At 39.2% G+C, this 72,089-nt stretch overlaps 1 long non-coding RNA gene across 3 annotated transcripts; it reads right to left on the bottom strand.

Annotated features, from left to right (window-relative positions):
• Positions 1-32,686: 32,686 nt before the first annotated feature.
• On the bottom strand, positions 32,687-70,042 carry LOC125326857. 3 transcript variants are annotated; one of them, XR_007204037.1, is made up of 5 exons: positions 43,262-43,352; positions 41,678-41,785; positions 36,911-36,937; positions 33,644-33,702; positions 32,687-33,124 (listed from the first exon to the last, which is right to left on the bottom strand). It is a non-coding gene; the product is annotated as an uncharacterized LOC125326857 (long non-coding RNA). The 3 variants fall into 3 exon arrangements; XR_007204038.1 differs by lacking the exons at positions 32,687-33,124; positions 41,678-41,785; positions 43,262-43,352 and adding exons at positions 54,772-54,844; positions 69,717-70,042 and having other exon boundaries at positions 33,405-36,937; XR_007204036.1 differs by lacking the exons at positions 32,687-33,124; positions 33,644-33,702; positions 36,911-36,937 and adding an exon at positions 39,649-41,054.
• Positions 70,043-72,089: the final 2,047 nt, after the last annotated feature.

Here is a 72,089-nt window from a genome sequence, read left to right as displayed (position 1 = left end):
CTGCCTCTCCTTCACCATCCTGGCTGTCTGCAGAGCTGCTTCTCTCACAGATTCTCACTCCTCTCTTTGGCTGCAGTTGCACGGGAGATTTTTCTCCTTGAATACCTTATCTCAGCGATCCCACTCTTTTTTTTTAAGAAAAGATGCTATTATCCAATCAGAGACATGAAACTAGGTAACAAACACTGTTGCTGATGGCCTTGGTTTTCGATAGTGTCTGGTCTGTCCTGGAATGTGCTCTGGAATTGGCTCCATCAGACAAAGGCAAAGCTTCTAGTAGCTTCTCACAGAAGCCACCTCTTCAGTCCCCCTGCTACCAAAACCTTGCCACAAAATCCCAATGTAAAATTCCCGCATAGGAGTAAAAAAAAGTGAAAAACTTTAAAAGGGCAGATTTTAAAACCATGAGGAAAATGGTTAACAGCAGGCTGAAGGGCAAAGTAAAAAACTTTAAAACCACAGAAACAGCCTGGAGGCTATTCAAGAACATTGTGTTAGAGGCACAGATGGTTTGTGTATCATTGAGAACAAAAACAAAGTAAAATGGTGAGAATAAAACTATGGTTAAGCAGAGAAGTACAGGGCTTTATTGAGGTTAAAAAGGCATCCTTTAAAAGCAGAAAAGCTTCCTGAACAACCTAGCCAGGTCAGGCCATCACTCATATTGGTGAAAGGCAACTCAGCAATGACAAGAGTAATAAGGAAGTGGTCAGCTAAAAGGAATGTGGACCTGGTGAGTAAAGACACAGAGGCAGATACTTGTACCATGTGGTTCTGGCACATTAAAATTTGCAACAGAAATGTCCCATTGTCCTCTTGAGTTTCCCTTGAATTTCCACTCTTTTTTTTTAAGAAAAGATGCTATTATCCAATCAGAGACATGAAACTAGGTAACAAACAAAACAAAATTATTCTGCAAAGATGCTAGCATAACCCCAAATTTCTTGCATGGCTATTTCCCATCCCCATCTTCCTCTCCTGGCCTGCTTCCCTGGCTGCTTACCTCTCATCCTTTTTGTCCTGGCTAGAGGGCAGGTACTTTTGCTCTAGTATATTCTGGGCTTGATTATTCACTGAGAGATCTAAATTCTCCCACTTTGAACAAACCCTACTTTGATATGTTGAATTAATTATTTACTAAAAACAGTCCCAATCAAAACAAGTGTGTTACCTGAATGTGTCTATGTACAAGAACTAAATAGTTAAGTACCTTAAAGATCTCCAAGAATGAAAAGAAACTATAAAAAATAAATTTTGTCAGCAATTTTTTCTTCCCCTGGAAGACAGTAAAGGATGCTTTCTGTGTTGGGTTATGGGACTCAGAAAAACTGAAGCTAAAATACTGAACACTATGCATTATACTGAGAAATTAAAGTTTAGCAGTTATTGATGTAGCAACATAGGCAGTATGAGATATAATGGCAATTCATCAAGGCCATTGGTCAGCAGCTGACTGAACATGAGCCAACATGTGCCCGGATGGCCAAGAAGGCCAATGGTATCCCGGCCTGCATCAGCAATAGTGTGGCCAGCAGGACCAGGGCAGTGATCATCCCCCTGTACTCGGCACTGGTGAGTCCGCACCTTGAGTCCTGTGTCCAGTTTTGGGCCCCTCATGACAAGAAGGCCATTGAGGGGCTGGAGCGTGTCCAGAGGAGGACAACGGAGCTGGGGAATGGTCTGGAACACAAGTCCTATGAGGATGAGCTGAGGGAGAACTGGGTGTTTAGTCTGGAGAAAAGGAGGCTCAGGGGTGACCTTATCATACTCTTCAACTCCCTGAAAGGGGGTTGTAACCAGGTGGGGGTCGGTCTCTTCTCCCAAGTAACAAGGAATAGGACAAGAGGAAATGGCCTCAAGTTGTGCCAGGGGAGCTTTAGATTGGACATTAGGAAAAATTTCTTCAATGAAAGGGTGGTCAAGGACTGGAACATGCTGCCCAGGAAAGTGGTGGAGTCACCATCCCTGGAGGTACGTAAAAGAGGTGTATATGTCGTACTTGTGAACATGGTTTAGTGCTGGGCTTGGCAGTGATGGGTTAATGGTTGGACTTGGTGATCTTAAAGGTCTTTTCAAACCTAAACAACTATATGAGTCTATGAAATCTGTGGGTAGCAGTGCCTTCTCAGAACCAAATCTAAGATGAGTTTAAATTGTAGGCATTTTAGTGACTTGTTTTAATGATTTCAGAAGAAATGATTTGTTTGAAATGGGCTGGAGATGTGAGGTGAGAAATAAGTGCAAGAAACATACCTGAACAGAGAGGAGCTGAGGCAACTTCTATATCTCTGCCAGGAGATGACAGGCGAGGGAGGAAAAAGAGCAAAAAAGATTATTCTATAACCATCTGACAGAACATCTCCTGAAATTTTGTTTGTCCTTTCCCAGCACAGCTTTTGTGAGGATATATTGAGTACTCCCCATTGCTTCAGTCAACAGAATGACTTCAAGAGAGGTGGGAACTGTATCTGGAAGGACAGGGCACAGATTGTGGGTAGGGAAAGAGGGAACTGGGGAACAAGGCAGTTGGAGGTACAGATCAGCTAAGGAGGGGCTGTGAGAAAGGTTTGGTTTATACGGGCAGAGTTTGAATAAACTTTTAATACTGTTGACCTCCAAAACCCCTGTGTACTTCCTTAATCATCCTGTACACAGATGAGAACTTTCAGAACATCTGGTGCCTTCCTGAAGATCTCCAGTGTATAGGATCTTCAGCCTTTAATTTCAAATCACTGTGAACTTTAGATCAAAAGCTGAGACTGAGATTCTGCGTCACTCACAAAAAAGAAATTTTACGTCTCCAGTACTTAGTAAAGGATGGTTTTGGGTTTGGTGGGGTTTTTTTGTTTGTTTTTGGGGTTTTTTTTTTTGTTTGTCGTTGTTGTTGTTGTTGCTGTTGCTGTTGCTGTTTTTTTCTTTTTTTTTTTTTTTGTCTGTGGTTGTTGTTTTGCTATATTGTGTTTTGTTTTCCTAGTTTAAAGGAGAAACTGCATGCCATTAATCAGCCATGGCACATGAACACACATACACTATTACATGTGAATACTTCTTCAGTGTTACTTTATAAGAGCCTTACACACTTCAGTTTGATTAACACTTTGATAAGAGATATATTTTCCTTGAAGAAAGTGAGGCCATGGGAATTTGTTAAAAATTCAGAAAAGGAAGATACTGTGAAAAGATTTAATTCAGTTACAGTAAGTAATACATTCTACTAATGTAATATGGACATAAAAAAAATGTTAGACCCCTTGAGAAATTAGGATAATCTTGTTTGAACCTTTATGAATGTATATAATTGTATTTACGTATGTGTCTGTATGTATATCTACATTTATGAAAATATTGTTATGCATGTCCCTGTGTATGAATACATTTATAAAACAAATTCATGACCATAAATCAGCTCAACAGAAACAGTATAAAGTGGACTACTGCACATCTTTATTTAAAATACGTAGGATGCCAAGACAGAAAAACACTAAAAAAGAAATACATATTGTTTTTGAAGCTGAAGCATCAATATGGTTGTAATTTTAATGTTTCTTGCTGGAAAAAGGTCATCTTTGGCGAGGTCGGGTTTTTCTTAAGGTCATTTCACATTGAGATATCTGCCTGCTTTTGACATTTCATCTAGAAGAGGCACAACTATTCTGACACGTGAAATGGGTTCTTTACAAACCCAATGGCTATTTCTATCAACATCTGTTATTCTTACACAAAAGGGGAATATGCATTGATTGCAAACAAGGCTTCACATTTTTTGGAGAATATTAATATATATATATTTTGTGCTTAAAGGTACAGAAATGTCCATCTTAAACAGAAACAGAGTGAAACACAGATCTATAAAAGACTGGAAAAATAACCCCATATATGGCATATTTTACTCTTAAATGGAATTAAATAAATTTAAAGATGTTAATTGTTGTTGATAAATTGTCACACTGCTTTCTGTAAAGCAGCAGGGCAGTGAAATTCACTAAGCATTTGTGTAATTACTTTGTGATATTGGCACAGAAAAAGCACAATAAAAATATTTTTCTTTACATTTTGTGTGGGATTTTTAATTGCATATTCATTTGCAAATTTCAGTTGCCTCTAGCACTGAGTATGATAGGAAAAATCTGTTGCCATATAAATCCCCCACCTTGTATCCCCATATTTTTAAACTCCAGAATTATTATGTGATATCTGTGTAATTCAAATAAACTCTGTCAAACTAATTCAGATCACAGGGACAACTTAATTTTCCTGGAAGAAAATCCAGTACTCCAAAAGTGATTCACAAAATTCCTTTTCCAAGGAACAGCACAGGGAAGACCGTGGTTTGTCCTTGCTCCTTGTTTGCAGACATCTCTCTTAAGCTTTGGACAATCCAAAGCATTTAGCTGAGCATTCAGTAGTTAGGATTCTCTAGTTGAGTGCTGTGACCAGTCACGTGGTGTTATATCTGTTCCCATATTGATGGTCTGTTCTTTACAAGCCATTGCTTTCTCCCAAAATGAATGCCATTTTATCAGAAAACAGGTTTTGTTTTCTGATGATATTCCTTTGGCAAGTGCTCAAATCTGCTGTTTGTGGATGTTTGTAGGAACATTGCTTTGCTCACATAAGTATTTGTGAACAGAGAATAATAAAGGACATGAAGAGGCTAAATCCAAACCCTGCTCTCTCATCTAACAAGCTGTAAGTGAACAATTTATGTGCTATCTCTACTGGCTCACTGATCTTACAGCACCAGTAAACTCTGCATGTTTGGAGTCAGTGTGCTTCCCTACTTACTAAATATGTCATATTTAACTTTCTGCAATATTTGGATGTATGGCAGACATTCACAGAGAACTACAGGTGCTGCTTTTCTGGACTGAAGCCATATGTCCATAGGGCATTGAAGAGGTTAACATCCAGGTGTAGGAGTTTTATTGTTGGAACATGTTCTGCGTTGCTTCCAGATTTTGGACTCAGATAAATGCCTCTAACATATTTTATTAAAATGTCATAATTAGATTTATTAATGCACTGGGATCCAGAGCATGTCAGCTCTGTGGATGATTGAAAAATGCTTCAACAGCTTTTGATGGCTTCATAGGACAGCAGGGAAATCCACTCCTATTTCCCACTAATGCATCTCTATTTGAAAACAGGACTTGAACGTTCTTCTCAGTTTGTGCATTTACTGATAGAAAGAGAGTGCAAACACTCTCATGTTCTGCAGTGTTGCATTTGATTAGAAAATAATGCTTGAGGTATGAATACGCTGAAGTAATGTTAAGGAAACATTAAAGCACCCTTAAATCAGCCATTTTATGCCTAGGGCTTTGCAGTTATCATTTGAAATGTGTGGCCTTTTTTTAAATGGTTCCACAAGAGTAGCAACTGCTACATAATGGTACAAATAAAAATAATACTGAGGTGTAAGCACTGGCTCTGATAGTTGTACTTATTCCTATGTAAAGCCTGGAGTGACAAAAGAGATAGCTTTCCAACTTCCAATAACATCATCAGTACACTGTGCTTGGCCAGACCATGGGACAGAGAACTAAAAAAGCACAAATATTAGCAGCTTGTGTTGTGCCAAAGTGCATACAAGTATGAATTTCAAGTATCTCCATTTAAATAAATAGTACACATAGAATTTAGAATAAGTAGGAGCAAGATGAGAGTATGGTCTATGATGGAAAAACAAAGACAGACTCATGCCCCATACTGATTTATCACATAGAAGAGCCTGAAGCTACTTCAAGCCATCAAACTGGTTACACATAGACAAAAGGGAATTTTGGGGAGCTGTCAGTAGATAACTAATGAGAATTTCAGCTCTGGGCTTTTAAATATTGTGAGTCTTTTTTATGTTTGTAGGTAATCTAGAAAGAATCCAAGAGAAATTGTGCAACAGGGGTCTACGCACATTTCAGTTAATGGGAACCAGAAACTATTCACACCAGAATGGACCAAGCTTTCTACCAGGCCAGTTTAAAATCTCCTCCATACTGGTTTGCACAGTTGCCTCCTCTGGAAATAATCCCCATAACTTCTGTACTGCAAGGAGCATAAGGGCTCTCTGCCTTCACTGCACTGTAATAGTATCATTTGAATGATGAATGTCTGTCCCATCTGAGAAACCCGGATTTATCACTGCAAGGCTGAGCCCAACAACGGGTAATACTTTTTCAAGCAGAAATAAAGATAATTGAAAATGTATGGATGTCATTTTCTTCCAAAAAGCGTTGATCAGATGTTTCACTGGGCAGAAGATGCACAGGCATGCTAATTTCTGAGGCAGCTGAGCTCACTTCCAAGGGCAATGGGCCCCATGCTATTTGCTTGTCTTTATTCTCCTGCCCCAACCAGTTAAGACCAAAATGTGAGAAAACAAGGGGGGAAAGGTTATGTATCTACTTGCATTGATTTGAATAGCAGGATGATAGTTATCTTCAGTCACTGTGGAGGGTGGGAGCCTGACACTGAAAGAATTTGAGGAGGAAGTGCTGAGTGAGAAAATCACTGCCTAAGAGAAGGGTTGCATACTTGACACATGGAAAATATGCACTCTGTAGGTGGGTATTTAGTAGACTAAGGTAAAAGAAGGAATATGCAGGAAGAGAATAACTGAAGAAAGATTACACAGAAGAGAAGAAAGTGAAGTGTCTGAAGTGACCAAATTTCTCCTTGGACTCTGGTCATTGCTGCCATTGCTGATGCCACTGCATATTGATCTGCATCTCACTAGGGTAACACATTGGGGTTTTAGGCTTCCCTTAATCCTTCCCCTACAGTCTTCTATTGAAAGGAAGGAACAAAGAAATCATTCTGAATATCTTTCTCATCATAAGGCAGTGATTCAGTTTCTTTCTTCCAATTTCATCCTTTGTTGATTGAGTTGTCAAGCACCCAACCTTGGCAATAGAAGCTGAAATAAGCAATGTCTTCATAGCTTTGCCATGCTGTGTCAGTACTGAATAACTGAGCCTTATCAACTGCATGCTGGGTCCAACATTCGGCTGAGTTCCTTTGGAATTTTTATCACTACTTTTTATGTGACACTCAGGCCTTACCCACAATGAATTGTAAACCTGAATTCTGCTTTTTCTAGAGACTCCTAGAAAGCATCCACATCTGGAGGAGTTCTGCCTATAGCAACATGTACATGTGATAAGTTGAGGCCATTCTCAGGGAGCATGTTCTGCGAGTTGCACTCTAATATGTCAAAAGCCCTTGGAGTTTCACTGGAGATTTACTGGACATGAGATGTAGCACTACTGCTCTAAATACTTATTCATAATCCTATTGATGGCACCAGAAATAGCAGTAAAAATATTTTGGTATACGAGGGCCTGTGTCAGTATTGGATAGAGGTAGAGTGCATATTGGTAGCTGTAGTTCCAGCAGTGGATAGAAGAAAGCCCTTACTGACATCTCCAACTTACTCATGTGCAGGACACGGAGACACGAAAGCAATTCACTCAGAACTGAATCACAGATCCAATGCATTCCCTGATACAGTGCTGTTTTATTGGTCAATTTCTCTTTTATCAGTTCCCAATAAACTGATAAAGTTGATAAGCTCGGTATTTTAGTCATTTTGGCCCAAATGGAATTCACTTCTTTGATTCCTTAGTTACTGACGCTTGAATTCATTGATGACAACAATAGGAAAATCTCAACCATCTCTTGATTCATTTTGTGTGGCAGGGGGTGGGAGGGAGGACAAAGACTGGGAGGAATGAGGGGAAGGAATCCCATTTCATTTGGCTGTCATCCATCTTAGATGTTTCTGGGTCTGATGCCTCCAGCATGTTTCCCATCACGTTTGATATTGCATATTATAAAAGTGTATTTCCACTACTGCTGAAAACACCCAAAAAACCAAGGCTGTTTCTGGAACAACATAAAATGACTTTACATGAAGCATTCACCATTTCAAAGTCATTCTAGTATGTAAACATGGTGTAGGGTCATAGATGCCTAATTTTTGCCATCCTTCTAGTCCCATATGTTTTTACAGCACCCATGAATGCATTAATCACACGCTTGAAGGCACACAGGTTTTGCATATAATTTTACCTAGATAACATTTTACTAAGTTATCAAATTCTAGCCTCTTTTAGGGGAATCAGAAACTATCTATTATACCTATTAGGTCAAACACCACTCCATTAATGTATTTGGGTTGTTTCTCCTAGCCATGTATATATATTTTTATCTCATGCTTTCATTACAGTTAGGAGAGAGCACCATAGCAAAGCACCTCTGGCACCTCATCTTCAATCAGAAGAGGAATGGCTATTCTCAAGACTCCACAGCTCCACATTACTAACATTTTGGTTCTGCATGTCTGCACCTAACCTTAACTTACTCCTAGTTTATGTGAAGGAGTCTTTAATCTTTCCATAAGTTTTTAAAAGGGAAATAAAACCTAAAAAACCTTCCAAAACACTCTACCAATATCACTGATTTTACCTCAGGAGCAGAAAGAGTAACTGTATTTTTCAACTCTTTTAGAGGCCACTCTTAAAACTATTAAGATTTTCTGATTGGAGTGGGAGATACTATCCTCTGGAGTAAACTTTCTGAGTTCAGCAGATCTGCATAACTTTCCAATAGGAAAGATCTGAACATCTACAATCAATTTGCATGTTATCTACCTGAAAGGATCTTTTTTTCTGAATCTATCCTTCAATATCTTAAGTCTAAATTGCAAGACTGAGGAAGAGCAATGACTAATGACTAGGACTCTATTGTAATTTATCACTGATGACACTACTTATTTTTATACGGTTACACATCCTGCACGAATGAAAGAAAAAGTGCAAACAAAACTGAAGTTACATGGTATTCAAAATGCTATTCACAGGTCGCCATAGGCAGTGTGAAAACTCAACATGAAAACCGGACTAATCTCCAAAACATTAAGTCAGACAAAATTATGTGCTTAATCTCATCACAAATACAAAACTATCTTGTGTCTGTTAAAGACTGCACTTGTTCTAATATATCCTTTTCATCAGTGTTTCAGACTAGAGACTTCTGAAAGCTACTCCGAGAAATAAAGTTCCCATATGTCATGTTATTGAAAAAAATACATATCTGACTCAATTTTAAAGAAAATCACTAATTTCCAATTGTTTGAAACTCAAAAGTATTTTTTTAGACACCGTCATCATGCCTTAGGACCATCAATTTCCTCAAGTTTTCTCCATTTTAAAATTCGCAGAGGTAAACCCTATTAAAGTACACAGTGGAGGTGAGCTTGAAACTTTTTCCAGAAAATTTTTCTCTGCAATGAATGTATAATAATATTGTTTGTAAGTGTTTTCAATAACTTTACATGTATTCAGGGAAGCAATATAAAAGCCTGTGCTTTCGCCTTAAGGTTTTCTTTAAAGGGGTTTTAAAGTTTAGGCTATTGGATCATCAGAAGACAGGACCCACTGCAAGAGGTAGAGTCACTTTCATTTCATGTTGTATAAGTTTTCATTTTGGGTGAAAGAGAGGCAGCTTTTATGTTTGTTAGGGTGGGTTTTACCTGCTGATATGTCCCCTGAAGTTTGTGGCCAGAGGCTGATTGATTCATTTTGCCAGTAATGATGGCTTATTTGTGGTTACTGAATCATGTAAAAGAAAAAAGTTATTCTTGCTATTTTTAACATATTTTTTGCATGCCTGGCATTACTACTGAATTGCATTAACTTTGCTAGTGAATCTACTTATACAAGAAGCCTGGCTTGTTTCAGCTGTAAAATAGGATATTGTTATTCTGTAACTGGGTTTGTACTTGTCTGTGAGCCTTTACCAAGAAGAATTGGGTCTGTGTGCATTCCATAAATAATCCATTATTATTTTCAGGGTATTAATTAATTTCTTAACAAACAATAATAGATTTTAATAGAAAAATTAAATGAGAGACAATAATATTTCTTTAATTTTTATTGTATCACAAAACCTCCAATGAAGGTAGATTTCTTTCTTGCATACTTCCTTATTCACAAAATGAGTAGTCCTTATTCCTTATTTTACAAGGTGTGTGCTTGATCTCATTTCCACAAAATAGTTGAAATATCCATATAATCCTTCCCTTTCTTTTTTTTGCTCAGTTTACAAATTAATATATGACAGAATATATTAATAGAATTAATATATGACAAGAAGCAAAATATTTTCTCAAACTTTTTCTTCTTAAATAAGGTTAGGGTAAAGAGCATTTCCTTAGAACAAGGGTATGATGTCTTTTTCAGCAGGGACAAACACAGTATCTTGTCTTTAGATATAGGATATATTTAGACAGTTTCAGGACAAAACATCTAATGTGAATTTGGATAAATAGATTCGTAGAGATATTGGATATGATCCATGCAGCATAGTTTTTTTTGTTTGGATGTTTTGTTGTATTTGTTTCCTTCTCCCACAAAGGCAAATATTCTGCCTTTTTTTTTCCTGTGGATGAGAAATTAATGGTCAGCCACTGAAGTCTGAATCTACTTCCAGAGGAGGGGAATGTTAAGGTAAACATGCTGGAAAAATAATTTCTGGAAGCAGCTTAAGAACCTCAGATTGAGTTGATTCTTTTCATTTGATATTTGATACCATATCACATAAGCCCATGAGAATCAGTGTCAGGAAAAGGATTCTGTTAGAAATGAGAAAAAAAACTTCATCTCTGACTCTAAATTCAATAAAATCCTCTGTAACAATTCATGGGGTTATTGTGGCTAAAAGTCTAGGACCCAGCGCTTGGTCTTTTTGAACCTCATGCCATTGGTCTTGGCCCATCCTTTTAGCCTGTCCATCTGTGGAAGACCAAATAAAACATGCAGCTCCAAATAAAAATGTCTTTTCTCTTTTTTCCTAATGATTTCCTTGCCGAATAGTAGATGACATGGAAAGTTTTACAAAGGTATTAGGACATGATTTAAAATATCAGTTGAGATTTTTGAGTCTGCTCTAGTTTTTAGTATCTTTTAGATACCAAAGACTGTGCTATTATGTTCATTATTAATTTTTACAGATGTCCAGAGTAGAATATTGTTAATTTGCAACTATTTCTTTTTACTAAATAAGTTGTAGGGTTCTGCTCTGCTATTTATAAAGTTCAGTACAGTAAGCAGCAGTGACGTAAATATTTAGCTTCAGGTCCTGTGGTTCTGAATGAGGGTATTTTAACCTAAATTACTAGACCTCAACAATGCTGGGCAGTTCAAACAACTAAAATAAATGACAAGAATCTGTACCCATAAGTCGTCATTTGCCTTTTGCAGGAGTTACATCCTTGGATGCTTCCTAATGTCTAGACAGCAGCACTGGCCACCATTTTTTTAAACTTTTTTTAGTTGCCAGTGTTTTGCAATTTTTCGTCCCAGATATTGACCATGCTGTCACCAGCCATATACGTCACTTGCGAGCAGGATCATTCCAGCACACGCTTCAGGAAATTGTAAATGTATGGCCAGGAAATGAACTAGTTCAGAATGTTCTTGTCAACTTTATTTTGAAGTAATTTTCCATTCTAGGCACTGTTTGACATTAGTTATGGACAATCAAAATATTTACTGTGAATTAGCTAGTAAGCGAGCATGGTTTTTAAATTTATTTCTACTTTTTTTCTGGGTGGGTTTTTGGTGGTTTTGGTGGTGGTGGGCAGAGCTGTTATATTTGTGTCACAATTCTTATTTCAAGGTACTCATGGACTAGTTTAAGCAACCATATTTTAGTCTGTCAGTTGCTTGTGAACTGTTCACACTGACTATTGGCTTATTATTGCTTTGAAACTGATTGCCACTTAAATTATATAATTCTGCTTTTGCTCCCTGAAGTCAGTGGAAAGACCACTTCTGAAAATGGACACACTCATTAAAAGTGCTTAATGTGGATGAAAAAGGTAACTAAAGGCATCATTTTGGAGTGCTTTTTCTTAAAAGCTATGAAACCCAGTTCATTAAAGACACATCTGGGATAGGGCAATGGATTTAAATGTGGTGTGGTTAACTTATATAGAGTAAATAATTAAATATTCATAAAAGTCATCAACTTTGGCTCCTCTATCGCTGCCTTGTTTTTAAAGTACTTTTCCATTTCCTTAGTCAACCTGTAATCACTAGCATGGCTGCATGTGTGACAGGCAGTGGTTTTATGTAAGCCACTGTAGTTGTCATCAGCTCCAGCTTGTTTTTCCTTCCATTAGGATTTCCTGATTATGCACTAAAAAGATATTTGATTGATAGTAGAATAGAAGACATTTGAAGAAAAAAAATTAAACTGAATTCATGCCAGTGGGGAGGGGAGCTACCTTATTAACAAAATAATTGAGCCGTTAGTTAATTTTACCTGTTATTTGCAAAAAAGGACAAAAATCTTCCAAGGAATTAATATTCTTCCCTCAAATGATTAAAAGAACAACAAAAGGGTTTGTATCTTAGATGTATTTAGTAATTATGTCTCTGACACCTTTTTTCATATCATCCAAGGCAGATGTAAAAAACCAAAAAAACCAAAAACAAAAACAACAAAAAAACCAAAACCAAAACCAAAAACAAAAAAACCAAAAAAAAAAAAAAGAGAAAAAAACCAACTAACTGGTAATTTACAGAACATTGTAAGTGTCAGCTTTTCCTGATCAGTTTTTCTCTGTCTTATTAGAAGCAATTTCTGCAAATTGATAATTAATACCTTTACCTTTGTTAAAAGCAGCTACTTGTGTAACAACACTTCCAGTTTGGTACAATCAGTATATTTTACTATTGATGTAAATAGTTCATAAAATTAATTATAAAAAATATTCTTGCAATACAAATTTAACATTTCACTTATTTTTGTCTCTTTTTTTTCTTTTTGTTTTTTTTTTTCAAATTTTGGAATTCTTATTCTACTAAAAAAAAAATTTGTCAGTGTGTTAAGTTCAAATACATTGGTGATGTCTTCAAAGTAATAAACATTTGGCCACGTGAACACAGAACAAAGGAGTGTTATCCGAAATGTGCTACCCACAGCACACCACTGGAAAATTACCCCAGACCTTCCCTGCAACCTTATTCTTTCCCTTATACCCACCTCCCTTCAAGGCTCAATGAAATCAGTTACACATGAACATGAGTGAAGCAAAGAATGCCATTTTATTCACATAACATGGCGTTATTCAGCATTTTGGTGATGAGCAACTGTCAGACCATTGAATGCAGACAGAACAACAACTGACTCATGATTTCAGGATTTGCTCTTATCTGATACCTTGTTTTGTTACCCTTTTAGCATAGAGAAACCATTCATGTAGGGATAGGCTTGAGATGAACTAACATCTTGCTGTAACAAAGCAGGGGGTTTAGATATTCATCGCCCTGTGTATGGAACAGAGATGACAGGAAGGGCTGTGCTGGAGGAACCGCAGCTCCGGTGCAGCCTGGCCTTGGTGACAGGACTGAGGGGTAGCTCAAGGCACAGTGTTGTGGTTGCATCCTTATCTGATAGCCAACACACCAGTAATGGTTTGGTTCCTGACAAAAGCACCTCTGTCCTTGGTATGATAAAACACTATTAGCTTCCTTCTGGGCAAAAAGTGCCATACAGCAGGAATGTGTCTGAAATGCTGAGAACTGAACCTGTGTGATAGCAAGGCCTGATGAAGCATTATAAGTTCTTTATTTGAAATGTCATTTGAACAACCAACCTTGTGCTGCATTCTCTGGGCTTTGCATATAATCTCAAGCTGCAGCAAAGGAGAGAACATTTCAGTTTCCAAGAGTCAAATCTTGGACAACTGTACCAAGGTCTGCTGTGGATTCAAGTGCTGACAGGTAAAGAGAAAAGAATTTTTTTTATCTAAGCCACTGCCTCAGAGCTCAAGACTGTTTGAGAACTACAATAATTTCTCAGTTCCACATACAAATTGACATCAAGATCTCTGAACTAGGCATGTCAGAGCAAACCTAAACAATTATTCTTGTTACTTGGCCCTCTATTCTGTTTCCATCCAGTCTTGTAAAAAGTGAACATCAGTCTTCACTATGCTCTGAGCATTGATGTCACATGGACATGGTGTCATGCATGTGCAGCCATAGCAGAACAGACTTGATAGACATCAATATGCAGAAGATACACAGGAAGATATACAGAAGAGGTATTTTCTCCTCACCCAAAGTAATCCATTCATTTGAATTTCACTGAAGAATTCTACTAGATCACACAGCCTTATCATCATACAAAATTTTTCATATTTTACTTGCATTTATCTTCACTTGCCACACAGAAATGGGGAGAAAAGGGATGATTGGTTTTGTTTCTCCTAGCATCAGAATAAATGCTATAGTTTGGTTTCAAAAGAACAATATACCTCACAACAGCATGCAAGCAGATTTAATGTTAAATAGTAATGCTAATTTCAACCATCCTTTTTTTTCTGTTTTTGACATATGTCTTGCTGGTATATCTACCACCTTCTCTGAACTGCAACAGAAATTCACTCGGCTCATATATTTTTGGGAACCACTGGAAAATCATTTCTGGGGTCTCAGAACCACTCTGTTTCCTGATGTGCAGTAGCTAATACATACAAACAATTGCTAAAGGATGGTAACTGGTTAATTTGGGTGGATATCTTTCACACAAGACCTCATACTGCTCTTCAACCTGCTGAAATATGAAGTGCCAACTGGCATAACACTGTACAACTCTGCTGCTAATATGAGACATATTAAGCCAAAAACACAAGCAAGTCCTAGAAAGGAAAATAAAGCAAACAGAAGGCAAATATCCATTTCAGAATAAAAGAATATGATCAAATTAGCAAAGCATTGGTAAGGCACTAGATAAAAATGAAAAAAATAAAATGAACAACCCCAAAATAAGACAGACACAAAAAAATTTTCTTATTTCATGTTTTTGAAAGCTTTGTTGTAATCTCTTACTGTAAGCCCATACAACTAAATATGTGGCTTGCTCAAGGTATTTGTTGCATCCTAATACAATGTGGTCATCATATCCAGGGGCATTTAGGAAACTGCACAACTAGAACTCGGCAGGATGCATTTTGCTCTTCTGCAGACATGTTCTCATACTCTGATAAATGTATTTTGAAAATAAAAATTCAAACTCTTGAAAGGTAGATAAGCTGATATTCACTTCAGATTCTTAAAAAAATTATCTTCATAATTTTTCACTTCTCTCATGTAAGTATACTTACCTTATTAAATAAAAAGTACCTTCAAATGAAAAAGAGGATTTTTAATTTCAAAATGTTGAAACAGGTTGTTTCAATTATTTTGGTTTCATTTGTTCCTAATATTTTGGGAGACAGAAAATTAGCTAAAATCAATCTTGTACTGCTTAGAGCTTTGGTTGCAGTGAATTGTTGTTTCATGATGAAGATATATTTCATAAAAACCCTCCCAGACAGTTTATAAGAGAAGAAGAAATGGAAAAAAAATTATCCTTTTGCTCAGCATTGCACATTGAACAATGACTTTTCTGCCACCTTTAATGTTTTCTTTTTGCAAAGTCAAATACCCTGCAAATCAATACTTCATTGTCCATGGAGGTGTTCTTTGGTTCAACACCTTGATTTTGAATTGGTATTTAAAGAGAAAACCATTTCTGGCAGAGTTGTTCTTTCTTAGTTGGCCCTTCTGTCAACCATATGCACATTCAGAGAAGGCTTTTTTCTGTCATGCTTGGTTTTTTTTGGGTTTTTTTTTTTTTTTAACTGCAATCAAAATTCTGAAGAAGTGGACATTGATATTTTCCCCAAACCTGTACCTGCACCTTCTTGAGCAGTGATTTGAGAAGTATCCCCAGGCTGCTGAGAGAAGCAAGATGTCCCAGAAGTGCTGCATTCTGAAGAAGATTTGCTCTCCTCTCCACAGCTCCCAGTGCATGAGGTGTGTCACTGAACACCACTTTTGACTGAATAAATATGCTTTTATTTAATTTCTATAGTCTGCTGCTTGCTGCTGCTGGTGCTTACATGTCCACAACATCTACCTAGGGCACACGAGATGGCTTTTATACTCCTGGACTAGATAGAACTGATATTCGGCATCAGACAGGATTAGTCTGTCAGTGACAGAGGCTGAGCACAAACAAGAGCAGTAGAGCTAAACACTATTTGTGTTGCCTCTTTCCAATACCTTCAATGTCTGATTCAGGCTCTCATTCCCACTGGTGACTGGTTCTCTTCCCTGAGCATTTCACGGAGTCTCTAGATCTTCAGTAATCACTGAAGATGTGACCAAAAGACATGGACAGCCAAAGAGTTCTCTGGGCCTGCTCAGTTAAACATCTCCTGGATCCATTGGATCCCTGATCATAGGAATATATATGTATACGCAGGGATTATTAAAATAGATCAAACCAATGGGGCTTGTACAAAAATAGCAAAATAAATAAATAATTATACACACATTTCAATCTTGATTTTTCCAGAACAACACTCTAGGAGTGCTTTGCATTTCAAATGGGACCTGACTATATGGAAAGTACAATGTACAGTAGAATTAACTTTTTTTTTTATTCAGCCATTTTTTGCTGTTCTAGACACAGGTCATGACCTCTCACCTCCTGTTTATTTCTTCCCATGTTGACCTTTCACTGAAGCACAGGGCTAATTTTTTGCTCCAGTGACCAAGAATAGGAATTTGTCACTTTATTCAAAATGGAATGAATACAGGTATGTCTGGCATTCTCAGCTGAGCTTAACCCTCTGCATGCTGAAAACAGTCAAATAGCCAAGTGATCTCTATTAGGAAATATCTTTTCTGAAGTTGTGCTATTTTTTGTAACAAAAGAGTTTTGCTTCTTTTGTCTGAAAAAGGGTTTTTCTTTTTCTGTGCACAGTCGGGTACAGTTTTCTTTGTTGCAAAATACAATGAACTAAACAGAAGAAAATGACAGGTTAGAGGTCCATAGAAATTTGCAATGGTTCTACGGGAGAACTTTCATTAGTGTTAGGAAATAGCCTCCATCTTAATTGTCTGCTGTACAAACAAAGTTTTATGTGTTATCTTTGACTGAGAAAGAAATAACTAATTTCTCCAGTAAGATGCCAGTAATGAATTCTTATGGACTAATCTTAATAAGTATGTGCAAAGTAATCTATGCTTCTCATGTTGAGTTATAAAATAGAATTCTTTTCCTTATGCAAATACTTTCACTGGTACTTATCCACCTATTCAAATCTCCTGTGCAGTAGGGTTCTTTTCTCCATCTGTAAATTCTGTAAAAGGAAAAGACGTCAATGTATCCATGCAGGATTTGACATTAACACTTAAATCCTGTGTTAGAATTACAAAGGATAAGGGTGCCAGCAAAAAAACACCCCAAAACCCAAAACCCACCAAAACCCATGAAACAAACGAACAAACAAACCCCAACAAAACAAACAAAAAAAAAAAAAACCAAAACACAACCCAGAAGGTCTCAAGTTAGACAGTCAGTAGATTCAAGCATTACCTGTCAAAATGAAAAAGTTGTAAGCAATGGACGTTCAGAGCGTGATTTCCCACAAACACATCCTTAATATTTCCATGGTCTCACTGAAGTTACTGTAATCTCTCTTTTCCTCTTGGTGGCTATATTACTATATTTTCAGACCTTTATGGCATGCCCTGATCTTTTATCCTAAATACACATTAGCATTGTTGCCTTTCCAGATCCTGTCATTACCTATGTAATGCCTGAAGTCTGCACGTGCCTTTTGGCCAGCCAGTGTGTGCGAGCTGGCTACCCAGAGAGCAACACTGCTGAGCTCATGGCACTGCCCTTCCTGCAGTGGAATCACTTGTTGGGGCATTTGTCTCACAAAGCTTGTCAAGTATTAACATATCTGATCACTTAACCACATTGATTTAATTTACTGAAATTATATTCACAGAGACAAGAGATGGGGAGAACAAGAAACATAAATGGCTTTCTCTGGTAGGCTTCCTAAGCCTCAGGAAAGCAAGTCAAAAAAGCCTTGGTGACTTTGGACCCTGTTACACAGACTGAACCAATCCTGTGCTTTCATCCAGGATCTCCCAAACATGTCTTCAGTGAGGTCAGTGGTTCTGACCTCAAGAACATGAAGCAAGCATCATTTGACATTATTTGTGTAGAAATTTTGTCCATCTCAGTTAAAATCAGCAAAATACTATGAAAACATAAATTTGCATATTTTTTAATGAAATTGAATTACCTCTAAAAGCTCCAAGTCTTTAGTATCTTCCAACAGCATCACAACTACGTACAGGAAAGGACTAGAATGGTGAATTATAAGGTCTGCTATGTGGACTGGGATCTTCTCCTCAGAAGAGAGCACTTTTAGTGCTACAAATGTGAGCCAAACTTTATGTGTTGTTTTTAAAAGCAAAATTTCAGACCCTGGGGGAGGTTCTGTACATACTTTCACTGAATGGGGAGTATCCTTAATCCTCTTTCCTCAGTGCTGAGCTCTGATCTGCCAGCCTTGGCACAGTTTGATTTTGCAACAGCCCCCCTGAACAAAGGTTGCTCTGAGCTGCTCCCTGTTGGGTCCATTCCTGCATGGGTGTATGCTCAGGGGGCTGCAGGCAGATCATGGGATTCAGAAGCATTGCAGTTTGTTCATTTTCCAGTTCAAACCTCTAAGTGACTGCAAAAATTTCCAATTCTGAGAAAAAGGAAATACAGGTGTGGGTGGAGTGTGGTACATTTGTAATGGCAATCATGGTAACTGTAACAATAACATCTGTAACCTATTTTTGCCTTTCAGTTACCTGAAATGTCCCTACTTTATAATTTCCAAGGTAGAAAACTAGATCCTACACCTGGCTAAAATATGGTTTCTAGATTCACCTGAAAAATGCCAAAATAAAATATTCATATGACATAAGGACAAGAGGGATCCTAAAATCAGAATAAAAAAGTTTCAACTTTTCTCCAGCAAATACAGTCTCCTGACAAGCAAATAAGTATTTGGCACAATAATGCTATGAAAACACTTAAGTATAGTTGAATCTATTTAGTGTAGTAGTTACTGGTGGTTAATACTACTCCACCTTTGAAAATTCTTCCTGCTATCCTATGTAGGGTGTTTTAGTCACAGCTAGGAGTATATTCTTCTTCTTTTAGACATAAAACATCATGTCATTCACTGTTTTCAGTCCTCAGCTCTCAAAGTGCAGAATATGATGCCAAAGGAGTGGGAGCCAGTGAAGAGTATATGCTTCTGGACCAGTAGACCTATAACAGCTTACAACATTATTACTGGGGCTGCAATTCATCCAATTTATTGACAAGTTAAGGACTCAGCTTTCACAAGCAAGTGAAAATTATACTTACCTGTGCCAGGGCACTTATCTTTTTATCTCTTCTTCAGCATATGTCTCTATTTCTTTTTACTAAATGATTTCTTCCTATTAGAATATATATGTTATATAGATTATTGTTTCTCACTGGCCTACACCGTCCATGGAGCTTCCTACTGCTAGAATGAGACAAGCAGCAGCAGCTTGGTCTGATGTGGGGCTCTGGCTGCTTTCCTGGGCTGTAGGGCTTTGTGCAAGTGTCAAATAAGGGAGGAACCAGCACCAAAACCATCCATGCTAGTCCTGGCATTTGCATACTAACTGCTTCTGTGGTGACCACTTAAATCCAATATACTGAATGCTGAAGGGAAAAAAGAATCACAACGTAAACAGAACAGAATACCATCCCTAAGCAGCCCAATACCACATTTTTCATGCTTTACAGTGTTTTACACGGGAGCTTTTTCTCTGGGAGCATGCACATGCTCTGATTTTGATCTTTTGAAATTTCTGCATCCCTTAGGTTGTATCCTTTCACTCCAGAATAACTCTTGTTGTGATAGATGAACTGGAACAAGTGTGGGCTTCCTCACAGCCACTTCCTGTCAAAGTGCCCTGTGCTAAGCAGCAAGCTGTGCAGTCAAATGGAAGGAAGCACAAAAGTCCACTTTTCCCTTATCCCTTCCCCATGGCAACCTGACCAAGAACAGTGACCCCCAGCAGCACAGCTGAGGCCTGAAACTGTGCTGAATTACTCAGAAAGAGAATCTCCTGACCCCAGCCAGCAGAACCCAATGAAAATATGTGACCTCTAACTGCAGAACCCCTTGTCCGACATTGCGATTGTACTGTACACAGCCAACACAGGTCAGACCCTTTCAGGAAGCTGACTTAATGATTCTCAAATCTAATTTAAAATGAACCAGTGAACCTAGAACTATTCAGGTTCTGCAATTAGAGGGTTTTACATCAAGCAGTCAAAAACCCCATAGAAATATCACACCTCCTTGAATTAAGTATTGAAATCAAATATTTTTTATTCAGGGCTGACCTTTGTTAGCTACATGTAAACTGAACTGATGATGAGTCATTGAGCTAGCAAATTAGTACTCATAGTTGTTGACAGGGTCAGCAAGAAATCTACCACATTTTTAAGCAAAAATAAAATCGTCATGTAGGTATTGTCATATGTACTTCTTGTCCTTAATGACATTCAGAAACCATTGGCAACAAGAAGAGGAAAACCAGGAGATTTTGGGGTTTTCACACTCTCTACCAAGTGTAATCAGAAATTTAACACCACAAGCTTTGGTTAAAGAGCTATAACAGTATCTATTTGTTGTGCTTTCAACCACATAAATAATAGAATTGACCTCAACAGTGGGTAGAAAAGGGACCAAACTCTCCAGCTCTCTACCTCAGTTAATATTGTCTCAATAGCACTACAGCCTATTTTATAATGCTTCTGCACAAACAGCTGTTTGGCTTGTGACATCAAGGTACACCAATAATTCATTACAAGAACATTTGTTCTGTCATTAACCCTTAGAACTGTATGAGTAATTTGGAGCACAGCTAAACAGGGTCCTGAATGTAGGACGCTGTTTACTGAAACAATTTTTTGAGTGAGAGCACCTTACAATTAACAACTTTTACAAATTTATATGAACAGCACTTAAATGACAGAAAGAATCTCAAAGGCAGTTGTTTAGCAGACTTGACTTAACATGTGTCCATTCAGTCTGTGGGCTGCTCCTGGGGTAACATCCATTGGATCACAGCTGGTCTACACAATGAACACATTGCTGTGGCCACCGTGGGAATTCAAAAGAGCTACATGGTTGAAATTGGGTTGGGCCATCCCAGTTTCATACTTTATTGTCAGCATGTCCACGTACAGCTCCAGCATGCAGAGCACAGTGCTCTGAACCAGTAGAAAATACAGTGCTAATGGAAATATTTAAGATGAGACACCAAGAGCCTAACAGATAGAAATATTCTGTGCTACAAATACTCTGAATTTTGAAAGCAGCTTCTCTTTTGCCTGTCTAGTTTCACCTTCTCTCTTCTGTTAAAGGCCTTTTGGCATTTGTGCTGGTCCTCTGAATCTAACTATTTTGCCTCTCTTCCAGTATGTTACCCAACTCTGTTGTTCCTTCCAGTATTTGGCATTTGCGTTGGAATTATGTTTGTCCATCTGTTATTTGTCCTTTTGGTGATGCGTTCTGCTGATTCCCATTTGTTCCTCTCAGCTTTCTCAATAATTTGGGCTTCTGAAGTGTTGTGGCATCAGTCAGCTCTATCTTGGCCCAGGACAGTGTTTGTACAGAACAAGAGAAAGAGCAAAAACTGGCCTAGACTGATTTTTCTGCTTCTTTAGGAATTCACACGCACAACTTTTTGCCGTGGTCATTCCCACTAGCTGATTTCACTGGTTCAAGGAACATGTAATGAAAGGGACTTTCTTCTCTTTTGGTTTATGTTTTACTCCTTCCATCTTTCTGGATGTTTTTAACCAGTGTGAGACCATTAAAAAGGCTAAAATGTTAGCAGATGCTCTTCCAGTCTTGACTGAGCTGGCACTTTTGTGATTCATATTCCTTTCCCTTTGGGAACACATCCATCTCCTTTATTAACTCTCCACAAAACTTACTGGCCTAGTATGGTCTAAGGAGAACCAAAACTGCTCCTATCCACACTTTTTTTCCCCAGTTATATCTTTTTTATCCCTTAAAATAAACCACAATCACACTACCCTCTTCATGCAGTTGCTGGATATGACCTTTACTTGCCATGACTTCATTTTTCAGGCTTAGAACATTTTGTAGACAGAATTCCAAATTTGTCAGCTCACAAGTTGCCTGTGCACAACAGTGTGGAATGACTAAAGGGATGCTCAGCTATTGATAAGTTATGTGGATATTGTTTTTCTCCCCCACCACAGCTCTGAAAGCCTATTTTAAGGTCACACTATGATCAGACTTATGCATTATACTGAGCTTGCAGAATTTTCCTTGGCAGTCAGGCACTAGGTAGGATCATGCCTCTTTTTATACATTTGTTTTGGATTTAGACTTGTCCAGTAAAGCAGTATTACTAGAAAACCAGGTTTCTTACAAAAATAAAACATCCTCCTGGAAAACCTGACTTTTTATAAATGAGGATTTAGTTTGTATCAGTGACCCTTGGAGATATCTGAGCAGTGTAGATGAATGAAGGATGCTTACACCACTTTATTTTCAGCTTTCCAAGGAGGTATTAGTTAACCTGTTTGCTGAGGTGTACTGAATTCATGTAATTTCTGGCCTCAACCCTCTGAAAGCCATGTGAATTTTGCCAAAAACAAAAAGATACTGGTATTCAACATCACTTGTCAGAGTAAGCCTGTCTTCGAAAGGAAGGAGCTTCCTTTTCTTCCTTCTCCTTTCCTTCCCACCCCCAACCAAAATGCTTCCAAGCCCACATGTTTCATTACATAAATACTGGGTATTAGGAATAATTTATGAAATGTTTATGATGTGGGTAGGATGCTGGTTTTGATCAAATCAAAAAATCAGGAAGCCCCAATTAGTAAGGAAACCCTGAACAAAGCACCCATGGTACATATGAGCTCCCTGGGGTTTGTAGATAAGAGCTTTGCAGATGCAGACCGCTTGCAGTATGGAAGCCCCTCCTGCTCCTGAACATCCAAACAAACCCTGGGTCACACAGAAAAAACAGACCACAGTGGCTACAGAGAAACTATCCCAGCATCTTTGGACTCCTTTGGAAAAATTTACACAATCAGCTAGATCTCATCCAAGTGAGCCAGTCTGTGCTTGGACTCTAGCAAAGTGGAGAATGCACAGAGTGCTTTGGGACCATCTCGCCGGCCAAGTGTGTCAGAAAATGGAGCAGTATCACATTAACATCAGCATTATTATCTAACAGGCAGGAACATGACAGAAAGGAAGAAAAGGAGTCAAAAACTACTACCAGCACTGCAGATCATCACCTTCTGATTGAAATCACTAATTAATTGTTGCCTTTAATATTTTGATTCTAGTCTAAAACCACAAAGTGTGTGCCCACAAAACACCCTTGGACACTCAAGACATGGACAAACATAAGTGCTAGGTAACACATTTACAATTGCAAGAAAAAGGTGTGAATAGTGTAATAATGACAAATGCAAGCAGTTAATTACAGTTTCAGTGTTGATTATAGAAGGTCTTTTGGAAATAAAATTAACGTAGCAACTTTCAAAGGAAAGGCCAGGTATAACTGAACAACAAGTGACCATTCAGTCTAACATGGTCAGCAGTCATTAAATTGCATCTCATTCTTATTCTTGTACTACATCAGTCCAGAAGTTGCCATCACAGTGAGAGATGTCAGTTTATGAAAGTACTAATCAGCTGATACATGCAAATATCATTATTACACACACTGCAACATACAAGGAGAGCCACATTCTCTTTAGATGCTACTCCCGTGAGATGAACAAATAATTTTTTCTCTGCACGAGACTGCTTACCTTATATCATCATGTTACAAGATTTTACACTTTTAAAATAATTAAAACATTCCAGTTGCAGCCATGTCACATTTAAACAGCAGCAGCTAAGGGAGGATTACAGTCACAGCCTCCCATACTGCATGCAGGCTAAATTCAAAGGCTTCCTGCCTGTAAGCTAGTTAGAAGCATTGAAAAAGTGGGATTTAACTTTGCTGTTTGGTAAAGGAGAAAATAGAGGAATCTCCACAGACTACTACCCTGTACAGTACACATTGTTAGTCAAAAGAGAGAATGGCAATTCTGCATTATAAACAACAACACATTCCTCTCTTTTTATTCCTGAGAGCTACAATTAAAGGATGCAAGTCATAAACCAGTGTATTATATGATGTATTGTATTTAATCTTGCTGCATTGTTTTATATAACAGGTTCATATAATTCTTCAGACAGGAAAAGGCTTGTTCTATAAAAATACAGAGCCCTGCATCTGAAATATAAGTTCACACACAAGCAATGTATATATCGCCAAACCAGCAAACTAACTCACTTACTTAATACACTAAACTTCAAGTTCTTTCTATATTATGTGAAATGGCTTGAAACAGGAGGCAGCTGCCAGGAAACATCACTGCTTCTTTGCTCAAGAGAGACAAGGGAAGGAAGAATGAAGAAAAAAATTCCCTCGATGGATGCCACAATAGCATGTCTTTCATTATCGCCCTGTGTCAAGGCACTGTGTAATGTTCATTGTGCATGCATAGTAAATTACTATTTACCTGCCAGTGCCTTTGATAAGTCAGTCTTTTCTCCCTCTTTTCGTCCACACAGCATGGAACAGTGAAACCTCTTTGCCTATAATTCTTATTAAGGTGATACTTTTTCTGAATAAGAAAGTACACACTTCCAAAGGAGGCATTCTCTTGGGTTTTTAAGGGCCATTGTTTTTATTGTTTTCCTTTTATTTCTCCCACCCTGCTGTGTTTTAATGCTATAGTGACTTCTGTGTATACAACTCTCATATTGAAATGTCTGCCGCAGATATATGCAATATTAAAGAGTGCTTATGAATTTTTGACATCTAATTAGTCGCTACCCAGTTAACATGTCAAGACTCAGAGGGATTAGGGAGTCAGCCCTTTCTGAATAAGTTAAAGCTATGCCCTGTCCTTTTCATGTATTATTCTTTAATGTAGGTGGTGATTATTTTGCTGTGATTAATTGATGAAGCTCATTGGTCTGGCAAGTGTTACAGAATTCACCATTCCTCACTTTTATTTCTCTCTGTAGGGCTTTCCCACTTATTTGAAAGGAATTGGTTCTATTCGGTCTGTGAAGCTTCATTGTCTTTCCTCAATACATGCACATTGGTTTCTCTTAAGATTTTATCTATTTAATTTTATATCTTTTCTACTATAAAGGAAGCAGATTAATAATGCTTGTTTTATTTTAAATCACATATTTCAAATAGGGTTTCTCTAATGTGTTGTTTATTTTTATTTTTGATGTATACTTTTAGACAAAATTACTGACATATATTTTGAAGTATAAAAGTAGATTTTAATTTTTTTTTCTTAATGCTTTACAAAGTCCCCCACATTCAACAAGGCTTGGTGAATTTCGAGGTTTTCTGGTCCCTGATTAGAAGCAATATTTCACTCACGCAAATTTTAATTTTTTTAGCAGTTTGAGTGGCTTTTTTCTTAGAGATGATATAATATTCTCTGTTGTCAGTTATGGTAAATTATATCAATTTTAGCATTCAAATGGAAGCCTTAATTATACAATCTCTGTTTTCCATGTGCACGCCTTTCACAAAAGGAACAAAAAAAAGAAAAAAAAAAGGGAATATTGAGGGAAATCTTTAAACACCTGTAGAAATCTAAGTGATGCATATTTAAAACAATGTGATCACTCATAAATTCAGCTGTGTATCAAGGCTCCTGCTGACCTGTGGCGCACTCCAAAGGAATGTTCCATTGATTATATACAGCTGCGGATGCTCAGAAAGAAACAGCACATATGTGTGCTTCATGGTCTGATATATTTGTTGTATCCCCCTCTGTGTAAGTGATATTGGGTTCTATATAAAGAAACAATAAAAACGTATGCTGAGCACATAATGGCTGTGCCGTTTGCCTACACAGGCACCACGCCACCAGTATTTAACTCACTGCTTTGTAAAGCACTGGAAGATCTACCGTAGCTATAAAAGGCAAAGCAAAAACATACCCATACACACGCACAAAGTTTTTTGCTTTTTTTTTTTTTTCTTTTTTTTCTAAAATACTGTGAAGGAACATCCTGCTGTATCACATTGTTTTTTGTTCACCATTTTACTGTAGTCAGCTCAAGAGTTTTGGGCCTTGCAAAAGTGCAACACAGTCAGGCAGTTTCCCTGAAAGGATAAAATCAGAAAAGGAATTTTCTGAACACAGTGCAAGAGGCAAACATATAGACATGATTATGGAAATATTTAATCATGCACTGTGGCTACTGAGAACTTTCTTCCATTCACTACCTCTTCACTGAAAAGGAGCTGAACAAAAGGCTCTTGCCATCCGAGTTCATTTCTGCAGCCTTGTGGTTTTATGGACAAATAATTACTTTTCACAGAGCAGAATCCATCCCATTATGAACGTCCAGTATTCAAATCTGTAATTGGGACAATAGTGGAGCTCCAGCCCGTTTATCTTCTTTTGAAATGAAGAAACTGATGCACACACTCCTAAAAATTTGATCATTATAAATAATTACAATTCTATTTTCCAGTCAAGGTTTGCGCTTTTTAATTTACATTGGGGGGACTCTTTCTAAGGTATTTTGTTGGTGAAAATACATAAACAATTCTCTCTTATCAGGCTTTAAAGAAAATTGCAGTGTGTGAGGAAAAGAGGAAAGCGAAGGGGGCCAGGAGGATTTAGCAAGGTGCCCCTCCTAACCCCTCACCTGGGTTTTGAGGTTATTGTGAAGAAGCTGAAAAGAGGAGTCACAGCAGCCTCACACACCCCCAAACCACAAGCGCCTTAGGAGCAAAAACTGACATCGACCCTGCCACGGGAAGGAGAGCCACGAGGCAGCAAGGAAGGGAAATAAAACTGAGCAGGGTGGGTGGGTCAGCTGAAGGGGCTGTGAGTACGAAGAAGGAAGAGGGGGCAGCATTAAAAGAAATATCAATCAATTGGAGCATATTCACTTTCTCCTGCGCAGTAGATTCTATCAGAAGGAAACACTGAACTTTGTAGTGTTAGCAGCAGCTGAAATTTAGAATTATTGTTTCCTCCTAACAGAAGACTCATTTTCCACGGCCGCATTTGCAGCATAATAAGCTTTTTGTTATTTTTTCAATTAGAGTCAATTGACCTAACAAAATGGTTGGCAATTAAGTGATTTTTGTAATGGTCCGGGGGTAATTTAGTCGAGCTTGTCAGCTGTGTTTCATGAAGCCGAGATGTCTTTTTTTCCCACTGCCTCTCTCTCTCCCTCTCCCTCTCTCTCACTTACTCCCTCTCTCTCTCAAGCATAATGGCTCATAATTTCAAAATCTTTTCCTTCTGTTTCCCTCACAATAATTCGCAATTACAGGAAGTTGTTGGAGGTGATTTTTTCCTACCTTGCTTTTTGAGTCAGTAATTTTAAATAAAATGTACATACTTGTAAAAAGGGGGCTATTACAGAAATCACTTTTTGTGTAAACTCAATTATTTTATGAATAGTGACACCAGTTTCTGCTGGGTTCAACTCCTAAAGGCTGATGTATTATTATTTTCAGGGTAAAAGGTGTTGAACATTTAGAACACTTTTTCAAATCAAACCAGTATTCAGGAAGGTAAACAACAACTTAAACGATGAGAAGCCTTGTAGTAAAGCTGACAGGTATATGAGAAGAATGAAAGCCATTAGGACATTTATACAATGGTCTGCAGCTACTGGACTTTATTTTCTCCTGTTAAGATTTAGGAAGAGATACCTCATTTGTCTAATTGATTCATTTTCTTAAGACAACATCTGGAGTAGCAATTCATATTAAAGTGCTGTAGTTAGATCTGATGACTACATCAGATGTTCTTTCATTTGTATTTTTTTTAATTCTGTTTTTTTGCACACACACATTCACACACAGGCTCGAAACTGAAGCCACGCACCCATCCACCAGTGAATCCGGAGACTTCCCATCATCCGCCTGCAAACGACTGTTTCTAGTTTTTTGGTTTTTTTTTTTTTTATTTTTAAATCCTTTTTTCTAAACCCCAACCATGCTCTACATTTCCCCTGTGTCTCCAGCCTCCCTCCCAGCCGGCGGGATGCGAGGGATGCGCAGCTGCCCGCAGCGCCGAGCGCGGCTGCGGCCTCAGCAGCGGGCAGAAGGGGGCGCTGCTGCAGCGGAGCAGGCGGCACCTCGCCCCCTGCCCCTGCCCCTGGCCTGCTCCTGCCCCGACTGCCCCTGCCCCTGCCCCTGCCCCGCTCCTGCCCCTGCCCCTGCCCCTGCCCCTGCCCCTGCCCCGCTCCTGCCCCTGCCCCTGCCCCTGCCCCTGCCCCTGCTCCTGCCCCTGCCCCGCTCCTGCCCCTGCTCCTGCCCCGACTGCCCCTGCCCCTGCCCCTGCCCCGCTCCTGCCCCTGCCCCTGCCCCTGCCCCGCTCCTGCCCCTGCCCCTGCCCCTGCCCCTGCCCCTGCTCCTGCCCCTGCCCCGCTCCTGCCCCTGCCCCTGCCCCTGCCCCGCTCCTGCCCCTGCCCCTGCCCCTGCCCCTGCCCCTGCCCCTGCTCCTGCCCCTGCCCCGCTCCTGCCCCTGCCCCTGCCCCTGCCCCGCTCCTGCCCCTGCCCCTGCCCCTGCCCCTGCCCCTGCCCCTGCCCCTGCCCCGCTCCTGCCCCTGCCCCTGCCCCTGCCCCTGCTCCTGCCCCTGCCCCGCTCCTGCCCCTGCCCCTGCCCCTGCCCCGCTCCTGCCCCTGCCCCTGCCCCTGCCCCTGCCCCTGCTCCTGCCCCTGCCCCTGCTCCTGCCCCGACTGCCCCTGCCCCTGCCCCGCTCCTGCCCCGACTGCCCCTGCCCCTGCCCCTGCCCCTGCCCCTGCCCCTGCCCCGACTGCCCCTGCCCCTGCCCCTGCCCCGCTCCTGCCCCGACTGCCCTTGCCCCTGCCTGCCCCTGCCCCTGCTCCTGCCCCGACTGCCCCTGCCACTGCCCCTGCCCCTGCCCCTGCCCCTGCCCCGCTCCTGCCCCGACTGCCCTTGCCCCTGCCTGCCCCTGCCCCTGCTCCTGCCCCGACTGCCCCTGCCACTGCCCCTGCCCCTGCCCCTGCCCCTGCCCCTGCCCCGCTCCTGCCCCGACTGCCACTGCCCCTGCCCCTGCTCCTGCCCCTGCCCCGCTCCTGCCCCGACTGCCACTGCCCTTGCCCCTGGCTGCCCCTGCCCCTGGCTGCCCCTGCCCCTGCCCCTGCCATTGTCGCTACTCCTGCCCCAGCCCCTGCCTCTGCTCCTCTCCCTGCCCCAGGCTCCTGCCCTGTCTGCCTCCTTCCCTGCCCCTGCTCCTGACAGGGCTCTGCTTGCCCTGTGCTCTCACTCTGCCCCCTGCCCCTGTCTTCTGCCCCGTCCTCTGCCCCTGCCAGCCCCCCTGCCTACCCCCCTGCCCCTGCTCGCGTCCCCTCACCGCTCCTGGCTCCCTGTTCCTCCTGACCCACACCCGCCTGGCCATGACCCTCTGCCCATGTGACCCTTCCCACCACAAGCTTCCATCGGAAAAACCCATCGGGCAGGGCTCAGAGGTCCCCGCTGCATCTGTTTTAGCCCCATGCTGGTTTCCAAGGTGGGGATACCGTCCTGGGGGCTGTGTCACCTACGGTGGAGCAGCCTCTGCACTGAATGCTACCAGCACTGGTTTGCAAATGAGAAGCGGTGTGTGCTGTTTCTTTGGGGGGTGGGGGGGTGGTGGTGTTTTTTGTTTTTTCCCAGTGTCACAATTATTTGTTGGTGGCTGAATTTTATTCATTTATTATATTAATTTGCCTTGTCTCACATTCCTGGAGTTTTGAATCACATTTTAAGCCAAAATCTGTGGGCCAAATTCTGAGAGGCATTTTTACCTTCCTCTTTCGTTTTCCTCTCCTGCATCCAGCATCTCTTGGAACTGGGTTGCCTACTGGGACAGTAAGATCTGTGTGCATTATCCTCAGTAAATATTACTTTTGCATTTGGATCTCCACTCATTTCCCTTATGACCCCTGACAGTCTTCTCCTAGGGTTTGATTATAAGTCACTATAGTCTGGACTGTACTGGAGTCTCGTAAGGCTTCGATTAATCCACTGCACCTAAGCATTGCTGTGTCTATAAAAGGAAAAGTTATGATTCTGAATAAGCATCATGCGGAAGAAAGAAGCAAAAGCATAAAGTATTAAACTTTCATCCAGCACCATAGGAGAGATGTAGTTATTAAATTTCAGCTGCTTATCAAACTGATATGAAAGTCATTTTGCATGATTGCTTTGCATCCTCGAATCTTCTGCTTTTATTTGCAGTGCATCTCTGCGCTTTCTTATTAGAAAAATACTCAAAGGATAAAAAAGCTGATAATATTATTCAGTTTTGACAATTAGGTAGAAAAAACATTTTAAGAAGTGCTTTTTTTATTGCAGCTAGTAATAATAGTGGTGGTCCTCCTGGTAGCAGTCTCTTCTGATGCTACCCAGGGTGATGCTAGCTTTACCCTATAATGGCCAAAGCCCTGATGGTTATACTGGTAAAGCTGCTAAGGAGTGTGAGCTAGGATGTCATTCTCAATATCACAAACAATGTACACAGCCACAGATTATTTTGTCTTCAGAGGTGCACAGTTCATGGTTTTTTCACTACCTCCTCCCTGTTTCAAGATTCACAAGTGGACTGGGGCTAGTGCCTGTGATGAGTGGGGCAAGAGGAACAGTACCTTCCTTGTCCTGGACTTGCCTGCAGCTGCTGTCCATTCCCTCAGGCTCACTGGCACGTTAGCCACTTCAGCAAACCTATCTCTGTCTATTTATAATCAATCTCCCATACGCTTTAGCTGCCCAGCAACTGCCTTTAATTATTACCTCCCCACATTGTGGTTCCTTTCCAGTTCAGCTTAATCTGCTCCTTATGTTTTGCGTGTGAATTTATGCAAAACTATAAGCATTCATGGGAATGGGGAGCCTTTAGAAGATGAGAGCAAATCATCCCATCTCCCACAACTCTCCCTTTCCCCACCATGGGTTTCCACAACTTGATGCTTCGTTGTTTTATTTTCCAATGTTCCAATCATTTCTTCAGTATTCTCTCTGCCTTCCCGTTTTCTGTCAATGCTTCCCCATCTCCTGCTGGGTTTTACTCCTCTATGATTTAATTCACTCTCAGCAACTGTCACAAAGCTGATGGCTCCCTAGCATTTATCTCTTTATCTTTGGTTGCTACCTTCTGTCCACTCCTTTCATCTCAGACTATCCACTCATATCAGTGTCCAGATGTCTGGTCATAAGCCCAGGATAGCAAAAATGCAACCTCTTTGAGCCATTGTTTCTTCACCATTGTACAGAATTATTTCCCTGTGGCATGATGCTGGAGACTATTAGCACCATACCTGCTTTTCACAGTTTCTCTTCCAGATTTAATTTCTAAAAATCAAGTCTCTGTTTTTCCAATCTTTATGAAATATATCTCTGTTATATTAAAAGACCTCCTTAGATCATGCTGTCTAGATTTGAGTTGTCATCCCCAGGCTATGAAAACTTTTTCCCCTCTGAATTTTGTACCTCTACATACAGCAATTTGCCCCATGTGCAAGACAGCTCACAAGAGCAGTCTTAAATACTTCTACATGCTGAAAAGATCTGGAAAGGTCAAGTTTTCCTCCCTGGGAGAGGAATTCCCGTGGCTATCCCCGTGTAACGCATGTCTTTGAATTAGCATTTGGGCTGTCCTGAATTCAGGGTGGGGTAGTTCACATTGTAACTCAGGGGGCAATTTTCTTTGACCCCTTAATGACAATTACTTTCCGTGGTACTCAGCCACCCACAGAAATCTTGGTCCTCAGAGCAGGGGTGACTCTCACACTGCATTAGGGAGCAATGCAATTGTTCCAAGGAGGTTCAGAAGCTGGAGGGATCTGGGCTGGCAAAAGGGATGAATTACAGAGGAAATACTTTATCAGGAGAGAAGGAGAGTTACAGTGTTGGGAAAAATATTCTGACAGTGAGATGTGCTAAGCTGGGTGGGGGGAGGACAATGTCTCCTTTGCAGGATTCATCATCAGAATATATTTATTACTGTGTTGTCCAAAGTACTTTACAAATTCTAAGATATGATTGTATCTTACACCTTGGCAAGGAACAGAACAGATGTCCTTATAAAGGACAATTTAATCAAGGAAAAATAACAATTAGGCAGGAATTTGCTAAAGGAATCAGTAACTGTTAACTCATGGTCAGCCCAAAAAATGTAAAAATTATCTGGCTGAATTTTGCCGTGCTGAGCTCTGACTGCTCAAAATCTACATTTCAGTCTTGTACAGTTTTTTGTACCAAATAGCACTTTACAGAAATAAAGTAAAAAATATTATCTTATTTCACTGTCTGTGGGCTAATATTTTCTCTCTGAAGGTTGCTAACTCCATTTCCAACACAAAAATCAAAGGCAGGTCACATGTTGAAAATATATATAATGTCCTCTGCAGAGTGCTTTAACATGCCCAGCAGTATATTCCCACTTTATTCCTAGAAGAGTAAAATTACAGTGTGTAGCAGGGCTGGCACCATGCTTCCATGCCGTGCAGACATTAGAGCAGAGGGAATGATTCACAATGAATAGTTTAGTCAGTAAGTTTAGCCCTTTTTCTGCTTATGGGATCTCCATGGGCAGACTGAGGTTTCCTTGAGTTTATTATGCAAAAGAATTCAAAGAGATCCTTTTTCCTCTCTAAGTACTTCTAATTGCTCAGGAACACTTCTCTGTGAACATTCCCCAATCACTTCTTGAGCTTTGTGAGATATGACTGCTTTGATGAGTCACATGGTGTTGATTTATTTTTCCAATGTGTTCAGTGTGCACATATTCATGTGTATGAATCTAATACCCAGTTTCCATCAATACTTATGCATGCTGTTCTGAAATTCTCAGTGAATGGCCACAATAGTAATAGAATCCTACAAATGTCCCTAGAAAGCAAACACAGCTAGAAGACAGTATGGTTGAGAGCAATCCATTTGCAAATTCCAGTAAATGAACAATGGTTGATAGCAATCCATTTCCAAATTCCATTGAAGGCACTTTTTTTTTTTTTTAATGGCATTTAGCCAGCTATAGTAGATTCTGTGAAAAATATTGTCAACTCTGCTTTCCATTCATTTCATCCTGTGTTTCTCTCTTCTCATGAAGTAGCTGTGGGAAGGAAATAATAGCAAACTTCTCCTCCCCCTCCCCCCGCCCCCCCCCAAAAGCAACCAACAAAAAACAAACCCACAGGTTTAAAGTAAATATCTTTGAGCACCAAATAGCTATCTCCTATTTTTCAAGCCCAGACTTAATACATTGCAGTTGTACCTGGGAGGTCTATTTCGTTCAGCACCTACTCGCCTCCAGGATGAGGATTCAATTAAGAAATATAAAAGATAATATGATGCTATAGGGACAAAAGTACTTTTGAAACTCTAGCCAGGCTTTCTGTAAATAGAGGTACACTTCTTTGAAAGCAAACATTTCCTGTTAAAATGCATCAGCTTTCTATTCTGTGATCCTCCACTCCAAATTATAATAGAAAATATATAATGGAGCATAAAAACTAACAGATGAGAAAAATGCACCTTCAATGTGAATTTTACCTCCTAGCTGCAAGGCTATCCTCAAGAACCTCACTGTAGCTGCAGACTGTTACTACGGCATAAATTAACTAATCCTCACCAAAATTCCTTATGATTTTCTAGGAAAAGTGATGTAGTATCCTTTCTTCATCTGGGCAACTAGAACAAAGATGTGAAAAATCATCAGATTTTGCCTACTCACTTTGTGAGACAAAATAAAAGATTTTCCAAAGCATTTATACTGTGCAATATTTCTTGTGCACAGGGCACTGGATGGGTGACTTTGCTTACTTGCTGAGAGATCTAGGTCCTTCAGCAAGGTTTGTTTTGGATTGGGAGATGAACGATATGAGGGATCAGAAGTGTACAACTGTGAACACTTCAGGATGCATTATTGCTTCTTCATTGCAAAGGGATAAGAAGTGAAGTCCAGTCCTTTGGACATCGTCGTAGTACTTGCTTTGCACCTAAATTTTTTGTAGCTATTGAAACAAGGCTGTTAAAACTAGTGAATAAATTCACTATATAATCAACAGAAAACCTGAAAACCTCCCCATTAATTCTGCCTGTTTGGGATTTTATCCATAAAATTTATGTTTCATTTACACTTGTTAGGCAAACTGGAACTCCACTCTCAGGAACAGGGCTGGGTTGTAAGCAATAGGGTGAGACAGCATGTTCTACACCCTCAGGTGCCTGAACCAGGAGACCCTGCCTTGCCCTCTGTCGCAGCCAGCAGAGACTTTGCGATTCCCCCTCAGTGTGACCAATGCATACCTCAGGGACATGGAGACAGTATGGGATCCAGTCCTTATCAGCAGTCATCATGTATAACCTTAAAAGGGCCAAACTGGCACAACCAGAGCAGGTTTAATCCAGATATTTTCCAGTTTTTGAGTGCTAAAACTCACAATGTCATTGCTTACTTTAAATTTCATAGGTGCATTTCCATTGTGTTTTGGAAGTATAGGAATTGAACAAGCAAAAATATAATTGTTTGTTCTGGCCTTCACACAGAAGTGGTAGAAGACAGTTACCCTCTACATAACCTGTTATTAAGCATGAGATGGAAAACAATTTGAATGGAAGTTACAGTTACTTTGTTTAACAGCGTAGTGAAATCAGAATTCAGGCCTATAAATTTTATGTTAAGGCTCCATAGAGGTGGATGGAATAGATTTCCTCTTCTTCCTTCCAACATTTAACATTTTGCTCCTTTTCTTACCTCTCTTCTGGTAGCACTCATGCACACCTTTCTTCACATTTCTTATTCCTGCATAGTCTCATATCCAACTCCTGCTCATTTAGTCATTCTTCTCAAAGCTGGGGCTAGTGTCCATACCCACGTGTTCCTCCTTAGCTACGTCTCAAGGTTGCCATGTTTCTCAATGTTCTGGCCAATTTCATATGTCGTGTTCTGGACCAACATAATTTTTTTCAATTTTTTTCCATAATTGTCAGAGATGGAGCGCGTACACCTACCAATAAGTGTGTGCTCATTTGCTCCATGTCCAAAGTGGCTGGTCTTTTTTTCTTGTTAAACACAAGCTCTTCCAACCCCCCTCACTCAGAGCTCTCCATTCCCAGGTTCCCTACACCCTTTCTTTCTCATTTTTTAGTGACTTTCCACGTGAAGCTTTTTCCTCCTGCTGCATATCCTTTGGGCTCAATCAGAACCAGAGGAGAGAGATGGTCTCTGCCATTAGTTGTGGATCCAGAGATCCAACCAACTCCAGCAAGCAGGACCAAAGACCTGCTCAAGTGACAGGGCTACATATCTTAGGAAATGTGATGTAACTGTACAACCTGATCGACCACAGACACTCTGACAAATATAACAAGCCTCTAATAAGCATAAATAAATATTGTTGGGTTTTTTTCCAGAAGCTTAAGGTTTGACCAGTTTTCAAGGCACAGTTTTAAATTGCAGAGCTGTTGAGGAAACAACTGAGAGGTATATTTATTTTTAAACACTGGCACATATTTTCCCTAATCTTGTTCTCAGAAGTGAATATTCACCTGAAACAGAGCCATACAGCAGAAAAGCTCTGACCTGAATGTTAAATTCTGGCAAAGCAATATCTGCTTCAAGCAGATTTTGCCAAAGAAAATTTCCATCCACCCTCATTATAGATGTGGATATTTCAGAAAAAAACCTAAATTCCACATTAAAGAAAGAAACTGTAATAGCAATACTGGAAAATTAAGTTATCTAATTAAACATCAAATACAAACAAGATGCTTTCCTTTTTCTGGGCTTGGCCCATCAATATGTAGCATTCCTAACCTACGGTGAGAATGAATAGCTATCCACCTGAACTTTTAATATGTTAATTTCTTAACAGGATTTATCAGAAGGTAAGCACTTCACACCTCTTCTGCTGATGGAGTGAAATTTTCTGACTATAAGGAAGAAATATGAAGTGTACAAACTGTAGGTCGTGCAACATCCCTTTGAGAATATCCTTCTGGGTATTGGTCACTGCCAGTAAAGGTTGATTTCAGACAGGAGAAGCATAATTATCCCCATTAAAATCTATACAATTAACAATACTTGCCACACAGTGGAGTCTAGGTTACCATGGTACTGCCCTATCTCGAGAGTAGGAAATAACTGTGGTATATCAAATTCCATCTCATGGTAATTGTTACTTTTTTACTGACCACCCATGTGGCATTAAAAGTCTCCTGCTCAACTAATTCACCTATTTTAAAGCATATTATGGCTATATTTATTCTCCATTCCACCTCAAATCACTAGTTTTCCAAGTACATAATGCTGGGTTTTGAAATACCCCAGAACATATATTTATGTGATGAGTAGGAAAGAGGCATTGAAGGTGGAAGAGGAAAGTGGAAAAGAAACATACTGGGGGCATGGGGCTCAGGGGAGTGTCTGAGGTGCCTCTGTCCAGTAGAAGAGAGATGGGAAAGGAATGAAGGCAAATGTGAAATATATGTATCATTGATAATTTTCTGACTACACAGGAATATGCTGCTGAAGGAGACAGGAAGAATAAATTCAGCAACATAGGAGATGAAGAAGATGGTGAAATTGTGCCTGACATGATGATTGAGCTCCAAAGAGGGGCTAACTCAGAACTGTATAGAAAATTTCCTTCCATAGACTTATCCCAGCAGCAAAAAAACCTACCCCCACTGCAAGGAGAGCTAGGGACTGGTGTATGGTGAAACAGAAGGAGATATGTGAATGGAAGAAGTGAGTGGGGAAAAGAGAGAAGGAAAAAACCCAAACTGTGAAACAGGGACATGAGAAAGATGGGGCAGTAAAAAACACACTTTAAGATCTTAATAGGCAGGAAAACAAAATGCATTTGGTTAAATTTTGCACCTGAAATGACCCTACCTTATTTGTAGGGTCTCCTTAAACATGCTGATATTCCAGCAGCAGCAAAAAAAAAAAAAAAAAAAAAAAAGCTGTGACATGCTTTCAAAACAAAATACAAGTACATACCAGTTAATTACTTCACCTATTACCCACCCACTCCTCCCCCCCACCAAGATTTATAAAAGTTTTCTAGCTTAGGGAATGGTTTACACTTTTCCTTCCAAATAATATATTTTTAAAATATGTGCATTGCTTTGAGACACCCTGGTTTGAAGGACAATTTTCTAGGATGTCTTGTTTTTAGCATCCTAGGTTCTGGTATGTGTTATATCACACAAAGTTATGTTTGGGAATGTCCTTATCAAAGGAGAAACTGCCAGATTATTGTACAGGAGAAAGAGAATTTTGAAAGCTACAGTAAAACTTGCCTGATAGTTGAGAGATTCAGGACATATTTCTGAACTTAACATAATTTTCACTCCAGCTTTACAGTTCACCTTTAACACATATCACCTTTTAAAAATATTTCCACAAGCATCATGCATGCTACCATCAGAGTGTCAGCTTTAACTGCGAATTCCCTGGCTTCGTTATCTGTTTAAGTTTAGCTGCTTATCGCTGAGGCAGCGCGATGGTGGCCACGTCGCAGTGTGCAGGTGGGGAGGCTCCAGGTACACAGAGAGGCTCCGATGGAGCAGCAGATCCCTGCCTGTGCTCAGCTTTTCACACACCATTATTGCCCTTGTGCACAGGGTTAAGGCAGGAGGGACATTGTCTGTAGGGTGGGCTTCTGCAGGATTGGGCCCACAGCCTGTTAAAGACAGGCAGATAAATCTGAGCTGGACTCTGCATTAGTTTAACGTGGCTCTTTGTATTTATAAACAGCAATATGCTGCTGTTACGAAAGCTATTTCATTTAGTGCCATCTTACATTCAGCAATTTAATTATTCTCTTAATTATTGAAACATTCATCATAGTTTTCCAATTGATTCATGAGGGGCTGGCTGCATTTCTTTAACTCATTAATATAGTGACAGAAAATTGACAGTCTTTTTGCTAACCTCCTATCTCTGAATGGTAATACTGGGAATATAAAACCTTCAGTCTTTTTTTTTTTTTTTTTTAATTTTTAAAATTTGTATTATTATCACCAGCAATAACTATACTCATAAAGACTCATTTAGTAGCAAAGGAACAGAACGATATATGAGGAAACCCTAATTGTCAATGGTTTTCATAGTGAATTTTGCAAACTAATATCTTCCTGAGACCACATTTTTATTATGAAATGGGTGATAAAGCAGAGATAATTCTAAATCCAAACACATGTTATATGAAATAGATAAACCCAAGATAAAAATTAATAGTGACCTTGCATGCTGGGATATTAGAAATATAATCAAGCATATATATCAGTCATGGCTGGAAAAGGACAGGGAGATGCCCACAGGTGAAAGGTTAATTTACAGGGTTTTTAAATACATTCAAAATAAAATCTGTGACATCTCTCTTCCCTTCCTTGTCCTGATTCCGAGTGTTATTGTTATTGACTGTCTGCAAAACTACTACCTTAAAACATGTTCCTAACTTGCATTAAAAGAAAGATTTCATCTTTCCTTTATTTTCTTCCATCTCCTTTATTTACAGGCTGTTTAAGTAAAGGCACAACATTCTATGTCTCTATAATTTTTTTGCAATTGTTATTTATTTCACTTTTATAGTTTCTAAAATATCTGGTGCTACCCTCAAAGACCTTTCTCAAATTCATGAGTTTTCTCTCAGGAGAGGTTGTCCAGAGTTTGAAGCATACAAGGTCTCATCTTAATGCTTATATGAGTACTTCTGCCCTTGGATATTATTCTCATCTTCACAATGCTATGCAAATCAACAGCTACTTCCCTGTGCTTCCAGCTAGGACTTCTGAATATAGTGTGAGTAACTGGAAAATAGCTAAAAAAGAGCGTCAGAAATATAAAAGTTCAGCCCTGAGCATGTCTATATGTGCGTGTATATATATGGATGTGTTTGTAGATGTGTGTACTAGTCATATACTGTAGTTTGAAAAGTGGATCTGTGTAAATCAATGCATTTATTTAGCTCTCTCACCAACTCTCTCCCTGAGTTAACACCCCAGCACACACAATGCTAGCGAAGGTGATTATCTCTGCTAGCATAATTCCTCCGTAACATCTGCTTTCGCCCATAACACTCCACTAATTTTTCCCTCATTTCATTACACATAATTTTCTTTCAACACAATCTACATGTATTAAGTGGTAATGACTTTCCAGTTAAGAGCAAATCGACGCCAAGGGACCCCCCCCTCGATTGCCTGCCGTGCCTGACTCCGGCTATTAAAGATAAATTTGGTGCCTCAGAAAGCTGCAGTAAGCTAATCAATCAATTAAGCGGTTAGGACATACATTATCAAAATTCCACAGTGCGGGGATGCGTGAGAGCATGCTGACATACTTGGTATGATTTTAGGAATAAAAAAAAATTTTGAGGTTGAAAGTCAGTATTCAGTGTCTTCTGAAATGAAAACTCAAGCTATTGCACACTACCGATGGCAACTTTGGTGTCTGTGCTGGTACAATTTCCACTGCAGCTTTTATACCTCGTGCAGTTTACTAGTGATACCAGAATGGAGCTGATGACACAGTAAAATCTATTTTTAAACGATGTGAGGATTCTGGTGCAGAATAAGGCAATGCTATTCGCAGTTAAGCTGGATGTTCTGTCCCTAACTTGTCATTGTGTCTCTAGGAACTGCCACAGCTTTAAAACACTGATTAATATTCTGTATTATGTGTTGCAAAAAGGTGGTTTAAGGACAGAATGGCAGCCATCACATCCTGTTGTGTCAAGTTTTATCTTCAACATTGCTTTAATATTCATTCGGAGTTTAATTTTGGAGAGTATTTAAAGCTAGTAAAACAGATTCTAAAATAAACTGAAAATTTCTTTCAACTTTTTTGTTTTCTAAAAAAACAGCTCCTAGTGACGTGATGTCCTTTGCAGGACTGACTTACAAAACAGCTTCAACCCAACCAGAAAAAGTTACATTCACCGATAATTGAGTTACATTTGAGTACAAGGAAATAATATACACAATATCACTTACCAGCCCTTCATTACTTTGTCTATCTGTGTTATTTTTGGCATTGTGTTGTTCTTTATATGGACAAATGATTTAACCAGTTAAAGGTTTTTTAAATATAAAAATATTTTCTCTTGCATCGTGGTGAACAGCCTGCATGCCAATATTTAGCCACATGCTAAGGAAATTGAAACAAAACCCCAAAGACCATAAGAATTATACAAGCAATTTTTATAGCTCTGTCAGGACTAATACAAAAGGAGAGTTAAATGGAACTTTATAGCAGGATTCTGAACAAGACAAAACATGGAAAAAAAAGACCTATTTTCTGAGCAATCAGTAAATTTATAAAATATGTAATATAAAAGGATCATTACAACACTTAGCCAGTTACTTTTCCTGTCATTTTTAAGCATATTGCCTAAAGCTTTGTTATCGTAGTATTGTAGTTATCAGATGAAACTACATGGCAAAACTCCCTGCTTACTTTTCCAGAGTGTTTTCCTCACTTTCTGCAAATTACATTGGAGCATATTCAGTGCATACACTTCTACTAGTGGAAAGAACCATAACATCTTTTTACTGTCTAAATAAATATTCCTTAGCAAAAAAGAAGCATGTTGTCAAAGATAAAAAGGGTGGGTTTGTTTTGTTTTAAAGTATAATACAAATAAAGGAGGTAACTCAATGGCTTCTCTCTGATGTGTTTGCATAAGGAAAAAAGCCCTGAAAAAACTCTAAAAAGAATGGTACAAATGCATATGATACAGGCAAAACACTTAATCCAAGCCCTGCATGTAAAACGCAATTACAGAGCGTTAATAATAGCAGATATAATGAAATAAAAAAATCTACCCACAGAGAATATACAAGTGCATCCTTCAAAAAAACCCCAAACCAGCATGTTTCAATAATATGATGCTGTCCTTTCCTTTGTGGCATTCTTCATTGACTAGGCTGATAATGAAAAGATGTCAGGGAGATTCACAGTTTAGAGTTGTATTTTCTTCCTTTCTTTTGTGCCATTTCTTCCCATTTATGGCTGTTTTCCTGCCTTTGCTCTGTATGGAGGGTATGAAATATTTCAGAGTTATGTTTTCTTGTGAGATGTAAGGCTGAATTTGACTTTATTATCATTACTAAGAGCATGCAAGTTAAGTTTACTCAGTTGAAAAAGACACAATGATGTTGTTCTTCTTGATATAGAAACAGCTATATTGGCTTTTATAGGTTTTTTTAGTGTAGGCTTCTTCTTCTTCTGTCCTAGATTTGATAGCTACTCTATCAGCTGGAATTATTTTTTTTTCTTACTCGTTCTCTTTTTGAAAAAAAAAAATCATTCTGATTTATCTGAAAGCACATCAAAACATCTTTATCTGTTTTAGTGAGTGAGAAATTCCTTCAGATTAAGGGGGAGAGATGGGGGAGAAGGAGGGAAGAGAGGCAAACAATGAAAAAAGCTGAGACCAAACCAGTTTGCCTTCTCCTTTTGTGCAGTGCGTGTAATGACTGAACTTTTGATTTTAAAGTTTTTCTCTGGTGCAGTACTGTAGAAAAAAACCCAAATAAACAAACAAACAAAAAATATCCCCTCGGTGCAAAGACTGGTCTAAGGCAATACCTGGTGAGTGGAATTTTTTTTCTTTGGTTGTTGTTGTTTACTTGAAGCAGATAAAACACCCACCTTAAACCCGCCCTCTATTCAGTTCAGCAGCACCTCCATACTCCAATAAACCGTTTTCATTCCATCTGGCGTGCGTTTGCTCTGAAGACATTTTCCTGTCAATCTCTCCTGCCACATTAAAAATCTGTCATTACTATTGCATTGCCGCCTGGCTCCTGAGATTTGTCTGACTGCTTTATTGCTCCGCTCATTTTTTTTTTTCTGCTACAGCCGAGAAGCAGAAATAAAGGTTTGTTGTTGAAACATGGCTGCAAGGAAAGTAGGAGGCACACATCTGTCAAGGTATTACCTTTCTTCAACCAGGGATTAAGGTGTTTTACTGCTCTCGCTACTGAGCAGTCACACTGAATAAATTTTCTCAGTAGAACATAAAAATGAACTCATACATTTTGAACTGGGTTTCATTCTTTCAAGCCAACCCATATAATTATGCAATGGAATCAGTGTTCAGGGGAAAAAGAAAAGTCAGAAACGTTTGTGTGCACCCCCCCCTTCTCTCTCCTGCACCACCCTTCACATTTACATTATTTAAATGCTTATTAAGAGGGCAAGACTGAGGCAATCAGTACTGGGGAGAGAAATGTTTTTTTACTCTTCCTTGTTGTTGTTACTGGATCCCTTGCAAGGTCAGAAGTGGTACAGGGCTTTACTCCCCATGTTTTGTGTCTGTGATCACAAAATATGCCTGACCATGAATATTCACTGTTAATTCACATCAAAGCAAGCCAGTAGAATTGTGATTTCTGAAATACTGTTTTCTGAAAAAAACTGGCAATATTAGCTTCTGTATAGCCTTCCCATTTCTGCTGCAAACATTAACATTACAGTTCCAATGGTACAAATGAAAATAATTTAAAATTTAAGTATAACCAGTGGAAGTGGTTGTTACACTAAGACAGAGCATGCCAGACCATCCTCCTCAGTCCTCTGCTGGACACTCCTGCATCATGATCTTAGTCCAGTTTTAACAGATCAGACTTCTAAAGCAGAACGGGTTATCTCACAAAAATAAACATTAAACAGGTGTAGGCAAATGAAGGATCATGTCAAACATATCTGTGAAGGGGGACAGTATAAGGAGCTTTATGGTTTGTGTTTTGTAGGGTTTTGGGGGTTTTTTTATGAAAAAGAATAGTACAGCTTTTAAATTTGACGAGACCCCAGGAGAGAAGGACTAGCCTCAGTGCAGGAACCATAAACTTGTCCAAACTTTAAGGAAAGAATAGTAAAGAAAATCCTACAAAGAGTCAGAAATCACAGGTCCATTTGTGGCGTGCAAATACCTCCAGGTAGCTCTGCAGCCTGCCCCCACTGTCAGTTTGACTCGCTCTCTGTTTTGTCCTAGGGTCCCTGCCTCCTAACTTCCACAGTGCATCCTCTCAGGCTCCCCTTTGGAGTGAGACAAACACCTCCCACCAGAGAAACTAACTTGTGTCATTTCTGACTGACATATTTATTTAGCAGTGAGGTAGCTCAGTTCAACAGAGAAATATATCGGATCTACAGTTCTACAGAAAAACTGCTGCTTGAACAAAAGCAAATGAGCTATCCCACAGGTCAGCAGATAATCTGTCACTCACTTACTCTTCACAGTGTCCCAGGAAGGTCATAAGTCACCAGGATATTGGTTCAGTACTGTATTCCCTCAGCCTCCACTTTCTGCTGGCTATTGGCTTTTCTCCATCCATTTCAACCCAGTGAAGACACAAGGAAAAGTGAGCATTGTGAAATCTTACACTCCTCTCCCCAGTCCCACCTCCTTCCCAGAGCTAAGTTGCATGACTGAATTTACAGCTTTCTTATGCCAGAACAGCACCTGGGAACATGTCAGGCTGGATTGTGAGGCAAAGCTCCATCCCAAAATATTTCCAGGTTTTAATTCTTCAGGGGAAGGAACCATCTTCTTGTTCTGTGTCAGTATCTAACACCTTGCACAATGGGGGATTTAGGGTTACATAGTGCTTCAGTGCAAATTATAAATAATAATGTGTGTGTGGAAATACAGTTCCTTCAGCTATTTTTTTTATGGCATCCTTCAATGTGCCTCTTTGGCTTAGACCATATTTGCAAGTAGCTGGTGCATAGGAATAAATAGATATAGTGCATAATTGGTACTAAGGACCTCGTGTCCACAATGTATCTTTTTGGGGGTTACATCAAATTAATTCTAGTCTGGTCCCATGGACTTGATGTGCATTAACAAGTGGAATGCATTAGGTGTGATTGCAGAGCACAACTTCTATATTAATTTCATCTGAAAGAAACCCAGTTTGTGCTCCCTGAGCCCACTCTGCAGTGCAAGCCACAGCACTCCCAACACACTAGTGTGAAATTCAGCTGATGCCTTCCCTGACACCCCTCGTGTTTGCTGGATCCTGTGTGTGACTGATGCTCCTTCATGGGTGCTGTTTGCAGAGAAGCAGAGCAGTAATCTGCTACACCAGGTAAATTCTGCAACGCATAGTTAGGATGCAAATCACTTGCAGATAATCAACAAAAAATAGGGAGAGAGAAAGAGAAATATATACCTCTTCTTATTCTTCCCCCCCTTCTTTTTACACAAACAGCTTTCTCAGTGACTTTGTCTGATACAACCCTCAGGCAAGTTGAAGCCTGTAGCAGTGTTACACTTGACTTTAAATTCAGATAATTTGCACAAAGTGGGGGGTTTTGGGTGGTCTTTCAAAATCAAAATTTGAATTTTCTTCCAGACGTGTTTGCAGGTGATGGCCCTTTACCTACTAACTTCTTCTGTCCCAGCATAGATAGTTCAGAGTAAAAAATGCTGTCAGTACCTGTAGTTTCATTTGCAAATCCTGTCTGAAGTGGGTAACTGCTTCATACATTTGGGTGTGTTTAAATTACATATCAGGATCCAGATCAAAGATGGCAAATGGCCTCTTGCCAAGATACTTTAAATATCAGATCATATTTGTAAGAGAAAACCATAAGGAGCCAAATTTCCAGAAAATGTGACACTACTGGCAGTCCTTTTGGGAACCTCAGAGATCATTTTTCTCTAAAACAGAAAGTCATTGCCCCTATTTTTATTTGAGCAAGTATTTAAATAAGAACAGTTGAAACTAAAGGGAACTCCATGTCTCATTCCTCATTAAACTGACCACTTGATTTTAATTACCCAGGAAAAACATGACAATATTTTCCCATGGATGAGGAACCTTCCCATCCAATCAAAGCAGCTGGAAGCTTGAATTTAAATATGCATAGCTGGTCAAAACAGAGGGATACGGTTGACAAGTATTTGAGATAAGAATCTGGGCTCTACAGTTTGATCTGGTTCTCGGGTTATCTGTCTAACCATGGCTGCATCTCATCCAGTCAGGCAGTGGTTATCAAAGCCTTACATGCAGTCCCAGTGGAACAAGTCAACTGCATGTATTATCTTCATTCCAAGAACCAACTCCAGATACACAGAGCTTTAATAAGTAAATGATTTCTTCTGCCCACAACTCAATAATTAATACCTCCTCTCAAAAAATTAATTCAAGCTGCCTTCACATGACAATTTTAGACTCCATGCTCTCATCCCAATTAACATAAAGCCAATTCTTGCTCTATGCATTTAGGTCATCCCATCTTCACCTGCTTTTATTCTCCTCTTATCAGTAAAATTAGGTTAGATCCACCTCAGGTCTATATAACTAATGAAAGGCCCTTTTCCTGAGTAAAACTAAATGTATTCATCTTCTTCTTTCCCAATAGGAATGAGGAATTCACTTATCCCAGTCTCATAACTGTCCCTATCACATCTCTCCACAGAGCAATGCCAGCTAGTGCCAGCTACCCAAGGACAGATATTGCTTTTAGCGTGGGAAGAAAAGAGAGTCTTCAACCAGTACATTTTGAGGGAAAGAAAGGGCACAGAGCTACCCAGAGTCAGGCCTTGAATTCTTTTTTTTTTCACTGATGAAAGTAGCAGCTTAGCCTGTTCTCTTCTCATATCACCTGCCACTGGAAAAGAACATATTAGCTTCTGCACAGGATGTCCAACACCTGAACCAGAGCTAAAGTGAGGAAGTATCATCTCCTTTGCTGCCATCCACTGAGCCTTTTTACACAGATACTGCTTTATCATGCCCAGGCACATACAGATTTGCCAAGGGGGTTCCTATTCTCAATAACCAGCCAACACAGGACCTCTCCCATGCTTTGTCAAAGGTCTGTTGAGGTAGCAGCTGTACCTATCATTTGCAGGATGGACAGAAAGACATTACAGAATGGAAAGACATCCACTGATATTGAGTGAGCTTTGAGAGAGACATTTTCTACCTCACGCCTCCTGAACTAGAGAAGTTCATGTCCACTGTGAAGCACCTGTGTGTGGAAGCCGGGGAGGCAGCTCCTCCTCTGCCCATTCTCTCCCAGTCTCTGCGACACTGTAGTCACTGACCATACAAGCACCACACAAGGAGCAGTGGAACAGGCTCAGGGGTGTGTGCTTGCGAAACCCACATGGAATCACTCCCAACAAGACTACTGCTCACATGCCTACAGTTACATGCTGAACCATCTTCTGTGTCATGGTCTCTCATCTCTCTGCTGCTAGGAAGGAATTACCATGAATGATTGATGCAGAGAGGTGTGAGCAGCTCTCTCCCAGGTCTGTTTGCTTCTACAGAGCATGCACTTGTGTTTTGCCTCATCTTTTCTGTCTCCCTCTGCAGTGGTGGTCTGAGAAGATCTTACCCCCAGGGAGAATTTGCACTGCTGATGCACAGATCCCAGTGCTGTGCCTCAGAAAGCTACTGCATGCTGCATTACAAGCATGGTGGCAGACCTCTATCATCATCTTCCAAGGGCCACAGTTTATGATTTTTTACCCCAATATCAATTAACAGTGATATTGGCATTCTTCATTGATCAAAAACTACATGTTGGCTATTAATTTACTAAAGAACTCCAATCAAAATTTGATATTTTTCATCATATATTCCCTCCCGCAGCCCTGTTTAGTTTGTACTCCCCACATGGTAAGTGCTGTCTCCCTGATAAGCCCCATTGGCTCACAAATTAAACTGAAAAAGCTCCATTCTCCTGTCACTGTACATAACCAGGAGATTTTGGGAAGAATAAGAAAGGACAGAGAGGTATTCTCTCTTTAAGTCTGTTCATAACACTGCCAACATGTGTCCGAACAACCTCTGCAGCAGACTGTGCTGCAGGTAGCCTTCAGGAAGTGTTTCTTTTTTGCAAGCCAGTGAGTACTTTAGAACCCAGGGCTGTTTGAGCACCTCTCAGGATGTCTTCTATGTCTTCTATGGCTGGACCCGGTGCTGCACTATGCTCAAATATTTATGGATTACTGCTGCACAAGACTGCAAGGATAGATTGGTTTCCTCTTCAGAAAAGAAGTGGGAAGAGCAGAAGCCCCACCATCCATTCTGATCTCTGTGCCTGCACTTGGCGACAGGAATAAGTTTTATTACGAAATATAAGAGCTCTTACCCCAGAACATAGAGGTGAAGTGTCTGCTCTTGTGTCTCAGCTGAAGCTGAAACTGGCCTGGAAACCCTGAGGTCAGTTTACCCAGGGAAAGGAACTGCCACTGTGACATTCCCCTCTGGAGGGTGACTGCAGCACCTCAAGGGGCACCGGGGCTCAGTGGCTGTTTACCTGTGCTCTGTGATGCTGTGTCCTGCAGGGCATGTGTGAGTCCATGAAATAATGCTGAATCGGAGAGGAAATTAAAAACCACAGCTACATTGATCTGCTGAAATTTTAGAGGGAGTTCAGGGCACACGAGGAGACTATCCATCTTACCTCATGCAGGGCCAGCTTGATTGGCCTACTGAGGATTGCAGATGGCAAGGCTGCTCACCTGTGGCCAGGAGGGCTCCCAGTGCAGCAGCAAATACAGCAAAGCAGGAGGATGGGGAATGAGTGGTCACAGCTGCCACCCTCTGTCCTTGCAGAGCAGCAGAGAAATCATTTAAAGATACAGATCTGTTTTCCAGCCCTTGCTCTTTTATCCACAGGAGCCAAAGCCCATATTTCTACATAAGGATTTTTCTCCTACTAAGAGCCATTAGGTTTTCAGAACTCTTTGGTGTATGTGGTCATTATTTAACATTAATTCACAACTAAATCTTTTGGTTTAATCCACCTTCCATTAGTTTACTTTCTTAATTCAAAAACTCCAGGGGACATTCCACATCAACTTCTACCTCTGTATGGAATCACATTTCATTTTCTAATTTAAACAAGAATAAATAAAAGCTAACTTGGGATCGATGACTTTGCCTCAGATAACAAGCTCTCTTTCTACAGTTTGGACTTCAGTTTGGACTGAGGGATCATTTCTCAATATGTAACTTAAAGATTATGGGTTTCAAACTACTTCAGAAGCTGTCTTTATGCCAGAGCAGTGATAAATAGGGAGTTCTCTAAGTTAACAGTGATGTCATAGTTTTCTTTGGTAGCTGGCATATTCTGTACATCATTATATAATCAGAGATTTTTACATTCTTTTTATAAATCACAGCCTATTTTTCATTCTTTGCTTCCTCCCACTTCATTTGCTATTGGCGGCTGCTGCTTAAGTTCCCTTACCTCTTGGAAAGGAAGTAGGTTAAGAACAAAAATGAGAAATCTATGAGATTAAGGCAAACATGTGGGTCCCACTGAGAAACGGTGCATCTTACAATAGTACCAGCAAAACAGCTTACTTTTAAGGCTAAATTGCTAAATATATCCAGAGACTTCTGTGAGACAAAAGCAGCTGTCTTCTGCTTGTTTTCGGTTGTTAGACTCCTGATGTCCCAAAAAACACAGACACATAGAGGGTCAAAATTGATGCAATCAGGATAATAAAATCACTCTGACAAGGCTGCAGTTTGTACTTAGTTTATAATTAGGAGTCTTCTCTCTCAGGTTAAGATAGTGTAAAGTTCCAATGAATTGTTAAGCTATTCACAGCACTCTGCTGCTACTAAACTAGGAAAATATAGGAAAAAAAAATAGGAAAAAAAAAAAAAAAAAAAAAGTCCTAAAAATACCCTCATGTAAACACATCAGAAATTGGAGGATGGGAAATCCAGACAAAAACCAAATTCATCTAGAGTTGTGTCTTCTACACGGGAAAATGGTAAGACTTTGTAATATGTAATTTGAGAGTAGCTGACAAGGAATTATTGTCCTTAAAAATAAAGTGAACCAAGTGAGCCTCAATTAGGATGGATTTTAAATATTTTAAGTTGATTTTTAAAAATCACAGATTATGGTTTTTGTACTTTAAAGCTGACAAGAACCTATTCCAGATCAACTTTTTTTTTTTATTATTCTAAAGATAAATAAGAAGATTCCTTATGACTTCTAATCTGGAGGACAAATTAATACAGATTTCTGATTTTGGACTGTATCTCTAATTCTAAAAACTTCTCTGCACAGATACAAACACCTGTCTTCATGGACCTGTTTGAACACCTTCAGCCAAACTTCCCTTTTCTTGTCTAGAGGGCATCTCATTTTTGCCAAGGTTCTTTAATGCATTGTTCAGCCTCAAATGATTACCTTACCTCCAATCAAAGTTGACTTAGAAGAGTGTGAATTTCAAACACCTCTCTACCCTACAGTGAGAAATTAGAAGTGTTTCCATAATTACCTGCTATCAGGGTCCAAAAGCTGAAGTAGCATCAAAACAGGAGAAACTTACTAAAAACTCATCTGAATTATTGTCTGTACTAACATTACATTGAGCAGACTTTGGGAATCTTCTAGTCTGAAAAAGCTCAAAATCAGAACTAAATCCTGTGTAGTTCTGTACTTTGACTGTGTTCATGAAAGAGAGGATTACAGAATTATGTTAGTTTAGAATTTTTACTTTCCTCTGGGTCAGAAGAATATCCTATAGGTTGCAGATTTTTGCTTTTCATGTGCATAGAAATGTAGCATGGTCATTTATTAATTTATATTTATCATAAGTTACATGAATTAGATGCAGATCTAAGGCATCCAATTACAATTTCAAATTTATCCAATACCTCACTCACTCACCTAGTTAAGGATGTGAACTGCATTCTGATTTTGTGTCCAAATTGACTGCCATCAATATCCAAAAATCCAGAATCAGCTCCCAAAATAATGTGAAGTTGGTGTAGAAATCACAATATTTTAAAGCCCATCTTAAATATTTGCTTTAAAATAAAATCGACTGAACTTTTAAACGTTCATTTTTTTCAAACTGTACTTGGCAAACAGAAGAGCTATAAATGCACATATTGCTAAAATAAAATAAAGAAGGTTTTTTTCTTTAAATCCTACAGGTGTTAATAACAACACCAAAGATGGCATGATTCCTGATGCAACTTGGAAAATTGACTACACTGCCTGTTTAGCTGTCCACAATGAAAGGCTCGCAGCATTGACTTCTACTCTGTGTCAATATTTACTGCTCCTTAGAGCAGAGTGGCTCAGAATCAGGGACCTGATTTTTTAATTAACAGCCAAGCTCAGAATTTTGGGTGGTTTAAGTACTGTACTGTTTTCTGTACAGAGCTGGCTGAGGTGTGCTGAACATGCAAATTTCTCCCAGTGTCCTTAGCCCACTGCTTGCTTTGAGATGACACACCCAGGCTCTTCCACTGGTGTACGGTGTGCTCACAGCTGGGCAGTGATTACCTCTCCTCTGAAAATGGCTTTAATCACTTAGTGAGGGGGAGCTTTGCAGGGCCTCTAAAATACATTTACACAGCCATATTCATCTCTCAGTAGCCTGAAAAAGATTTTTCCAAAGTTAAACATAAACATTCAGCTTGCAGGTGGAACCCATGGGACATGCTCAGTTGCCTGGAAAATCACTTTTAAAATTAGCATCTCTGCTCTGTAATATATTATGTGTGGTTTCTTTCTTGCCTTAGAAGGAATGAAAGCACTGACTACAGGACCCAAATGTTATTGTGCTGCACAAAATTGCTTTCCAAAAGGGGCTGGACTGGTAAAAATATTGGTTTCACCTTTGTAACACCTCTTTTTCTCAAGAGAATTTTCCCAAAGTACCAGATTTTCCTGCTGAGTCAGCCCAAGTGCCTGTGTCAATGGCCTCTGGAGAGAAACACCTCAACTCATCCACAGAATGAAGGCTCTAGCTGCAAAAGTCAGAATTTCCATACACAGTTTTCATACATACTAACCAGTCTTCATGTCAATTCCAGAGTCCCGTGACACCTCATAGCTTTATATTGTATCTGTCTCACTGTAGTTATAAACCAATGAGAAATAGCCAACAGTTTATACATTTTGGGTAAGGCAAATAAATTAAATACAAATATACTAAACCAAGATATACTGATAGTGTTTCAAAATTAAGAGGAAACATCACAAATTAATAGATCTGAACCATGCCCTCTCACAGATTGATATTAAGGCTGTGAACAAGTCAATGAAATGCTCTTTGACTGAGAAAGTCCTCATCTGTGATAGAGGTTCTATAAAAATGTTAGAGCATGATAATTTTGAGATGATACAGAAATACTAGTGTTTATTACCAATATTATTTGCATACCTTATTGGTTTTAGGTTTAACTAAGCCTTGGTACACAATGCCCTGAGAAATGCATAGTCCTTCACTGACACAAAGAGTTTGCAGTCTAACCAGACTGGAAAGAGATAAAAAAGGCATATTCATCCTGTGGCCATTATTCCACATAGAGTGAACTGAGAAAAGTTATGGAATAACACCAGGACTGTGCAAAAAATCTGTGGATTGAGCATCATCACATGAAGTCCCAGTTCAGAGTTTCAGCTTCTACTTCATTAAAATAAAGGTTCCCCACAATTTGGGTTTTTAGCCCTCTCCACTATGTTGGCAACACATAACATTTCACTGGCAAATGCCATGGGTTCAACAGCTCAGTGACTGCAGTGGCCTTGGAGAGGACATGATATTTACCATGTGGACAAGGCCATTCGTCTGGTAAGGAGAGAGACTCCACTGCCCTGAGGACTGTTCCTGTTCTCATCTCATACCATCTATGTGCTCCCCCACCCAACTCTCTTCCCTCAGGAACTCTACAGGAATCTGTGCTCTCCCTCCTGAGGTGATTAACCCCAGCTCCTAGATGACCAGATATCAGTCTGAAGTCCATGTGTCTTCATCCTACAAATGTGGTTACTAGAGCCCACTCACACAGGCCTAGAGGAAGGACTGAGAAAGAGGACCACAGACATCTTTGGGCTGATCTGTACTTCACACAGAGCACTGTTGTGTTTGACATATATCTTAGGTGTGTATGGAGTTATATCAGTGGAAACCTATGGTTCATTACCAATCTGCTTTGGTCCTGGAGGAGGGGAGGTAGAAACAGGAGGGGGGAAAAATACCCAGATGGGAAATGAACCTGTGCATCTCTCCTGGGAAAATGCATTTCAGTCATTCAAGCAACAGCCTAGCCTATGGAAAAAAAGATTGTTCTTTCCAGCTGTTATGCCGAAAGAAAAAATAAATTTTAAGTGGAAAAGTGAATAAATTGAGCATATTTTTATCATACTCTTTCTTGCAAATTACTTACAGCATTCTTGTTTCTTATGAGGAACCATTTTTAATATTAAAATAGTCATACACTTTTCCAAAAAGTGCTTCCTGAAAAACTGAAACCATTATTATCTTAAACTCCCACACAGTTTGTTTAAAAATATCTTTAAATACTATTAAAGAACAATCATTATGTAGGTTTATATCTTATGAGTAGGAAGCAGAAACCATCAATGAATCATATAATTTCTCCTGCTGTAACAACAACACCATCAACTACCACAATAACAAAAAAGTTTATGCTCACTGTATACTTGTTTTGCAGGCAGTTTCCTGCCTTGAAATCTGCATAATAGGTAAGCTGTGGTAAGTGTAATATGCTGTTTACTGCCAATCCTCTGTGGATAGCCAGGCATGCTTGGTCTGGTGCATCGCTCCTCCTTTGGGTACAGCTCCTTGCTGAAGCGTATGGCAGCCCTAAAACAGCAAATAAGGCTTCTACAGATTCTGGAATCTGCTTCTGAAAGATGCTGCCAGATATACAGAGCTAGATATTTAGATTATTTTATTCTCATACACTATATTTTTTTCTTCTAGTTAAAAGCAGTGTTTTAGTTGTAGAAAATATTTTCAGTTGTATGCTGCTTTGCAGAGGGAAGTGTCAATGGGACATTGGTGAGGGAAGAGAAAGATTGCAAAATCCGTGGAAAAAACACCATGGAAATCAATATTTAATCTAGAATTATGGGTGTACAGTATGTACTGTGCATTTTTTAAATTTAACTTGGCTTTTACTATTACTCAGTAGGAGGGAACAGATACTGAGAGCCCTGGATAGCAACCATAAGAAGCATGTTTAAATACACATATTTTCAGGAGATCTGTAAGTACAAGAAGGAACGGATGTCGTCTCTCTGATCTTTTTTCATGTTGAAAAGTCTGAGAGCTTTACCTGGGAGATTTAATTTCACGTGAAAGAATTTGTAAAATATTTCCCAAGTTTATGCTGTATACTATTACAGCACATAAGAAAAAATGTTTGTGTTGCCCTATTCTTGAATAAGAAAAACAATGTGCACATCACTTTTCACAGTAGAAATACTGATGGTATAAACAGATATAAATAAGTACTAAGTCAGGAATCTGTGTGGGAAAGCCCCCATCCTCTTTGTGGTTTCAGTCAGGAAGCATGCAGGTAGCACAGACTAACAATGCTGGAAGAAATTTTAGTATTCCTGGCAGCTTGTATTCATCATGATTTTAACAATGTTTTGAGTGTATACATGTACATATATGCGTAATGCCTCTTTTATATTGGCGATTATATGCCACTTCTAGGTTTTTCTGAAGGCCTTTGAAGTTATCTGGCCAGAAAGGATTAGGCACCAAGGGGAGGAAAATTATTTTAAGAATTTTAAAATGATGTTATCAGGTATCATCTACTTGCTAATGAAGCTTCAAAGTTATTTCCAGGGCAGAATTCTGCAGATTGCTCCAGAGGAAGAGTTCAACGGTCTATCTAAAGACCTCATTCCATCATTAATGAGTGCTTAACCCCAGCCTATTTGAACTTGGACTACATGACCAGTAGTCAATTTTCACTAGCAGTTTTTTTTTTTTGATCCTGAAAGTCTGTAGCCATGTCATCAGCTCCTTCTTAATTATACCGTATTCTTTACATCTGTCCTGCTAAATAACTCTAATTGAAATAGCACCGGCGTGAATTTTCGTAATGTTCCCCCCAAGACATCCCGAAAGTGACTCACACGAGAAAACAGACTGAAGTCACAGCTGGAAGCACGTCAAGGATCATTTCCATTTTTACATGATTAATTTGAATTTAATATCTTAAATCAAAACCTGATTAATTTAAATAAAATTTTGATGGTGCCCTGCTTCTAATATACATTGCAGTAATTAGATTCAGCTTAATGTGATTTTTTTACATAATTAAAAAAAAGAGCAAGTCAAGTGTAACAATGCAGAGTTGGTACAAATCTGTCCATATATACACATATAATACACATGGGATTTTGTTGAGACGTTGCTCAGGTACAGAAAAGATCACAGCTGGATGGCTGTGCTATAGCTCAGCTTATGGCATATGTAGGATATTCGACTTCTATTTCACTGCAATATGAATGGCTGTCCTTAAAAAAAAAGACAAAAAGTAAAGCTGAAATCACATCCAAAAAATAAGCAAAAATATTATCAATGCAATAGTCTGGCTCAGCTTCTCACTTTTAGTTCCTCTCCCTTTTTAAACAACTTTGCTTTAGGAATTAGGTCTGTGTATCCTCCAAGTGAACATCTGTGGTGGACTATTTACAGCAGCCCATGGGCTTCTGTTTGTCATGAGGCTTACAAAAATTCTTTGTAAAATAAATTCTCACTGCATTTTCATATGGGTTCTCCCTGCCTGTCTCTGCTTTTGTACAATGGTCCTGTGCACCATGTGAGCCATAGAGGTAGCTAACAGGATATGATGAAGGATCTGATGAAGCCCTGCACCACACAGCTGACCCTGAGGCTGGTTGTGATCAGTGCCTGTGGCTGAAAATGCCCAGTGGTCAGCAAGCAAAGATACACTTCAGGTAGTACTCACAGCAATTTTTGAGATGTTTCCAGCTTCTTTGCAGGAGGAGAAACTATTGCCATAATCTGAGCAGTGGATTCACCTGCAGATATAGATGGAGTTTCAGTGAAGTCATACAACAAAATGATGCAGGTAGGCCAAAATAATCTACAGATGGAGGAGAAATTTGGAGTTTGTGGATTTGTGCTTCTTAATAGCTGAAATTTTCTGAAGGTTTATGTAAAATTTACTTTTGTTTAAGGATAAAATATCCAATTCATTACTGTAAATTTTGAATCTCTTAGGTAAAAAAAAAAATAATGCAAAAAACCCCCCAAGCACTGTTTCCCTGTTTCACTGTCTTAAGTGACCAAATTGCTGATCAAATTAGTCTTCAATAATCAGATCTTTCTTCAGCAAGGCAGTGAAACATCAACCTCACTCTTCAGCAAGGAGTAATCCCAGCATATATCAAACCTCTTGATTTCAATGGGACACTCCACCAGCTTTAAAACACTGGGCATGTGCTTAGCTGGTAGTAAATCACTCATTAAACAGAAGACAATGATGGAGAGTGAAAAACTCCTTTCCTGCCTGGGGCTAACAGCTTTCAGGGAGGTGCAAGCACCATTCATCCTTTTATGAAGGCAAGTAAAATCATTCAGGTGCATTTCATAGCACCCAGCTTTCCAAAAGCCTTTATATACAGTATGTTGTAGATACTGTGTAATAGCACACAGGTAATTTTTAATTTTAATATTTTTTTAAATTAAAAAAATTCCTCTTTGTTGGTGAAATTGGTGGAGCTTTGCTGGTAATTCAGACGATCTGGGTATTCCACCTGTTTTAAAACTTCTCCCAGAACTACTAAAGAAGAAAAAAACCACAACAGGTGACAGGTTCAAGACAGTTTTCAGCCCGTACAGCAGGGTTAAATGCTTTTCAACAGAAATGAGGAAAAAAACCTACAATAGAAATTGAAGAACTGGGCAAAAATAAAGAGTAGTTATTTTAGTTAAAAAACAGTCAGAAAGAAGGAAGGGAAACTAATTTTCAGACAAATTCATGAATCAGATTTAGCTGCTGCAAAAATGCTACATGTAGTGATTTACAATAACTCTGGCTATTCTTCAGTCTCTTAACTGTCTCTTCACATTATTGAAATTGTCTAAATTCTCATTTTCATGCAGTATTGGACCCTCACAAAGTCACTGTCACAGCAAGGGCTCCTATGCCATCCTGCTTGGCTCTTCAAATTTACCAGCACACTACCAGCAAACCACTGAAAAGGTGTAGATGCAGATTGAACCTGTGAGTTTGACCAATCAGCCCTCCAAGACTTTTAGTTCTGTGGATTTTGTAGACCAGTGGAGCCAGTGAAGTTGAATACTGTTTCCAAAGAACTTGCCTATTCGTTATTCATTGCAGATAACTAATAAAAATAATTTTTTAAAAAAGCCACCTTTAATCTTACAGCTAAAACTTTTGATGACAATCAAATTATTTTTTTCATTCTAAATTTAGGCTTCTCTAAATGTCTACTACAATACGATCCAAAAATAACAGCATGGTTACTATCTGGGGAGAAACTACTTTGGAGCTTATATTCTTATTCAGAAGTTCAAGTCAAAACAAAATTAATCGTGAAGGTTTATCTATAATGTATCACCATTCATTTCAGAAAAAAAAATATCTTTGCCAGCAGCAGAAGGGAAGTACTTTCAAGCAGTTACATTAAACTATAGGCTCCAAGGAGAAGATTACAGATCTATATTCAGCAACATGAATCAAAACTCTTAGGAACTAGTCTAACTTTCTTTTCTTTTCTTTTTTTTTTTTTTTTTCTTTTTTATTACTGCAAGGCAGCAGGGATTGCTTTTTGTATAGGCTATGATTTAGATGGCTAATTGAAAGTAAGCAGTGGTGAACTGCTTCCTTGGTAAAATATTACCAAGACAATCTTATCTGAGTTTACAGAGTTATTTTCAATTTGTAAATGCTGTATTCATTTCTACTAGATAAAGCACCTTTAAAAATCCTAGATCCAGGCATGACTGGATTTCTGTTGCCACTGCTCTGCACTGTTTCACCCCACACAAATGCCTTCCAACCCACAGATATATATAAACTTCCTCTCCTTATGAATAGTTTTGCTATTAAAAAAAAAGCTCAATCCATTTTATGGTAAATAAATTTAATGATATACTGAATCCTCATAACTTTGAGTTGATGTCATCCTGCCAGTTACCTGCTCTGCAAGACAATCTCCCTCATTAGAGCCTACACCTCTTAGAATCTCACCTTTGCAGATTTATCTCTTGCCTATAACACAAAGGAAATCCTGAGCTTTTTTTCACTGTTATAATAGATGTAAATTAGTGTTTTGCCATTGTTTGTTGCTGTAATCATAGAGGCAAGTATATATTCCTAACAGCTATCTTATTTTCAATTTGCAAAGCATACTATGCTTAATCCCATGAGGCAGCCTGTGGTTCTAGATATGAATTTAAAAAGGTAATTAGACTTGGAGGGGTGACAGGGAGATTGTCCCTGAGATAGAAAAAGCAGATTCCTGCCAGGTCTAGAGGGGTCTTTAATAGGTCCCAGGCTGGTCACAGTTCTTGTCCTAGTTTATTACTTGTTTCCATTGTGTGAAACAGCTTATTTGTTCATGTAAATGTAAATCGTGTTGATACTAGTAGAAGAATCTTTGTTGCTACTTTTTTTTTTATTTTAATCCAGAAGGGTCACAGAGTTGGGTTTTAGGGACTGGCAACAAGCTATGTTTTCCCTAATGATCTCTGCATTTTTACAATCAAATAGATAGTAAAAGTGACATATTGATAAAAGTTTTAAGGCATCTGTGGTGGGTGGCAGTAATTTTAAATATCATACAATCATCATTAAGTCATTTATGTAAATTAAAAGTACTTGGCAACTCTGTATGGCAAGAAATAGCACCAATTTCTCTGCATCTCTGCTTCCTTTCTCTCTTCCTTTCCCCTTTTGCTGGCTGTAGCATACTGTGCACTGTACAGATGAACTCTCCTTTAGAGCTCTGTGAAGAATTTCTGTAGAAAATAACACACACCTGTGTGATACAGCATGTGAAGAGTAAATAATAATGAGACAAAGTCAAATTAATCTATCATGAAAATTTTCTAAAGAATTTGTATAAGCTGAAATCAATGTGGTGTATTGATAAGTTTTTTTTAAAAAGGGAGATATATAGATTTATGTGGGTTTGGATTAGGTGGCTTCTTACTCCACTGTCAGTCTCACCATTTCAAACCTAGATCAAGATCTGAGTTTTGGGGCATCAGCATAAGTCTGGTTTGTACCCTGCAAATCTCAGTTTGAGTTGATGGCTGGTTTCAAGTGAGACTACAAATCTCCCTTCAGAGGAAAGGAAGGGTAAGGATCTGATCACTCACCCAGGCTTTACCTTCAAAAATTGATATTGTCACCTGAAGTCTTTCTGAGCAAGAGAAATGGAGGCAGTTTCAGCTAAACTGTTTGTGTTTGCCCAGATATCTGACAATATTTAAGGGCCAGATTCTGCCCTCAAGCTGCTTTGGTAGGCAGTGTGAGCATTCACTCTTGGGAAGATTCTGTGCCTAAATGTTCTCACTTTTCAACACATTGTTTCCCTCCCACATATCTATTCAGGCAGAAAAACAGAATGGTGAACCTCCCTCAGGGGTTTTTAACGCAAGTCTGTTGAGTCACCCTGTTTTTTGGATTAAGTTAGGGTACAGTATTAGGTTGGAAGGTGATGAAGATGCCAGGAATGTATGAGGAAAATTCTGTTCTCAGGCCAGCAGATAGAGCATAAACTCTATTCCCATATCTGTGCACAGAGGCTGTTGCTAAACCTCCAGAGGCAACTAGCCAGTAGGAAATATTAGGCTCAGAGACCTAAATAGACAGTTGCACAGCCAGTTGGCTGTGTTGTGTCTACTGGGCTGTGTCTGTGGCTTCCCTGGTGGGAGTCTGGGAGTGTTCAGAGCTAGCCAAGGCTGCTACAAACAACTTCAGTGCATCACTGTCTTTGCACATGGCTAAGGCCATCAGTAGACACAGTAGCACAGGATTTGCATATTTCCCTAGCTCCTTATCTTGTTCTTTGTCCACTGTGTCTCTCTGAGCAGGGCGTTTCCAGGAGAGAGGATCCTGTGTGTACCAGTAGTCCAAGCTCACATTTCCATACATAGCATCAACTCTGCAAGCTTATTCTGAGCTGGAATTGTCTTGGAGCTTTACACCACTCTCCCTGGCAGAAAAGTAAAGTGACATCACAACTTCTGCTTTCTGACAGAACCTTCCTTTAGGATTTTTTTGAGGATCACTTCTGATAAACACCTCCCAAGAATGCTTATTAAAGAAATTAGAAACTATGGTACATCAGGACAGACATTTGTTTTAATTGAATTGAATTATTTATTTATTGAAAGCCTGTATTTTTCATAATGCCTAGGGCACCAGTCTCCTTTTGCTAGATTTTTGCCAACAAATGCAACATTCGTTTTTACGGAGATATTTCTGACATTTGCCCAGTAATCAAGAATATACTAGAGTGCTGCATAGCTAATAAATACTGGTGAGAAGAATCCTACATGAAACTACAGTACAATTTGAGTATATTCAGGGTCTGATGTAGTTGAAATCCAGGCTGATGGCTTTGTGAGGGCTATAGCTAGTCCTACTAAAAATCAAAAGAAATTTATATAATGATAAAAGTTCGGGGTTTCTATGTTTGTCCCCACAGATAAAGTAAAAATTATTATACAGAAAAACAAAATTCTCAGTTGAATATGTGACCTGAGAACTGGTAAAACTGAGTTCTAGTAAGCCTGAGGTCTGAAAATGCAAAAGGGAATGGGTGAAACATGATTAGTTCATTAAGTCAGAATTGGAGAGAAGGTGATATCTCTGGTAACTGATTCAGAAACCCTAAGGTATTTTATAAATTCACTAAAAGTTAGCAGTTAGGGCTCAGCATGAATGTGCCCCACTCAGAGGAGTCCCCACTTGAGCATATTAAGCTGTTTGCCTCAAAAAAGTTATCAGCTGCTCTTGATTTCCCCACAGGAAGGAAATTTCAGCATAGACTCACCAAAATTGTCTTGTACATTTCAGACACTGACAGCACCCCAACTCCAAGGTCAGTCTTTCGCTTCGTTTTCAGAAATGATCACAGTTTGACCAAAGTATAAGTAATAAAATGAAATAACCCTTAAATTCTGTCCCTTGTTCCTATAGTTGCAAGACATCATCATAGTCATCACTAGCAATCCAGCTGCATTCAGGCATTGGAGATGGTCAGAAATCATGTGGATGAGGCTGGGTGTTGTCTACCCCATTCCAAACCAGAAGGCCTGATCCTAAAAATGCAAAGGTAGAAAGCAGGCTACTGCGTAGCACAGTAGCATTTTGTTCCCTACTTACACTGTATTAAGTCTGACGAAAAAGGCAGCCTCAGAAGTTAGGAAATCCCCAAACAATGTAATCAATCCTTCCATGCCTGTGGTGAGCAATAAAAGTTTATATGAAACCTACAGCACTTCACACTGAATGCCTGAAAAATAGCACACATTTATCAGAATGCCTGAAAACACACCCCATTCTGGTAGAGCAAAGCAATCAGTGAAGCCATTCTTCACCTGAAAGATTTCCATTCTGTTTTGCTAACACACTATATTCAGTATTGATGTGTCTCTGTGCACAGTAAAGAGCAGGCTGTGCAGTGCTGGGACAGCTCATTCACATGACAGCGCTATCGCTGTCGTGCTCTGCTCCGGCTGCACATTGCGACTGCAGCTCCTGGATTGAAGCAGCACCCAACAGTGATAACAGACTAAAGGAGCTTGCCAGGGTTTCCCCCAGAGGATTTCTGGTTTTTTAAGGGGCTTTAAATCTAGCTGTTTTATCATGGACCACAGGTCCATAAAGGGATGCTAAATGGATTAAGTGAAGGTGTACCCTCTAATAGCCCTAATCCAATCATTGTGGATGGGACTGGATTGCCAGATTCTGCCACATTTTTTGGGATTTCCCTAGCCAGCAGTGGCAATTGTGGTGCCTGGGGACAGAGCACTGGGCTGAACCAGCTGTTGGCTTGTCAAGGTGTGCTTTCTTGCATTCTTTCATAAGGAGTTGAAAATCACATTAGAATCAGATCCATGCCCATATCAACATTCTAAATGGCTTTAAATCCCTGAAACTCTCTATTGGAAACCTCCATAAAATTCAGCTAAGGAGTTTCAGATCCTTTCTATTAATTTCTTTAGGATATATCTTTGTTTACCAACTCAGTGATAGTCAACCTGCAAAAGGTAGCATCTGAATTTGGGATGCTAGCATATAAATCTCATATTGTAAGTCATTCTTACCAGAGGTTTTCCACTTCTAACCAGAAACTGTCATGAAAATAAAAAAAGCCACATTACATGGTATATTTGCTCTTGGGATTCTGCTTAGTATCTAAAAGTAAAAAAAAAAAAAAAGCAGTAAACCAATTTCTCAGATAGTTAACTGAGCACATCAAAAATTTTAAAAGCTTCATTCAGGATAAGTTAAAAAAAAAAAAAAAAACCACCACCAAACAGCTCGAGAGTTCTCTTTATAATAAATCCATGACCACTTTCGAACTTCACAGTTCTCACTGTCCTGTACACAACTCCCACTCAGTACATCACAGCAACAGTACAGATGGAGTTGTGATCTTCTTTACTCCAAAAGCACAGTCTTGTAGCTAAAGAAGGATATCTGTTAGCAGCTCAGGGTCTATATCATAGAGCTGAGCAATTCTCAGTACAGTGGTACATCCCAATTCTCTGCTTCCTCTGCTGCACAATTTCTCCATCAAAAAGGTTCTCCACATGCAAAACACTCAGCCTTCACTGTTGTTTTTACATAAAATTGATTTAAGTGAGCAAAGTTGTTTATCATTGAGCTAAAGATCAGCATAGAACTAGATAGCTTTACAAGCTTTTTACTTTGCACTACTCCAATTAAAAAAAAAAAAAAAAAAAAAGAGGTAAAATTTCCAGAAGGGCATTTTAAAGCCTACAAATTGATAATGCAGAGAGTTGAGGCTTTCTACACTTATGGGAAAGAGAGGAGGGGGAAAGTCAGCAAATTAGAAAACACAGCTTATATGTCTTCTACTTGTGGTTTTGGCACTGGCCAGAGCAGCAGTAAAAGCTGGAGGTTGCAGATCAGTAAAAAGCATGGCCATGCTATCCTCAAGGAATGGCAAAGCAAAGTAGGGATATGTTGATCTATATATCTCCTAGGTAACCACCATTTTGAAGATCATGAAACTCCTCTATTTATAGTAGCTGAGCACCTCACAATCTTAATGTGATTAATGAATATCCTTAGGCCATCTGGGTAAGGAAGAGCATCTATTATCTGTATTTTAGACATGGAGAATGAAGGTCTAGAAGTCTCCATCTCAAAAGTGCTTAAACACCTAATTTATTTCGAATACTTTTTTCTAGGATTTAGGATTCAAAATACATTTTAGGATATATACCCATGCCTCAGAGAAACTGAGACGTGGGTATATGTCTGGCATGGGTACTAGAAGCAGTAAAGCTATGGTGTATGCTGTATATCTGCACTAATACATTTTGCTTTTTGTTTGTTGAGGTCTTTCTTTGGAACCTGTGTTACACCATTTAGGCAAAAAAAAAAAAATCCTCAAAGAAATATCTGGGGTCATACAGGATAGCTGTAACAAAGTAAGCACTGAAAAAAAACTTTTTCAAGCCAGACTACTCAGTGGACCATTTTCTCAAAAGTGTTCTCTTTTCCTGCTACCAGAAGAAATTTTTGGATTTTGTGTAAAGCCTTTTGGGATTGCAATTAGAATTCTCACAAAACCCCAAAATTAGTAGTTGGTCATTCTCAGTATTGCAACCAATCCCTGGGCACACTGTGAACGGTAACCTGGGCTGTAATTATATATCATAAGTTAATATTTCTGCCAAGAACAAAGCAGACAACCCAGAAGGGCAAGGGGAAGGAGCAGTCCATCGATTCACAGTTGTCATTCACTCAGTGCAGCTCTGGGATGGTGCTTGGAGCCATCTCTGGCTTCCCATTCCGCAGCCACTTGGAGGTGTGCTTAGTGCATAGGCACACAGAGGTGGAAACCTTCACATCTAGTGAAGAAGGGATCATATCCAACATGGGGGTGACACTCAGGTAAATTCAAAGCATGACAGTAGTGAATCACTGGAGCAGCTCATAGTAAGCTGCTGTAGTTATTTTGTAGGCTTGAGCAGATCTGTGGCTATCCTCATGTAAACTGGGTGTCAAAAATAGTCTCTGTCCACCCCAGAGTGGTGAGGAGCTTTGAGGCAATTCATCATCCTCCCTCCTTACTTCGTAGACACTCACAGATGATCAGACAAACATGAGGATTAAACTGCATGTATACAGATACTTTCTGTAAAAGGAATATGGGAAGAGCAACATTCCCTGGAGCATATGATTGCAGCCTGACTATTTATGCCTGATAGGCACGTTGTTCCTTAATTGTAACTACACAAGGAATAACAACACAAAAAAAAAAAAAAGGACAAGCAGATGTTGAAGAATTTTCTGAGAACTGCCATACTGCCATACCTACACATCAATATATAATGGGAAGCCTTTCTTCTTCACCTTTTTAACATATATGCTTAAATACATAAGCACAAGCACATAACCCTGCTTATTTGGGGGATGGGAGGAAAGATGGGGCTTTCTGTTACCCCTAATATTTCAGGAATCTCAAAGGTAGAGGATTTATCTTGTTCTAAGGAGTGATAACTCCTTGATTAATTGACTATTCTCCTGTGCTGTTGTTTTCTATCTGCTTGCCTAATATGCCTTATAAGAAAAAACAGCTGCCAAGGAACATAGGCAATGAATGTCCGCATCTTCTAATTGTGATAACTGTGCATGGAAATCTATTTCAGGTTGGATTTTTTTGATGTTTCTATGCCTGTGTTTTTTTTTTTTTTTCCTTCTCCCTTTGCTGTGTGCATTGGGAAAGAGTGGCTAAGGAATATGTTGGTTTACATTTCATTTTGAGAGTATGCTGACTGTACAAAGAGTTAAACATGAAAAAAAAGAATGAAAATAAGCACGAAAGACAACATCCGTTCTCATTTCAATTTCCTGGAAGGAAAGTGCGGTTGGGCAGATGGTGCTTTTTTGTTTTACTAAACTGAAAGATCAGATGTAAATAATATACACAATATAGACTATAAAGATCGTTGAAGGTGAGGTTTCTGTGCACAGAGAATTGTTATATTGTGGAGAGTTTCTTACCCTTTAGTGATATGTCAAGGACTTTTTGGTTTTAGCTTCTTAATTTTTTTTGATGTTTCAGTTTGCTTACTGCACCCTCTCTCTGCCTAGTCATATTTGTTTCAAGCATTATATTCCAGAGGATTGAGTTGTATATATTTTAATTCAGGCCCCTTTCACGAAGAGCCACGATATTTGGTCTCTGGTTGAACGGACAGAGGAGGGTGGCTGATAATTTGGCATCACGTGAGTCTCAATATTTCTGTGTTGCTGTCTTTCTTAATGCCTTGGCTTTATTGTGTGCTATAAGAATTTGTTTTCTTTATTGTTATCCAGTAGGGTTTTAACACCTTTGGAGCTCTTTTTGAACTTGCTTTCTGAGCTGGAACATTAAACATTCTTAAAGGAGAGCCGAGTTTGTGTTCTCTCATAATCAGAAAAAACCTTTATCAAAGGAAAAAACCCTACCTTTTCTAAAATGTGTATGACTAAACATGGCTCAACAAAGTCATAACGCTGTCTTCCTGGCTGAAAGAACAGAAAAAGATATTGTGCTACGACTGCAAAGAAATAATACTGTGGTTTTGTTCTCAGCCAGATCAAAATGAGTGCTCTTCGTTGCCCTTCATGTCCTTTATTAACTTGGTGGGACTCAGACAGAGGACATGCTCATGTTTACACTGCATGAATGCCTCTAACCAGTGGTGAGAGGTTATTACCTCTCTGAACTTCCCTGGTCCAGGGTGATCAGCCTGGCTGAACAGAGAGCTCTGGCTGGAGCTCGGGAAAACAGGAGAGTTTATGACCTTTCAATGGAGGGGCAGGCCACTCAGGAGAACTAAAGGGATGACGTGAGGTTGTGCGGGGGGGGAAATTAGAAGAGTCAATTTAATCTGGCTATTGGCATAAAAGACAATAAAAATATTTCTGTAAATACCTCAGCACCAAAAGGAGGGATAAAGAAAATCTCTATCCTTTATCGGATGGAGGGAGAAACATAGTGACAAAGGATGAGGAAAAGGCTCAGGTAATTCATGCCTTCTTTCCTTCAACCTTTAATAGGAAGACGAGTTATCCTCAGGTACTCAGCTCCTTAAGTGTGGAAGACAAGGACACGGAGCAGAATGGAGCTCCCATAATCCAAGGAGAACTGGTCAGCAAGCTGCTACACCAGCTAGACATACACAAGTCTATGGGGCTGGATGGGATCCACCCAAGGGTACTGAGGGAGCTGACAGAAGTGGTCAAAGAGCCATTTTCCATCATTTATCATTGGTCCTGGCTTACCAGGAAGGTGCCAGTTGGCTGGAAGTTGGCAAATGTGACACCCATCTACATTAAGAGCCAGAAAGAGGATCTGGTGAACTACAGGCCTGTCAGCCTGACCTTGGTGCCAGGGAAGGTGATGGAGCAGATCATCTTCAGTGCCATCACACAGCACATACAGGACAACCAGGTGATCAGGGCCATTCAGCATGGATTTCAGACAGGTCCTATGCCTATTTTAACAACCTGATTTTTTCTATGACAAGGTGACCTGCTTAGTGGATGAGGGAAAGGCTGTGAATGTTGTCTACCTGGACAGTGTGCCCGGGTGGCCAAGAAGGTCAATGGCACCTTGTCTTATATCAGAAATAGTGTGTCCAGCACAGCCAGGACAGTGATCATACTCAGCAATGGTGGGGCTGCACCTGGAATTCTGTGCTCAGTTTTGGGCCCCTCACGACAAGAAAAACAATGAGGTGCTGGAGCATGTTGAGAAGGGAATCTAAAGGTTTGGAGAAGCTCTTATGAGGAGTGGTTGAGGGAGCTGGGGTTGTTCAGCCTGGAGAAAAGAAGGTTCAGGGGGAACCTTATTGCTCTCTACAACTGCCTGAAAGGAGGTTGTAGCCAGGTGAATGTCAGTCTCTTCTCCTAGGTAATGAGCTATAGGACAAATTGAAATGACATCAAATTGTGCCAGGGGAGTTTTACATTGAATATTAGGAAAAATTTGTTTGCTGAAAGGGTGGTCTAGCCTTTGAACTGGCTGCCCAGGAAAGTGGTTGAGTAACCAACCCTGAGGGTATTTAAAAGGCATGTTGATGTGGTGCTTAGGAAACATGGTTTAGTGGTGGACTTAGCAGTGATAAGTAAATGGTTGTATTTGATGATCCTAAAGGTCTTTTCCAACCTTAGTGATTCTATGACACTGCAAACATAGCCCCTGTTTTTTTTTTATTTAACACTAATTTTTTTCTAACTAGCCTTAAAATGGGTACAGTAGAAGGAGGAGAAAAAGATGTTTTCTCAATGAAAGAATATCACTGTAAACTTCAGGAGAAATGACTTGTACAGAATTATAGAACTTGAATATCAAATCAGAATGACCAGATCTGGGGAAATCAGGAGACATAGCCACTCCTAAGACTTCTGTATAAACTTCTGAGCTAAACCAGAGAACAGGATTAAACTAAAACTCACTTTTTAATGTTAATTAAAAATTAAATGTAGTAGGTTACACTAGTTATCTTTTTGTAAAAATGGTAATGTAGAATATAAACTATAAAACTGCTTGGTCTTTTTTTTTTTTTTTTTTTTAATCTGTCTTGATGAAAAATTTCTGCTTATTAACCTGAGAGACCTGCTGATAGTTGTGAGAGTTTCACTGTGAGTTTTTTATTGTTTTACATTCATAACTACTGGACTCAAGTGCTTTCAGGAGCATTTTAGATCTCAGTACAGAATAAAATGTTTTTAGCATGCATTGAACAAATAGAGCTTGAAATTTTGATGAATATAAACTCTAAAATCACTGTAAACAAAGAAACATATCTCACTTTTTAAGCCACTCCTACATTTTAGAGGCTTTACACATTTTTAGCGTGCTTTATTTCATCAGTGCAAGGAGTATGAAAAGAAGGAACAAAGTATGTTGGTGATGTTGCTTCTGTATTATCAAGAAATTAAAGGAAAAGAAGAGAAAACTGAAAGTTCTTCACTTAGTCTTAAGCTATACCACAAACATGAATGAATTAGTGTTTGGAGAAAATATGCCACTGGAACTAAGATTTTATATGTAAGAAGTTTTAACATTAAATAGTAAATGAGTAATAAAATAGAAAAAAATAAAAAGGAAATACTTCAGCTTGCAGAACCTCCTGTCTTATAGCTTTCTCGAAGTTTGAAAATCCCAGAGAATGAGTTTTGTCTCCTCCAGTTGCTCATAGACAGCTCAGTAGTAAATAAATAAAGGAAAAGAAAAATCAAATAACTGAAAGATCCAAAGAGAGCTTTTACCAGCTGAAAAAGAAATGTCAAAGCCCAGGCACTTCAGCTGAAATGCTATCCTGCACCTATCAAGAGGTTTTGATGGGACAGGTTTGCTGAGGGCATGTGCTGCTAATGGGTACTGCCAGAAGGAAGTGGGGCTGAGGTGTAACTGGTGCGGACAGACACTCACAGCAGCAGCTTCCCATAAACAGACAGGGCTTCACTCAGTTGTTCAGCGTTTCCCACAGTTGAAAGCTGATGAGTTTGAAACAGTTTGGGGGTGATAAGGTGAGCTCTAGTTAAAAAGGAAGGAAAGGCTCAAAACACCTGGGGCCAAATCTCTATCTGCCCGTTGATCTCAACTGGAATAAAACAAGATGTGCAGGCCCAAGACTTGACTCTCAGCCTCTCACATGCGATCTGAAACCCACAGAAACTAACCATGGGATATTTTTGGCTTTCCTTAGAGACATCCCCACAAAACTCCCACAAATTTCACTGTCCTTATGGACAAATAGTTCTGTCTATCTAGAACTACTTATCTTGCAAGCACGGAAATATTTGTCCATAAGAATAACTAAGCATTAGCAAACACTCTCACAGACACTTATGGATGGCACTCTAAACTGAGGAAGGCAGAGACCATTTGCAAATAAAAGAGCACAATCCCTGTTTAAATTATGAACAGTTACCAAACAAAATGGAGGCAGTGTACAGGCCCTGACAAGCAATTGAGACTAAAACCTGCTGAACTAGTAAGACACTGAATGTCCTGTGGCACCAGAAAGTAAAAAAATCTCATATCTGATTTCTCCCTCGCTTGAAAGAAACACTTCATCATGCAAAACCAAATCTTTGTTCAGTGAGAGAGCCTGGATTGCTGCTCTTCATTACTACAGCAGTTGATGTAGAAGTCAACACAGTAATGCCTTTCATCTCTTGTATTAGAAGAGTTCAAATTCAATTTTTATTTGGAATAAAAATTTCAAGGCACAGCCACACAATGCCTTACAATATGGTTCTTGGTTTCCTTTGTCCCTTAACAATAGCCTTGAAAAGAGATATAGAACATAAAATTAAACCCCTATTTTTTTCCCCTAGTATATTGTTTCATCTTACAAACAACAGCAATTCACCATGTAAAAGTCGCAGCAATATTAAGTAGAGTCTACTGAAAATTTTGTTCTTCCTAAAGCTTTTTTTTCTTTTGAGCACTGATATACTTAGCTGTTCCACAAAATCTGGGATCTACAAGTTTTGACCAACTGTCACCTTTATCAATAATATACTAATACGCTGAAAGCCTTTTTTAACTCACCTACAGTGGACTATGTCACTTTTTCTTCTGCTCTCCTCAGGAGTGCAGTGTCGGACCATGGGGAACCTCAGCCCTCCTGTCTTTAACTATGGGCTGTGTGGCCTCATAGTCACAACGTTCTGACTGGTGCTTGCTGAATTCTTAGTCATCAGGCTTTGGCTTGTGTGTCTGCAGTGTGCTTTTCAAGGTTTTCAGTTTGAGGGTTTGAATGTATACCATATGCATGTTGTTAAGTGCTATAGCAGTCCAGAAACATTAACTTTCTAAACATGGTCTTAAAAATTGTGTGGCCATCATTCCTCTGCTTCTGCATATGAGCCTGACTCAGCAACTGGTGGTTAGTTTTGTGGTCAACAGACTGTTTCATAAAGTCCCTTAAGGGGACAGGTGGCCTGGTGGATAGGCTGTTCAGTTTGATATAAAAGCAACAAAAATCCCATCAGTCTCAGCAGTGATCAGAACAAACAGAGGAAACAGAGCAACACATGAAGTGTAGAGATGGAGACATCCCAAATAATCTGACTGGTTTATATTAAGAAAGGATTTGACAGACCTGCTGGGTTCCCACTTAATGCCAATCAAGTCTGAAAGAGACCACTTGAGCTCAGGTATTTATCTCAAACTGATTTGAATTTATCCTCACTTCTTGATTTTGAGAGTCCAGAATAGAATAACATGAAGAGAGTATGTTGACATTTCCTACATAAAAAGAAATTAAACCCGTTCAAGTCAAGGAAATACAGTGTAAGTGATACCAGAATCAGGTCCTTTGAATTGACAACAGAAAATCTTTTGGGAAGTGAAAATCCCATGAATTCTTCCACATCGCCCCCTTCATAGCAATTAGGATAAACAAAATGCATACAGGGCATATCATGCATATTATTATTTCTTTTTCTGCCTAATCAGTATAAGCTTTATGTTTCTTTTGCAGACATAATGTTAGTTAAAGAGCAGCATTTGAGGTCAAGTCTGGATTGTCCTTTTTATTAGACTAATGCTGCGCATATGAAAACTTATTCAAAAGAAATTGTCTCAAATTATTGCCAGCACTTAAATGATTATTGCAGAAATCACAGGAAAGAAGGATAGTGCTTACCAAAACCCCAAGAAAGTACTTCAGATAGTTTTTCTTTCATTGCCAAGCAGCGAGGGTCAAATGAACTGTATTATTTGCAAATATCCACCTTCTCAGAATGTCACAAGCAGCTGTAACATACCCACTAGCAGCAATTTCCACTTGGCTCTATCCAGAGGGGAGAAAATTACCAGGAGCTGCGTTGTTTATAATTCCCTCAACCCTGAGGGTAATTCTGTTCACCAATTACTTGAAATTAAAGTTAGGTAATTCGACACGTCTGTTTGATACCCAACCACAAACTACCTCTTAAGCAAACCAAAGAGTTGGATAGTTTACTTCCACAATACTCCACAGAATTTCATTATTGTAACCATGACAGGAAAGGAAAAATGAGAAATTGTACAGACTTGTGAATCGCTAGGGCTTGGGGGTTTTTGGTCACTGTTGCCACCACTAAGAGGTCCCAATAGATCTGAAAAAGAGGAAGCTGGAAGGCAGTTTTCCTCCTGGGATGAGGCTTCCCAATCAAACATAGCAAATATTGTAAAAATTGAACAACAAGAAGCCTCCAAGTGCAGTGTTTGACAGGAAAAGAAACCTGCTTTCTGAAGTGATATGATTTCACACCTTTTGTCTTTGCATACAGTTACAATGCTACCTAGAAAAGGCTGTACACATGCAGAGAGAACCTACGTTACCTGCAGTATGTGTTTTTTGATCTCTAGGGCCAATCGTTTAAATTACATAGTTGAATCTTGAGCTGGGTTATATCTAGACATGGAAATTTTTTTTAAAGTCAAGAAAACCTGTTAAATGTTTTATTGGTGATGAGTGTACGTACACTCCTTTTCTGTATCTCTTTGTGAGTAATGAATTGGCTGCCAGGTACTGTGACTGAAATGTGTGACTCACTCCACCGATTCATTTTACAATCTGGTGAAACCAGAGGCTGGTAACACCTATCCTTTGTAAGAACTTTTTACAAGTTGTAATTCTACAAATGAACACTTTCTTTTTTTCTTTTTTTTTCTTTTTTTTTTTAACACAAAATATTACACTGATGAAGTTTTAAAAAGTACAAGCTGACTCAAAATTTATTCACATTATACTGAGCCATATACAAAACTGTTAAGTCAAACATCTACGAAGTGAGCCTAGTTCTCATTTCCATCGAGGTATATCAGGATTCATTTCAAAGCATCCATTATCCTTAAACATTATAAAACAAGTGAACAAGAAATGAAGAGCCACTCTCTTTTAGTAGTGAGAAGACTTGATTTTTAATTGTGTAATCTCATTCTTGTTAGCATAGTTTCCTATTTGGAAACTTTAGGCCAAATAAATAGCAAGTGCTTTATTTTTTAAATCCTAATATGATTACCCTTTCAGCCATATTCTGCATTTCATTTTTACTATAAAAGTTGTTCGTTGTCCAATTTCAAGCTGAAAAACTATAAAAGTCCATTTTGACTTCTCTACAGCAGAACTAAAAGATTTTTTTGAACTAAGATTAAATTGATATACCTTGAGCGTCTGTCATTGTAATATGACATTAGGAACATAGTCAAATACTGGTTTTGACTATAAGTGTCCCACTAAAGTAGTAGTCTACTGCAGAGTGCTTTTTGATGTATCAAAGAAATGGTACTATCTTTCAAACAGCATTCATATTCTCCTATCATCAAGGCAAAGTAATAGCAGGACTAAAGCATGATCTTTTTTTACAGTTTCTAGAAGTCAGTGCTATAAGGGATTGCCTAGCCTTGCATTAGGTATTCATGTTTAAATGAACCACAGATAGGCTTTCCAATCTACAAACTCCATTAATCAGATTTTATCCCTTTCTCTGTCTTTTATTTTTTGGATTCTTTACCCTCTTCCCTGCTGCTATTGCTAGAGCTTCCCTAATGACAGGCCAAGTAATTTATTTTTTTCTCTCTATCTTTCTTTTTCTAAAGTTGAGATACTCGTATAATTCACAAATGTTTCTGTGTAATGCTGATGGCCATGACTCCATCATTCAGTGGGTAAATAACATTTTACTTTATTCTCTCTCAAACATGTCACCTCTCATAAAGAATGTCTTAACTTAAAAGACTGATGTTTGTTTTGCAAAATGACTTGGTTAGTGGAAAAAATGTATTTGAGCAACTCTTAAAATTTAATGCTCTCTTATGGTTAGGTGTATGGCTCATGAAAAACACAAAAAAATGAGGACCAGCCTTAGTACTGAAGGGACAGAGCTGGACAGTATGGTAAATTGTCAAAGGCCAGTGAGTTGTCTAAGGCAACATGAAGAGGTGTTGCTTCTTTTTTTTTCCTGTGGTATTTCTTTTGCCCATTTTTCTTCTGAAAACAGCCAGTTTTCATCCTAGGAATGGTAGAATGAAT

The sequence above is a fragment of the Corvus hawaiiensis genome, chromosome 6 (assembly GCF_020740725.1).
Source record: "Corvus hawaiiensis isolate bCorHaw1 chromosome 6, bCorHaw1.pri.cur, whole genome shotgun sequence".
In the NCBI taxonomy this organism is placed as follows: Eukaryota; Metazoa; Chordata; class Aves; order Passeriformes; family Corvidae; genus Corvus; species Corvus hawaiiensis.
The sequence above is the reverse complement of the archived record's forward strand: the minus strand, read 5'-3'. Positions and strand labels throughout refer to the sequence as shown.